General features: G+C 40.6%; 1 protein-coding gene across 1 annotated transcript; it reads right to left on the bottom strand.

Moving 5' to 3' along the window:
* Positions 1-11,561: 11,561 nt before the first annotated feature.
* PAXIP1 (PAX interacting protein 1) lies at positions 11,562-50,675 on the bottom strand. Its single transcript, XM_071805325.1, has 21 exons — positions 50,418-50,675; positions 44,647-44,781; positions 40,952-40,995; positions 35,965-36,028; positions 35,165-35,278; positions 30,732-31,376; positions 27,096-27,822; positions 26,175-26,269; positions 25,101-25,196; positions 24,629-24,766; positions 23,196-23,317; positions 22,438-22,622; positions 22,259-22,302; positions 19,581-19,648; positions 19,106-19,208; positions 17,522-17,690; positions 15,758-15,858; positions 13,500-13,634; positions 13,340-13,415; positions 12,776-12,835; positions 11,562-12,343 (listed from the first exon to the last, which is right to left on the bottom strand). Exons 1-21 carry the CDS (start codon positions 50,658-50,660, stop codon positions 12,327-12,329), a joined length of 3,381 nt encoding a protein of 1,126 aa, XP_071661426.1. The 5' UTR covers positions 50,661-50,675; the 3' UTR covers positions 11,562-12,326.
* Between the last annotated feature and the right edge of the window lie 18,208 nt (positions 50,676-68,883).

Raw genomic sequence — 68,883 nt, 5'->3', positions numbered from 1 at the left:
TCAGGGACTGAATTTGTGGCACAAGAGTCTCTCAGCTCCTGACCTAATCCATACAGATGGTGAACAAGTTTTGCTGCTTGATGACTTGGGGGCATCCCTTGCTGGGCACAGATGGCCTTACCTCTGGGCTGGCATCAGGCTGTGATGAGGAGGTAGTGCAGGGAAAGGTGAGCCCTGTCTGGTGGCATCAGCTCTGTCCATGTGAGGGACACGTGGCCCTGGTCCAGCAGGTGAGTGCTCCAGGACAAAGGTCCAGGGCTGACCTGACCATCTGGAGATCTGTGATTTGTCCCTTCAAATGCATGTTCCCTATAAGTCATAGGATAGAATCACAGAATAATTTTGGTTGGAAGAGATCCTCAAGAACCTTCAAAAACATCGAGTCCAACCATTAATATAATACTGGCACTAAACCATGTCCCTTCAAATTCATGTTCCCTGTAAGTCATAGGATAGAATCACAGAATAATTTTGGTTGGAAGAGACCCTCAAGAACCTTCAAAAACATCGAGTCCAACCATTGATATAATACTGGCACTAAACCATGTCCCTAAAAACCTCCTCTCTGCACCTCTCTCCACCACTTCCCTGGGCAGCCTGTTCTACTGCTTCACTGCTTTTCCTAATATCCAATCTGAACCTCCTCTGGCACAACTTGGGGCCATTTCCTTTTGTCGTGTCACTTGTTACTTGAGAGAAGAGACCAACACACTTCATGTTCCAACCTCCTTTCAGATAGCTGTAGGCAGCAATAAGGTTTCCCCTCAGCCTCCTGTTCTCCTTTCCAGGTTTGAAGGACCAGGTTATGGTTGCACATCTTCCACTGGTGTCAGATAAAACTTCTATCTAATGCAGGTTGAGCTCGAAGTCATCGCTTGAAGGCGGAGACACTGTATATGGTGCTTTTGGTGTTTTCTGATGTTCCCAGCTGAACGGAAAAGCAGATCAAGGAAAAACCTCATGCTCCAAAATCTACCCAGCCACCTACATCTGGCTTTCCCCTGGCTGAGCCTGCCCTGGACACTGCTCCCTGTGTCTTCGGATTGAGCAGCATCTCCAGGGCTGAAGCTGCAGCCCTGCCCACATCCTGGCCCTGGCTGCCTCTTGGTGCCCAGGATGCTCTCTGCAGGTGCTGGGACAAGAGCACCCAAACCACCCAGCATGAGGCATCTCCTCAGGTAACACCACATTTTGTACAAAATGCTACTGTGAGACCAGCTTAGATGAAACACCATTTACAAGGAGAGGCAATAGCTAAAAATGGAGCAGTTGCACCAAAGCCTGAACTCAGACAATCTTTCACCCCACCACTCATACTGCTAAATCCACATCTAGAAATCCTACAGCCACAAAAGAGGAGCAGGAATCTGGAGGAGCCTGGTGTGCAGGCAAAGGGGCTGAAGGACCCTGGCAAGCAACATCCTCCTTCTGCTGTTTCTACAGAGGAGCTTGATCTCACCATTCTGATTAATGTCCTTAATCAGTAACCGTGGAGATACCACACTGGGATTACAAGTTTTCTCCTGGAATGCCCTAATACTTAAAGTTTTGAACAGTATTTCAGAACCGTTAGTCCTTTAAGGCACTTCAGAAAAGTTGCAATAATTAATCACTACCATTTCCATGAGTGGGGGGAAAAAAAAAGACAAGAACTATCTCTAGAGAAAGTTTCCATCCCTGAAGACCAGAAAAACTGATTCCTGTCTCTTTGCGAGGAAGATCAGAAGGAAGAAGATCTGTGAATTTTAACGCGTGCTTCTGCATGTGATTAAGCCCATGCGAGAAGATGGCAGGAGCGCTGCTGCCTTTCTGGACAACTGAAGATTCATGTTGGCAGGAGAAGGAGAGCACAGAGAGAGGTTAGAGCAAAATCCAGGGGTGTCCTTTACAACATCTCTGTTGCTGCCAGCACATGTGGAAGTGGCATTGACTGAGCTCTGCTCTGGGTTATTGCAACGACACACAGTCGGTGCAATCCCACCCCAGCCTGTTCAATATGATCTTCGGTGTCAATCTGTGAGTGGGGAAGAAGCAGCTGCCAAGAGCAGCCATCGAGACATTGTCTTTGTTGCATTTTCCTGTCTATAGTTATTGTTTACTCGCAAACTTGGATACTGAGGGGTCAGGCTGACTACCTAGTGTGAAGTCTCCCCACATCAGACACATGATCTCATATTATCTTGAATGCCTCACCTGATCTGATTAATTGGACTCAAAACCAGGTGTCCACCAGGTAGGTGCCGATGCCTGAGCTGCTCAGCCTCTGCACTGCGGATGGAGCCTCGGCTGGATGCAGGTCAAGGCAGGGTGACCTTCAGAGTCATTCTGGAGTAAAATGAACAGTAAAACATGTCAGGTGAGCCGTTCTCCAGCTGTACAGCAGCAGACTGACCCGGACAGCTTTTGACTGTGTGAGGGGCTGCAAAGAGTCAGCAACAGTCTCAGAACACAAGCAGATGGGAGTAGGGATTCACCCCTGGGACATTCTATAGGTAGGAATAAAGCCCAAAGAAAAGTGGTCTGGTAAACAGGAATTATTTTCTGCATTACACTGACGCCACATTTACCTGCAACTTCCAGCTCGTGCCACCTGTATTAATGCTAAAACAGGAGCAAAAATGCTTAAGTTGCTTTGTTAAGTTGCTGCCAAGAATATTAAGAGAGAAGCTGCAAAACGTGTCTGTCCTTGCTTTTCCCAGAAGGGCTTTTCTAAGGCAAGGAGACCCCTATGGATCCTGTGAGAAGAGGCTGCTCCTCAGCTCCCCATCTCCCGCCCCACATCTCTGGTGTGAGCACACGATATTCCCTGACTCAATTTCCTCCTCTAATGGAGGGACTAAAATCAATCATAATTGAAAAAAGAAAGTCAAATTAACGCAGTCCGTATTAATGGGCTGCTTATTAAACGGGTAGGAAAGGCTTTTCACAGCAACCTACGCAGATGCACGCATCCACAATTATCTTTTAAAGTTCTAAATCAAAGCAAATTAGCAGTCTAGCGCGGAGCAGTAAACATGATTTGATTAGGCATTTCATACCCGGGATACAACAAGTTTTTTTTGAAGAACTCAATTACAATCACAAATCCTGCTTTCTCTGTGTTATGAAGAGCTCACCACCCAGCAATGACAGCTCAGCACACATGGTCAGATTTTCAAAGCTTTTCTTTCAGCCTGGCACACTGAGTAGATACTGAGATTGCAAGAGCTGGCATCTCTGTAGCTCCCTGTACCTTGGGTGGCACTTTTATTGTTAATTACAATAAATTACAAACTCAAGCTCCTGGAGTTGCCAAGTGCAAGGTCCTGCTCCTGGCTTGGGGCAAACCCCAGTCTCAATAGACTGGGAGATGATGAGATTGAGAGTAGCCCTATGGAAAAGGACTTGGGGACACTGGTGGATGAAAGATTGGACATGAGCCAGCAATGTGCGCTTGCAGCCCAGAAGGCGAATTGTATCTTGGGCTGCATCACAAGGAGCGTGCCCAGCAGGTAGAGGGAGGTGATGCTGCCCTGGTGAGACCCTCCTGCAGTGCTGGTCCAGCTCTGGTTCCTCAGCACAGGACACAGATGGACCTGTAGGAGAGGGGCCGGAGGAGCCACAGAAATGATCTGAGGCTGGAACAGCTCCTGTGAAGATGTGCAGAAATTTTTTATGCTGAGGGTAATGAGGCACTGGAACAGGTTGCCTGAGAAGCTGTAGATCCCCCATCATTGGAAGTGTCCAGTGTCACGCTGGATGAGGTTTGAGCAACTTGATCTAGTGGAAGATGCCCCTGCCATGGCAGTTGGTTGGTGATCTTGAAAGGACCCTGGCAACCCAAACCATTCTGTGATTCTAAGGATAACACAAACTCCTTAGATCTCTAATTCCCTATTTTAAAAGCACGTTTGTAGTACTGTGGGTGACAAGAAAAGCTTGAAAATATGCTTAAAGTTTAAACTCCCCAAATTAGATGGCAAATATATGTTTTAAATGTCATAAATCTCAAACTAGCCTCTGGATCCTCAGCCCTCTGGAGAGGTAACACTGAGTGTTAGTTTTCACGTTACTCAAGTGAACCACATAATTTCAGATGGTCCTCACACAGACAGCCCCTTCTGGATGATGCTACCAGACCAACAGAGAAGACAAAAGGATCCAAAAGAACTTCACAGTGACTTTGTCCATCACTAAGGTCATGGCTTTGTGCTCAAGAGCTCTCTGGCAGGTGAATTCAAACATGAGAGACAACAACCTGTCTTCGGGAGACTCAACATACAAATGGATGCTTAGGGCATTCCTGTTTCAGTTTCCCCACACTGAGCAGGTTTGATTATAGTGGTAGAAGTTGTTATGTTTCTGCTTTGTTTTCTCAATTAGATTCATTCCAATTACTTTATTTGATACTTTAATTTCGCCTTCCCAGTCAAAAAGTCCCAAACTGGTTTAATCAAAACTGACAGTTTATTGCAATGTAATTCAATTTAAATGGAATAATTTACTAATTTGTCAGCTCCAGAGGCCCTTAGCCTCACAAAAATCTCCCCACACACACCTTTTTGGGGGGCAGGGTGCATTTTCCTTCATTGCTCATAGTCACTAGCAAGAAGTTGCCACTCTTGCTCAGCTTTACTCCTACTTGCTTTGGAAGAGCAGATGTGTTGGGAAGGATGATGTATTCCACTTAACCAGATGACATCGCCAGATAAAATAAAGGAGTTTTCAATCACCTTTCTCCAGGTGCACACATGATCCAGAGCTTGGCCACTTTGATCACCTTTATGTTATTCTAGGAATAGATACTCGTCGTCCTTGTAAAGCTTTTTGTACTATTTCTGGGTCCTCACAGCTGTAAAGGTGGTTCCAAGGGTTTGTTAACATTGGCATTTCACAACACATGTAAACAAATTGATATTTGATGAAGCCTGCATTTGATCAACTTGCAGCTCAGGTATTTCCCTGTGTTACAGCAAAACAAATCAGAGCAGTTTACAAACATTGTTTTCTTCTACCTGTCTCCAAGATCAAGGGAGATACTGCTTTTAATAACTAGATTTTATTATGTCGTCTGTTCCATGGAAAGCAGAAATACAGTTTGCAATAACAAATTTCTTGGCGTGATAGGAGAGGAAATGAAGCCATATCAGTTGCTGCGGACCAAGAGGGAAAGGCTCTGTAAAACAGACATGGTGGGATATTTGTGGCAAAGAAGCTCTGGGGAACTTGCTGGTGAGCAAATGTCTGGTTTGCTCTGGGGAGCTGTGCTGTGACCCCACGCTCATGTGAGGGACAGACAGGGTGAAGAGCACAAGGGGAAATGAGAGCGGCTGCTGGTGCCTCAGACAGCAGCACCCTGAAAGGTTTAGAGACTGATCAGAGGCTGAGGAACACAAGAGATATTGCCTTTAATCACCTCAATAGCACTTTTAATATCCTGGATAGTTTATAATATGGCACTGGGTCCTCTGTCAGAAAGATGGTGGCATTTGGGAGGCCAGGTACAGCAGACTTAAACGCAAGAAGTGGGTCTGGAAAGTTAAATACGTGGCCATCGCAGCCTTCTCTGGACAGATAGGGAAAAGAAGGAGCTGTGGGGTGAAAGCAGCACAAAATGGGAGGATATGAAGCACAGACTGACAAACACACGGCATGAGAAGCAAAGATGCTGGTATTGCCAGGGAGGTGGGAATCTCATTCTTACTCAGTCCAGGTAGAGCCAGAAATAGGAAAGATGGGTTTACTGTGTTTGAAATTCTGATAAAGCAGTGATTTAAAGATGCCTTGGACCACAGCTCCTCCGAGTTCTCCCCTTAGGGGAGCTGTAACCCTGCAGCCTCTCAGCTAAAGGATGCTGCAAAAGGAAAAGTACATCTGTGTTTTGATTCCTGTGTTTTCCTTCCACTGCATTGCCACAAGCAAATGAAGCTCTTCTATCCCCATTTTTCTCCTTTCAAAATATTTTGTCTATTTCTTGCATTAACAGGACATAGAAAATTCTGAGCAGGTTTCAAATACGTGTTTTTCTTCAGAAGGTTCCTCCTGGGAAGGATAACTGCTGACACCTGGTCTCTCGGCTGGTTTATCCCTGAGCTCTTCTTCCTTTCTCTGCTCCAGCCTGGCCTCTGGAACGCTGATGGGCTCCAGTTGTTTCGGGCCCCATGGGTTAACGCTGCCTTCCCAAATGTAGCTCAAACACAGGGCTTTTCTGACAAAGCCATTTGTCTGTCTTCTCTCACAGGGCCTCTTTCTACAGCAGGAAGGGATTATAGGACACAGGTATTGTCCACAAAAAGCTGCGAGTGTACCACATTCAAATGTCACATTCCAAAAGCCATGCAAACAGTGAGGAGGTATCAACACTTAGTAAGATATCTTCATTATCTGGAAGTAGAAACCCCCTGCCCATCAGAAAGGCCTGTGCCATTTCCCACAACTCCAACATGAATGAAATCAAATGATAATCAGTCCTTTAAAGCCACAAACAGCAGTGAGGGAAACCTCTAATTACTTTTCTCTTCGATGTAGCTGCCTCATTTAAAAGTGTTTTTTAGTTGACATACTAATAAAATTTGGCCTCTTGAGCTTAAAATAATTTTTCTTTTTGGGGTAGGTTGCTATGAGGAAATTTCCTCATCAGCCCTATTCAACATTTCCTCCTTCCAGACACAGCCTGGTCTCCTCCTGACAAACCACTGCTTGAGGATCAATGAATGTACACTATTGAGAAGGGTGGGAATGTTTTTCCAAGCATCACTCACTCTTCACAATTTTCTGTGTACATTCTCCATAGGTTAGAATTCCCTTGGTAGAGCTCTGAGCATCTCCCAAGGGCTCCGACCATCACTCTCTGCTTGGTTTTCTCCAGGGAAAGCTCCTGTATCCCACTGAGGAAGCTTCTCAAGCGTGCCTTTCCCTCGAGAGCCACCTGCTGTATTTCAGAGACACACTGGATAGCTTTTCTAAGGAAAAAGAAGGCACTTTCCTAACCTACGTAGGTACCAGTGCAACCTGCTCTTCACTGAACAGCCGGTACACAGATCATATCCCCTCTTCCACAGAGCCTGGATGGGCAATAAGCTCATGATGTTGACACTGAAAAGTATCATCATTGGCATCAGAACAATACGGGTTGGCCAGGTACTGCCTGTGTCAGCACTGCTGGTCCACAGCGCCAGCCAGGCTCAGAGACACTGGGGAACCGCAACAACCAAAAGCATTTTGTCTTAAACACCAGCACAGATGCTGAAGATTAAGAAAGCAACAAGAAGGAAGCAGCCTCCAGTGCTTCCTGCAGAATGAGTTCTGGCAAAAGGAATCATTTTGGAGATAAGTCTCTCTCGATCACAGGATCGCAAAATGTCAGGGAGTGGAAGGGACCTTGAAAGCTCATCCAGTGCAATCGCCCCGCCGGAGCAGGAACACCCAGCTGAGGTTCCACAGGAAGGTGTCCAGGCGGGTTTGAATGTCTGCAGAGAAGGAGACTCCACAACCTCCCTGGGCAGCCTGGGCCAGGCTCTGGCACCCTCACTGAGAAGAAGTTTCTTCTCAAATTTAAGTGGAAATTCCTGTGTTCCAGTTTGGACCCATTTCCCCTTGTCCTATCATTGGTTGTCACCAAGAAGAACCTGGCTCCATCCTCATGATGCTCACCCTTTATATATTTATAAAGCAGTGGAGCAGCCCAGAAGGTAAAGCAAACCCCATCTGCACCTTCCTTATCAACATTTTTTGTATTCGTTACCGCTATTCCATAGAACTTCTAGAAAAACTTACCACTATTAACTTGTAAAAATTTGTTCTTCGAGGGTCTTTCCTTGTTTCATTTGTGTGTGTTCATGTTCTTCTGCCGCCAGTCCTTGGCTCCACTGCTTTGGCATTTCTTTATTCCTGCTGCGAGCAGCACGGGACAGGCAGAAGCGTAAAGGCCATCGAGATGTAAACTTCAACCTGGGCTTTATTCCTGCTTTACCACTCCCAGTGCAAATCTCCCTCAATCTTAATTTCCATCCATAAAAAGAGTAATTCTTACCTAAAATACATCTATGTAACCTCCTAGCACCCTGTGGGGCATCACGATATTTAAACATAAAATATATAAATCTCGACAGAGTTGTCTTCTTGCCTACCCTTTTGTTTTGAGGTAGCACAAACTAACTAAGCTGTGCTTAAGAAACTTTTGATGAATTTTTAACAGTAGAGCTGCGTAAAGATTAAAGTTGCACAACCTTCCTAAACGCATCCGTTCTGGTGTTTACCTGCTCCACTCTGATGTTTTACACATCTTCAACTGCACAGTTCATTTTTTATTCAGGCGTAGCTCAGCCCACGTTCAAACTACAAAGAGATGTGAAAGGCAGCACAAACGGCTTCTGTAAATAAGTCAGTGGCAAAACGGAAAGGAAAAGAAAGAAAAAGGAAAAGAGAGAAAAAGAATCTGTCAAGGTTTAAGACAAGATGGCAATAAAACCAGGACAGAAATGACAAGAATGAAAAAGAGAGAAAAAGAAAGGAAAGTCTGCTGCTCAGTGTGGCAAGGGACTTCATGATGAAAGACATGAAAAAGGTCAAGGTACTTTTTTTCCTCTTTTCACAGTTTTGGCCTCCCCATCCAATAGGATAATGACCTACTGGAGCAAGTGCAGCAGAAAACCATCAAGATGACCGAGGGGTGGAAGTGCACAACGCACAAGGAGAGGCTGAGTGTGTTCATCTTTAAGAACAGAAGCTCTTAGTGCTGCCTACAAATACCTGCCAGGACACCAGAAAGAAGACAAGAGCCAGACTCTGCTTGGAGGTACACGGGGATGAAATTAAGTCAAAAGCCACTTGTGGAACAATGGATGTTCTGATTAGATATGAGGATGGTTTATTTCTTACCTTGAGGGTAGCAAAATCCAGGAACAGGATGGCCACAGAGGTTGTGGTATCTCCATCCTTTAAAATAACTTGACTGGAACTCCAAAGGTCTCTTCCAGCTGCACTTCCACAATCCAGTTCTACAATTCCGATTTATGACTCGCGTAACAGAAAGCTGCAGGGTAATGAGCCTAGACAATGTCTCCCTGACTTCCAGCAGACCCCTAACTGATGGAATGCCTCAACTATTACAGATATGTTCTATATATATATGTATATCTTTAAATAATTGCTGTATTGGGATAGATTTTCTACAAAGAACACTATATTATGGACTTAATGCTTCTGCAAGCAACTAAACAACAACATGCAAGGTCTTTCATTTTTTTCCTGAGTACAGGAGACAGGATCAAAAAGACATTCAAGTATTATAACCTTCCAGTAAAGGAAAAGCGTGTTGATAACAGCAATCTAATATCCACATACTTCGTCAACCCCTCTCACTAATCACATGCACAGTAACATCTGTGCAAGCCAGTTGGCTCCGGACAGCTCCTGTGGCTCCTGAAAGACTATTTCTTGGCAGGTTCTGTTTTTCATTCTAATTGAAAGGTTAATCAAATCAGCCATGCTTGTATGTCGGCTAAATAAACACACTGTCTCCACTGATGATGAAACAGATGCATTACCACTCACGTTTCCCACGGGGTTCATTTGTTCCATGATCGCATTCGGTTTTCTTCAGGTTTCACTTTGCAGCACCTGACAGCATTTTGGATAGTTTTCATAAGGAAATACATCTTTCAGATTCTATTGCATTCACACATCTCTTACCTCTAGTAGTCTTTGGCAGAGGTGTTGTATATCCTCAACACCGCTTGGTTGTGGAAAACGTGGAAGGAGTTAATCCTAAAAGAAGGTGAGAACTCTTACCGAGGCATAAACGCATCGTCGAGTCGAGCAGCTGGTGTTGCTGAGGCAGAACGTGCCAACACCATCAAACCTGGTTCCTCTCTGCCTCTCGTCCCTCGTGCTTGCGTGTCGTTCTGCAGAAAGCCCTTCCAGCAGGTCCCGTTAGCTTTTAGAACCATCCTGCAAGTTCATACGTGTTTGATTTCAGAGTTAAATGGTGCCGCTGACTCATTACATGCGTGTTCTCTCTTTTTGACACCAGTGTTTACATTCAACACAGCGATTCATCATTTGTTGGGCATACAGAATATATGGTGAATGCAACACATGTAGAAAAGTATTTACTAAAGTTAAGAAGTTTTGTATATCACAACATTTTCAGAAGTCCAAAAGCTACAACAGCTGATATTTAACAGGAAAAGGCATTGAAAAACATTCTGCAACCTGGTAACTAGTATAACGAAGAAAGTCTCCATCCATACAGAGATCAACACAGATTTAGGTAATTTCAATATTACATATTCTGAAATGTATTGTAAGGAAAAAAAAAAAGGTGTATTTTTTTCTCCATTAGAAAAGTAGTATTTATGCAATGCATTACTGAAGTTCTTTAGGGTAGGATTCATCTCACCTATATTCTGTGTTCTAAAAGATGTGAGGAAATGAACTAGTTTGCTAAACAGTGCTCTCTGCAAAGGGTCTTAAAGCCAGGATTTAGACATATCTCCTGTAAACGGAGACCAGACTTGTCAGGTCTGTGTGTCTGAACAATTTAAGTCATCTGCACAACAACTCATCAGCCAACAACCAACTCCCACTGCACTGTCCTTTTTTTTACTAGTTTTAAAAGTTAAAGTGTAAAATCATGACATTAACTTCCAACCTTAGGTCTCCATATTAAAGCCTTTTTCTTCCTCTGTCTCGCAATGAAGAGAAAACTGTATTATACAGAGCTGAACACCACACCAAGAAAAAGCACATCATTTTGCCACTACAAATAAATGGCATTTGAGGAAAAGCACCATTTCCTTCCATCCTGTACTATCCCTTTTTAACCTCCAATGCACCTAAAATCTTCTTGAGCCAAAGTAAAACATTCTCATTCGCTACATTTTGTCACCTTACCAAAAGTCGCACCAATAGATAGTTTACCACATGTGTTATCATCATGTAGTCCCTTATAGCTTAACAGAAATGTCAAATACAGGAATAAATCAGGACAGCTGAGGAACCCAGAGGTGGCACCAGGCACAGGACTGACCTCTGGGGTCTTAAGTTGCCTGGAAATTCACTCCCACTGTGTCCTTACAGCTTGGATTTGATATTCACTTCAACACTTTGCTGAACACAGGCATGCAGAGAAAGGCAACAGCACTCAGATATCAGGTGGGTTTACATTTTAAGCCATAGCACAAAAGAGAGATTTGAAATTAGTAATTTCTCTGCAGAAAGCTTTGCATAAGCTGAAAACAGTTTACCTCAGTTATTACTGTATTTGTAAAAACTTCCTTGCAAAATGGTTCTGCATAAAAATACAAAATGCTTGAAAAAATAGAGTGTTGTTTAAAGTATAGCTATTGTTTAACGTATTTTTTTATCCTGCATTTTGTTCTGTGATTGGTTCACAACGTGCTATAATGTACTCCATGCCGTACACACAAGAGAATATCTGTGCTCCCCCATCGCAGTCTAATGGCTGATCAAACAATACCTGAGTGTTAGGATTTTTTCATCTACTAGAATCTAAACTGACAAAAATGGTAAAGTCAGACTATTAGAACTGTGTGTGGATTAAGAAAAACAACTTAGGAGACTGTTTTTAGTATTTATTTAGTAAAACTCACTATACAAACAGAAGTTATCACAACAGCGTAATATGCAGGGTTATTATTTCTCCTTCCTTCAAGCTGCTTCGTTTCAGTAAAAACACATAGGCATTTGCAACGATTTCCCTATAAAGCACTGGGATCTCATATATTAAAACATACCTGGTAAAATAAGCTTAAAATAATTTTACATTGCTTGGAAAAAAGATTTGAGTAATTTACTCTTACCAGAGTGCCATTGCTGCACAGTATTCAAAAAAATGAACCACCACTAAAATATAGAGTAAAACATTTAAAAGTACATTTATTTAAAATGTGGGCAAAATATCAATATAAAAGAAAATAGAGTATAAGAAATAAAAATAAAGTACAAAACATTTTCATCTTCAACATCCATAATTTAATAGATAGCAAGCCCTTTTATTTTTACATCCAAATTACACTTTTGGCTGAAGTACCATCATTTATGTTAAAATGTCTAAAAACAGGCTAATCCTGATACCTAAAGTGGGCTCTTTTAAAACGGTAGTATAATACAAAACATAGTAAATTATGTTTCAGCATAATAAAATTACACATCCTAAAAAAGATGCAGTTTATTTTTGCTTTCCTGCTTTAAACTGCTCATCATCCCCAGGAAAACAGCTGGAAAACAGCATCCACAGGAAGTTTTAGTTGCTTTGTACAATGGCTGAACAGCTAGATTTAATGCTCCAAGGACTCCGAAGCAGTAAGGCATTTTACTATCCATCAAGTAAATTTATATGTATGTTTGTTAAGAAAGAACAACTTCGAGAAATGACTGTAAAATAGAACTTATATCAAAAATATGCACAAGAACCCTTATTGGTCCCTCCACTGCATTTATCAAAGAGGGTTTGTAATTTTCTTCAGTAAAAAGCTATTTTTTTCATCTGCAAGTAACTCATGACAAATATTTCCCTTAGTGACAAGGTTTTTTTCCCTGTTGCTTGATGTTCTATTACTTTCTGACAATCCTACCTCCCACCTCCCCTCAAGTATTTCCTATGAAAAATGCCACTTTGAACTTAAGCTAGGTTTCTGGGTATTAAATTACCATCCTATTGAGTAAATATTAAACATCCTAAAAATATAAATAATCAGTTCCTAATTAAGAAAAACTTTTGGTAAATCACAATTCCCTAAGCAGCAGACAGCCTTTACACAAAAAGGATATGATTCATAATCCAGTGTTTGAGTAAGTACTCCAGTCAGGACAAACTCAGCATTGTGGACATCTGGAAATATAAAAACAAGAATACAGTTTTCACGCTACAAAGACATTTTTCCTTATTCTGTAAGTGCAGGAGGGGCCATTCTGTACCTTTCTGCTCTTCACACACAGGTGGAAGGGAGTATTGCCCCACCACTACCAGTGCCCTACTGTTAATAAATACTGCATGTCTTGGGTTCTACACAGAAGTAAAAATAGAGACGTTAAACCCCCAAATCTTTAGCTAACTTGAAAGGGCAATCTTGCCTCCGGCAGCATGGAAGCCCCAAGTTCCAGCCTGCCCTTCCAGAGATTTATGATGAGCTGGCTATAAAATACCTCTATTAGAAGTAGCTAGAAAACAGCCAGCTCAGATTTCTCCATAGTTTGCACAACAGACCATGTATTCCTCTATTATTCTCTGAAAGCTTCTAAAGATGTCTATACTGGTAAAACTATAATAATTTAAATATAAATAATAAAACTGTAATAATTAATAATCAAAATTACATTGATAGCTTATACATACCTATGCCTCTCGCGAAATATTCTCGACATAAATGAAGGTCATTTTCACAGGAAATCAAGATTATCTCCGGCAAACTCTAAAAAAAATAAAAAATATCATAAGCTCAGAATAACACAGTAAGGTATTAACAGTAGATTTTAGAAAGCAACACTCTACACACTTTGTTCTGCTTGTGTTCCATGAGTTTTCGAAAAGAAGGTTGCTTAGATAATACTTTTCCTCCTGCGCATTCCACAATAGCTTTCATGGTGGAAAGACTGGGACAAATTCCAGGTGTAATATAAAAATATTTTCCCTAAAAAAAAAGAAAAGAAAGAATAAGTAAATATCATAATTTTGTTAACTGGTTTCTGCAATGCACTAGGTTTTATTATCATGTGACTCTGCTCTTACACAATCATGGGGCAGACTTTGTAAGCTGGTATTAGGTATTGCAGCTGATGACAACAAATTCATCAGCTGATGAGTTGTCCTCAGTTATCACTGATGTTTCTCTGGAGGGGAAACACCACAATTTAGGTAAATTTTATAAATTGTGATCAATTTGAATGCGTTAGGTGTGCCTATTTCAACACTTGTAAAATAACAACCAGGAAACCTTCAAGTGACCACTGGCTAAAAAAAAAAAACAACACGTGTAAAAAAAACCAGTGTTCTTTGCCTCTTCAAGCACAGGGACCTCTCAAATGTTGCAAAAGAACTTGCAGCTTTTAATTCATAGCCAATTTATTACTTCCTGACAAAAATTGCCCTACTACTTGACTGAGACTGATACAGGTGATCAAATCACAATGCAGATTGTCTTTGTCTACCGGCTAGGCATGAAAAAAAACCTTGCTATTTAGACTGCAAAATTGAGTGAAATGCAGTATTTAGACTTCAAAGACATAAGATACTTATTCATCATAACTTGTAAAAATACCCTTTTTGGTGCTTAGCCTCAACAGAGAGTCTCAAATTCAGTTAGGCTAAAGAATCTCTAGCAACTTGGATCTTCAGATACCTCTCTGCATTGTAACATAATTTTAACCGGAGGCACAAAAACCATCTGGCAAACAGCGTGGTGGTAAGTGCAGCCTTCAAGGAGAATCAGACTAGAACTCGCCGAGGCTGAAGTGCAAACTCAGTCTCAGACTCTCATTTTTATGGGCAAGTGGTTTGACTACCAGGTGGGTGAGAGAAGGAAAAAGGAAGAGAGAGGGGAAGAGAGAGGGGAAGAGAGAGGGGAAGAGAGAGGGGAAGAGAGAGGGGAAGAGAGAGGGGAAGAGAGAGGGGAAGAGAGAGGGGAAGAGAGAGGGGAAGAGAGAGGGGAAGAGAGAGGGGAAGAGAGAGGGGAAGAGAGAGGGGAAGAGAGAGGGGAAGAGAGAGGGGAAGAGAGAGGGGAAGAGAGAGGGGAAGAGAGAGGGGAAGAGAGAGGGGAAGAGAGAGGGGAAGAGAGAGGGGAAGAGAGAGGGGAAGAGAGAGGGGAAGAGAGAGGGGAAGAGAGAGGGGAAGAGAGAGGGGAAGAGAGAGGGGAAGAGAGAGGGGAAGAGAGAGGGGAAGAGAGAGGGGAAGAGAGAGGGGAAGAGAGAGGGGAAGAGAGAGGGGAAGAGAGAGGGGAAGAGAGAGGGGAAGAGAGAGGGGAAGAGAGAGGGGAAGAGAGAGGGGAAGAGAGAGGGGAAGAGAGAGGGGAAGAGAGAGGGGAAGAGAGAGGGGAAGAGAGAGGGGAAGAGAGAGGGGAAGAGAGAGGGGAAGAGAGAGGGGAAGAGAGAGGGGAAGAGAGAGGGGAAGAGAGAGGGGAAGAGAGAGGGGAAGAGAGAGGGGAAGAGAGAGGGGAAGAGAGAGGGGAAGAGAGAGGGGAAGAGAGAGGGGAAGAGAGAGGGGAAGAGAGAGGGGAAGAGAGAGGGGAAGAGAGAGGGGAAGAGAGAGGGGAAGAGAGAGGGGAAGAGAGAGGGGAAGAGAGAGGGGAAGAGAGAGGGGAAGAGAGAGGGGAAGAGAGAGGGGAAGAGAGAGGGGAAGAGAGAGGGGAAGAGAGAGGGGAAGAGAGAGGGGAAGAGAGAGGGGAAGAGAGAGGGGAAGAGAGAGGGGAAGAGAGAGGGGAAGAGAGAGGGATACAGTCCCTTCCATAAGTGGCTTTTTACAAGTAACAGAACAACATTCTAAATTTTGTAAAGGAACAAATACTGTTTGCTATACTGAGCATATAATGAACATGTTTTGTTCACATCTGCAGGATCCAGTCACTCGGAAGGCTTAGATCCATCCCAACGATGCTCAGGCAGGAATTAGGTGCAAAGTAAAAAATAAAATTTATAACAAATGCTTCACTTTATCTGCTAGTCTGTTTTATTGCCCTTGGCTATAAAACCTGTGGTCTGAATGCTGAAAAAATAAGGTTGAAAAGCTCCAAGTATTGAAATACCATTTTATATTGCTTACCTTGAACAATGGAGCTACTTGTGCTCTCTTCAGAGACTCCTCCAAACTAAAGCAGAAAAGCACCTCAGCTTCAGCATCTCTGAGCACAAAGTTCTGCTCATCTGGAAAAGAAAGACCAACGATGTAACACACAAAAACATCCACATAACCCAGGATGTAATCTGATCAGAAAATGCTGATGGCAGGTGATGCTAAATGGTAAACATCTGCTAATTTTAACATGATTATAACAGCCCCTTTTATTAAGCTTCTTACAAGGATGACACAAAATTACTTGGAGAATATAAAACTGTGTGTGTATTTTACACTTGTGTATCTAGCAACAATCACTCTCCTATAAAGTCCCTTTTTCTAACTTATTGAAGGAACTTTCAAACTTGTATTTTTTGATTCTGTACCAAAAAATGAGCAGAATGATTAAGTTCAAATCACTGTGACAACCTATGGGAGCCCAGAAACTGTCTCTGACTCCTCACACAGCCTTAATGGAGCAACCTTCCCATCTGTTTCCCTTGGCTTGTTATTCAGCTGATTTTTCATTTTCATGTAAAACATATTTCTAAATCAGATTTAAAATATCTGATTTTAAAGAACAAATTTTATATGGAGAATAAATTTTGACAACCTGCAAGAGATGGTGTTATTCTTCTTCCATAAGATAATCAGTAGGACAATTTTTCCAAACAATTGCCATATTTTCCATCATAGTTCTAGGTACAAAAGTGAAGGCAGCCCATTTGCTATAAATTAACAAAATTTCAGTAGACAAGTAAAGTACTTCAAGTACTAGATCAAAACAGTCATCCTTCTAAATCCCCAGACTTCCTTTATCTTCTAATAGCTTTCGAACGGATTGATTTCTCAGTTCACTGATGCTGAACCAAGCAAGTTGCCTTCTGCAGATTTATAAAAATGTTTATTGGTTTATTGGTTAATTATCCATAGATTTTAGTCTGTGTGATGGTTAGGCAGCAACATTATGTATTTGCTCCTTACAAACAAATCATATAAACCAATTATAAACCAAATAATTAGCCTTTAAGAAGATATTCTTCAGATCCAACATCCTTGTCACACAGACCAAAACCATCAATTTTGATATTTTCAGTTGTCAACAGAAAAGCAGTGGAAACACAACACTGGTATATTTCAATCCAGTTATAGTACTAATCTAATTAACTATGATTATTTAAATGCATTTTTGTATGTATTTCTAACAGTGGCTTAGTGAGTTACAATTTGTATTTCAGAAAAATTATTGAAACCTAAAGTATTTGGGGCTTAAGAAGTAATGTAATCGTAGGTAAAAATCTGCAAATGTATATACGAGAAGGAAATACAGTGCTTAACTACATCCAATCATTTAATCACCCTAAAGCAAACTTTTCAAGTATTTTTTAAATTTACCTTAATGCAAAGAAACTGTATTAAATCAGATGAAAAGTAAATGAAACAAAAATGTTCTGTTGAAAGAGAACTTAACAAAAAAGCTCCCATAATTTCTTCTTATTTAACGATACCACATAACTTCCCACCTCAAGTGAAATACAAATGAGCTGCCAATATAATTGTTTAAACCTAAATTGTGAACTATGCTTGTCAGATTTGCTTTAGATTTAAAATCTCTGCTTTCAAATATGAACTCGTTAGAAAACTGGCAAAAGACATTAAAGTCAGAAGTCAAAATGAAGTGTATTTAAATAAGTGTGCCATCTTTGCATAATTACATCAATAAAACTGTAAGCTGATATTAGTTTAACTTACCAACAAATTTCTGGCATTTGAAACACTCTTCTAACCACTCTGGAGTTACTATGTGCTTGACTACAGAAATTGCTGTCAGGAACTTGACAGTTCGGGTCACTTTACTGGCAACGAGATGGGTGCATTTCTGGGCAGATTCTGCCACTTCACCTCCAAGGATATACAGTTTCTGAAAGCATAAAACACAAATCAGAATGGAACAGCCCTTTAAAAACTGGAGGAAAAAAATGAAAAACCATAACATCAGCATCAAATAGAACCAAGCTCCTAATGAAACACTAAACGTAAGAGATTTCTGTATTACAGCCATTCCTAAAGCTGATTAATTTTGACAGAATTTACAGCCATTGAAAAGCCAGATATTTCCAGACATACATTTCATCTTGCAAGACTGAGAGCCACATTCTACTGCAGTTTTTTGGGTTATTGGGTTTTTTTAAGCAAGGAAATAACTAAGATACAAATTAAATGTTTTTTTAAGTGAAACATGCTATTACATTTAAATAAGCAGAAAACTTAATAATTTTGGTCTTTTCTACGGAAGGTACAATATACACTGCGGCTACAGTAAACTTAATTTTGCTAGTCTTTTCTTCAGAAATACAAGCATCTCATGAAAAACATGTATGCTCTAAATGCACTAGTTCCACAAGTATTTGTCATGATACTGAGCAACTAGCCTTTTTTCCTTGGTTTAAGCTACCAAACTCAAACTAACTCATCACAGTTACTATCTTGTGAGTTAAAATATCTGAAGGGATTAGCAATACAACTGATCAACTGGTGAGGTATATCAAATTACCATAGGTGTTAGGCACAAATAAAGAATGCTTCCTCTCATAAAAATTTAAAGACTTAAAAAAATATTTGGACAGCTTTAGTGTTAAGTGCCGTGGATCTGACAACCAATGATTGGACAAGGGGTAATGGGTACAAACTGGAACACAAAAGGTTCCACTTATTTTTGAGAAGGAACTTCTTCATGGTGAGGGTGGCAGAGCCTGGCCCAGGCTGCCCAGGGAGGTTGTGGAGTCTCCTACTCTGGAGGCATTCAAGACCTGCCTGGACACCTTCCTGTGGAACCTCAGCTGGGTGTTCCTGCTCCGGCAGGGGGATTGCACTGGATGAGCTTTTGAGGTCCCTTCCAATCCCTGACATTCCATGATTCTGTGATTTCTGATTTTCTTTGACAAGCATTTTGTACGAACAAATAGAAAACCCACCAATACATTTGGGTGTAAAGTTACTATCTCACGCCTGCCGTAAGCTTTTTCATCAGCTTTCTTTGAAGCATTTGGCATCACAGACAGCAATTACGAGAAAAGAATCAGTACAACCATCACTACTTTTCTCACCTTAATTTGGTCATGAAATTTGCCAATTTGAAAACAAATGTGGAAAAGGCTTTCTTGCTTTTTAAATATTCATATGGAAAGAAACTTTTTTCACATAAATCTACACTCCAACCTCAGCCCCAGTAAGTATAGCTTTTTATCCGCTAGTCTTAGATAGCAAAAATTCCACATCAAGAAAACATCATCAGACGTTTCAATGTAGTTCACAAGAAATAAGCCTGTAAGTCACCTTAATGTACTGCTGAACTTGCATAGGTTCAAATCCTGTGAAGAGCACCATTGGCGTCAATTCTGGGGTGAGTTTTTTAGTAGGTGGTGGTAGGTCTTCAATCCTGCAAAATACATGAAATACAGCAGAATGTGAATTCTGAGCCCAAAGTTGTGTTATTATTATTTTAAAACTAGACAAGTACACTCTCGCAACTTTTACCAATGGAAGTACTCAGGTGAATGAGAATTAGGCAGGATCAATCTTCTGAAGAAAAAATTTCTGTGCTGAGAACAGGACACATTCTCCTGTTTCTGTTCTCTCCCAATTCTCTTACTACTTCACTCTCTAGTTATTCTTTCATTCTTGCCAGTTGAGTAGCTGGCAACACGCAAAAAACAGTACTAGTTATTTCAATTCACAGGGCAGAGGATGGAACTTTTTCTGTAGAAAAGTAAATTAAGAACTACGGGTACATATTGCTCGCTGGTCTTACCTTGCTCGTTTGGAAGATGGCTGAAGACTGGATTCATTTTGCTTTGGTTTCAAAGGCAACCTCACACCCTGAAATTAGATCATCTACATGTTTACATCTGAATTGAACAGGGAAACTAACTTTTATTCTAAAAGACAACAACTACACATGAATATTCTGAGACTATAGTACAGAAAATACAACACAAATGAAAAAGACATGTTACAGGATGCATACTGGTGGATCTACTGCTTAGACAACTGAGTTAAGAGCAAAGCTGAGCATTAACCAAAGCTTCTCTGTAAAGTTATATAATCATTTATGGGAACACCAAATAAAATATTGCGGGACTTTTTTTTTCCCTTTAAATAAAGCTGATAATCAATGGAAATTGCAAATAACCAAATAAGAGACAGAAAAACCTGTCCATTTGTATGAAGATTAAAATATTCTTCCAGGTGCTTAAACATCAACAGAAAATACTGGCACTTGCATTTTAAACACTCAGGTTCCCTAACGACATAAAAAGAAGCTCCAGTGATGCTCTGGTAGTCACTGGATGACACTCCTGCCTCACCAGTGGAGATGAGCCGCTAGAGCATCTGCCCAGGAGCAGAGAAATGTGGCTTTGAGGCTCTCCCTGGCCTATTTAACTTGAAACCACAGCTCTCACTTGCAGGAGCGTGTGACATCTCATCCTTTTCAATCTTCAAATCTACACCTGAGATTTAATGAGGAATGCTAGAGGCACAGGAGCAGAAAAATGGGTAGCATTATTCCAGCCTTGTCATGAGGATGGTCCGTTGGGAGGAACATGCCACAGGGGTTTGTTCCCTGCTCTCAACGACCTGCACTTTTATTCCGGACAATCACTGTAAAAGCAGCTGGAAAGAAAAGTGCCTGCACTCACTTTTTGATAGACATTTGAACTATGAAAATGCGAAAGGTAGATGGCATCAACACCGTCTGACAGACAGCTGTCCTCAAAAGAGGACCCCATACTTTAAATCCCAAGACAAACAGAAATGCCCGCTGTGATGGCACTGAGGTACCTTGTCTGACAGTTCCACATGCCTGGCATTTTTTATTACCAAATCCTATTCTTCATACACGAACATCCTGAGGGGAGCTGGACAGGTTTACCTCCAGAAGTCCCTTTCAATCTAAGTTACAAGATTCTCACTTCACATGGGCAAGAAGGGTCCCCATATATTAAATACAGAAATGGAGGTACTAAATTAGGCTTTCTGACTCCTAAGTTCTCCCCATTTGCTACGTAAGACAAAACATGGACCACCACCTTGTCTGACTGAGTCTTGCTAAGAAGGCACATGCTCAATTTTAAGATGAGCTCAACTGCAGTGTGGACAAAAAGCGCAGTGGTAGTAAACCCAAATCTGAGTTAGTTAGAAGCTACTTTATATACTAATCATGCACATTGAATCTCTTCAAGGATTTTTTATTTTGCCACTAGTAGAAAGCATTCTTCTTAAGGAAAATACGAAATATACAAATTTTTAAAGGTAGTTAATTTCCTACACATAGCTTCCTGTGGATAAACAAAACAATTCCACAAGGCTCTATAAGAAGAACAACATTTTGAACTTATGGCCAGGGATATAGTAATGGCTATTCCTAAAGCTGAAAGGTATCAAAACAACAAATAGTGCCCAGACCCCATTTAATGTATTAGTACAAATTAGGTTACGACAGTTACTATGCTCCTCTTTTCTGAAGAGTATACAAAACAATTAAGATAAGAAGTGATCCAGAACACAAGAGGCAGAGCAAAACTTTTTTGCAATACAAAACAGTATCTGGCAGTCATCTGTTGTACAAATTAACTGAAAGATCACTAGCTCAAATTGGGACTTATTAATACCTACATCAAGACAGACACTGTGAAAAGTTATCAAGTACAAATCTGAAATGAGAAGAGAATTTAAAATACAAAAACTGAAATAGTTTTCTACATATTCAGAAGAAGGAAACAGTTCAGAAGTTGCAGTTTCCACCCCAGCTGTTACACATCTCGTGTTTTGCATGTTTCACAGAACACACTACATGAGAAAAACCAAATGTTTCTTATCTTTTTTTAAGGTACTCTCTTTGTTTCCTTACCGTTGTTCATTTACACCGCTGTTATTTCCAGACTTATCAACTATACTTTTTAAAGCATGACATATTTCTCAATTATCAAATACATGGTATACACGCTCATAGTTCTACTTCTTAGAATATTTCAAATAAATGGTACAAAGTAGTTCCAACCCTAATTTACATCATCTATCCTATTTAAAATTTAGTGAATACTCTTAACAAAATTCTTACTGATTTTGAGTGCTCTGCCTTAGTGTGGCCTGATTTTCAGATAGTATTAGGTACTGACTCAAAAAGATACTACGTGCTTTCTAAAAGTCTGATGCAAAAATTGAAGAGTGAAGCACTAGACCAAGACGCCTCAAAAGTAACTTGATTTTGCATATCACACTGCAGTTTCTTAGTTCTGCAAAAGACTATTTCTCAGATTTCTCAAAATAAAATAAGAGAGACCACTAGTTAGGAAGCACAGCCAGGAGATCCGTTTAAGTCCCTTGTGCACGTTGCTCATACCATATACACACATGTGCTCACACATTAAAAACACTAAAGAGTAACTTATAAAAGTAGGTGTGTAAATATACAATAATTCAACATACCATTAGAAGTTCTGGTGACACTTTTAATGGGACTCTCCAAGCATCTAGGAAAGGATGAACAAAACAAGAATAAATCCATTGTAAAGTTATTTATAACAGAAAAGAACATGCTTCTATTGATTAAACAGGTACATACATAAATGCTATAGAACACAGGATTTTAGGATTGCAACTCTTACCCAGAAGGTTTAGAACCAGATGTTGACTGGGAGAAAGTGGATCCTGAAGGCTGAAAACTGTATACCGACTGTGCTGTATCTGCCGTAAAGCTTCAAAATTTCCTAGCAGTATGTCACAGAGCCACTGTGCATTTACACATGGTATTCTCCATTCTTTAGCTTTCTCATACTTCAAGCCACTGGGTCTTATTGTTCAGAGATAAAGAAAAAAATATATACTTTAATGAAACAGATAAAATAGCAATTGCTAATAATAAACCTAAAATACCAGTATTCTTGTGTTGGCCTGTTATCTATTTTAACTGTGACAAAGTAGGTACTCTGAAAAATATTTTTGCTTTACATGCTAGAACAAGGCAATTCAGGGAGAATTTCTGTCCCAAAGGGAAACAAGTCAGACTTGGATTTAACTTAATTTTCCCTCCCACAACATTTTAAAATATTATTTAAAAAACCGAAAAACATATATATTTCTTATAGATGATGTAACAGTCAGCATCACTTATAAAATATTGTAAAACCGCAAAATTAGAAATTACTTGGTTTTGCCTATCTTCAGAAGGCAAAATTTATCATGTAACAGCATGCAGTACTTCAGTTCAAGAAACAAGATGACTAAGTTTATTGATATCGCATCACAAAATTGCCTAAAATTAACTTTCTCATAATAAGATATAACTAGCACCTGACATTAAAAAAAAGCGCTAACTGGCAATAGGTGACTGAGAACGTGAGAACCACAGAGATAAAGCACTTACTCTTTACAGATGAGAACAGTATTGCTGCGGCACAGGTAGCCTGTGTATTTGGCACCTGCCAGGTAGGCCATTAGTTTGAGGTCATCTCTGTCACTGTCAACAAATCCTGTCACAGAGATTATCTACAGATAGAAAGAGACCATTACAAATAACTGAATATAGATGGTACTTAAAAAAACTCCTGTTGAAAATATTTTTCTGTTTTTTTTTTATATTACAATGAAATATACAGTATCATAACTATGCCATATAGGCACTTAATTAAAACATGGCCTGTAGGAAACGAAGTATAATTTAAAAGTGATTAGTTTATACATAAATTTTTCAGGTTTCTAGCACTAGTTCTTACTCAGGAAGAATCATTTTCATTCTGCTGTTCAGCTTTTTCTCATTTACAAAGACTACAGTTTTACTATGAAAGAGCTCACAGCTAGTTTTCTTCTCACACCTCTCACCGTTTTCTTCTGCTGCTGTTTACATTCATGGAGACAGACAAACACTTAAACATGCCCTACTCTACTTTCAAAAATCTCCTGAATGCTCTGCTCTACCCTGCCATGAAGCCAAATAAACTGTGCCAGATGATTATAGGTGGTGAACTGTAATCCCACCTCTTCTTTTAGTCTTGCCAAGTTTTCATTTTTGGCATTCTCTCCTTTTATGTAGGAAAGGGTAAGAGCAATTCTGTTGTTGATAGTCTACTCCATTGATTACATGACACATTAAAATTACTACTAACCGCTGTGTTCACAGGTATGCTGTTATATCCTAATTTTCCCAAGCCCGTATTTCTTTTTGTCTTTTAAAAAAGGTTAGTAGCAAGGCCAACATCACAAAGAAATACACTGCCAAGACATACTTTGGCATCTTGCTTTATATTGCACAGTGTGTTTCGAGATGTATCCAATTCACTTGTAAATTTATCTTCCAGCCCCTCAAAATTCTGCTTCCCCAGTGCTCCTCATTGCACAGGTTACTGGAACTGTGACCTGACTAACAGTTCAAGTCCTCTGACTAACAGTTCAAGCTTCCTTTTCTGATCTTTGCTAGGTATTGACCCAGAAAAACTATCAAAAAAATACCCTCAAACTATTGGGTTATGTTGTTAGATGTGCTCTTAGTAATAAACCGCACAGCTTGGACTCCTGTCACCTTGCTATGTGTACTTCATGCAATCTTTGCACCTCAGTTTCTAAGACAATAATTCAAATACAGAGGTGTTTGTTACTCCTCAGCCCTCTGAACTCTTGCAACCCACTGAATCACCTGGTAGCATGCACCACATCAACACAGGACCTGAAAAGTAACAGAAGCTTTTCTTCTGAGACAAAAGAGATGTGTATTTTACTTTGAGTAAGCACTTTCTAGCTGTATTTTAATACTGCTCATGTAATGAAGCAAGCACTCTTTACAAGTTGGCTTTTTCTTCTTACATGTTGGGAGCATGGCTTTCCTCCTGGTGGAAATGCTACTGGAAAATGAAGGGCTCGATGAGGTGGGACCATTTTCTTCTTCTTCAAGATCGAGTTCAGCCAATGTGCTGTAATACATCTCTTCCTTTCTCTTAAAGCCTAGGAACAAACGCATGAACAGCTTTCAAAATACAAAATACGTATTTATTTTTAACATTATCTACAATACAAAATGTTCATTGTAATTGTTTGGTTTTATCTACTTTTTCAGGATCCTTCTTCTCATTGCATCTTTCTCAGTGTTCTCTGGAATGAATCTACTACATGCATTATGAAAGTTTGTTTTACCATAAACCACAAATTCTAAAAAAGCACATTATGAAAAGCTTTAATTTTACACTTACAATCTGAGCATGAAGTACATATTGAAAAGCCCTCCCTTTCCAGTAATAAAACGAAAGGATGCAAGAATAGACATCACCAATTTGCTTACCTGAGCATACATGTTACTGACTTGGCTTTCACAAAGCAGATGTGTACATCTGCTTGTAAGGGTTGGGTCCACCGTCCCACCGTGTGCTTGAATGATCTGGTAAGAGAACAAATCCCAAATGTCTAATATATGTAACAACTGTAAAATTACCCTAAGTAACAGTCTGAAATTAAAAGTCTACTCTTTAGGATGCTGTCACCATTAGCATCATTTCACTGAAGAGTTACCCCCCCAAAACATTTTTATTTTGCTTAAAAACGTTTTTTAAAATAAAAATGGAGAAAACAAAATTAAATATGCACCTTCTCACTGTCAAAGTCACTGACAAAAAGTCTAATTTTCTACAGAATCCATTGGAAAAAGATATACAGAACAAGATATACAAACAAAAATAACCCTTCTCAGTTTTTCATTTTTGCACTATAACTATTAAACATTTTTTTCATGAACTATTCAATTCTATCTCAGCAATAAACACAAGTGCTGTTAAAAATGTCAACAGCTTACTTGATTATGTAAAATTGTAGGGAAAATTCAACTATAAAGTCCATCAGAAGTTTCTGAAGAACATCAAAGTCCTCTCATTTAGGAAAGGATACAATCAGATTTTTCTGAAAAATAGAAGTTGGCAAAAAATAGAAACACTCTATTCCTTCATCTCATTCACTCAGGTGGATACCTCACAGGCTATTAAATGCCAAAAATATATGCAAAAAAGAGTATAATTATATAATCAAGTTAAAGATAGAGAGTAATGCAATATTACATTTGCTACACCACAGCTGCCTGATTAAAAGCATAAATAGTCAGGAAATAGTTAAGGCTATAATTTATTTAGCCAGTGTTCTGATGAAAGACCTAATTCAAGCAGGCTGCATATCTAATGCATTTTTATGAGTTTTTCTGGTCAGCTGTAGTTGAAGAATGGTGTTTAGGTTGTAACACAAACATTATACAAAAGGATGCCCAAAGAAAAGTGGACAGTGCTGAAATGCTTCCAATCATTCCTTTTATGATTTAGTTATTATGACATAATGTTATCATCACTTTTTTAAAAATAGAGCAGAATCTTACCCGTTTCCAGGTCGCTAACAGCTGTTTGTCAGACATCTGCTCTGGATAATCAGCTATTGCAAAGACACAGCCCAGTAGGAAATAGTCTTCTGGAACTGGAATAGTTTGGCACATAAAAGAACAAAAAGTTAAACACCGAAAAATCCGAAGAGTTCATCTCAAAATACATTGCTACACTAATCTTTCCTATTACCAGGTCATGAACTTCATTCACTTTTGAAGTCTTTCTTGGAAAACATAGGATCCAAAATTTCAAAGCTGACAGCCGCATCTAAAGGTGCAGCTCAGCCCAGGGTTTAGGTTTGTCCTGGGTGTTGTTTTTTTTCTGGAGGAAGAGGGGCTAACAGGGTAGAAAGAAGGGCCACCAAAAGGAAAACTTATATAAGACAACCACCTGCTCTTTTATATAGATCAGCTATGAAGAGTCAAAACAATCAAAAAGCTCTCAGTTTGGCTAGTATGGACAGAATTCAAATCAGGGAATGACAGCTTTCTGATACTAAATTCTCATCAATTTACTGTTTTTTCCAAAATTTAAGCTGTATTTCCAGTTGTTATCCTCTTTGAAAGCTCTCCTTTCCCCTCTTCCAAAGGAAAAACAAAAGAATAAAAAAAATCAGGGTATGCATAGTCTACACTGTTCTCATAGCATAATTTACATGCTAGTGGCATAAACTATATATTTGAAAAGAAAAATCTCTCAGTGTTCTCAGGCTTTTCAGATTTCTGGATAATCCTTAGTTATAATGTAAATCTGTTTGCCTAAAAACTAATAAAACGGGTCCTGAACCATAAATAGTGTTTCTAAGTCTTAGAATTCTATACCATAAATGCAGCATTATATTTTGTATTCTAATCCACATTATGTCATGTCATTAGCCACTTTTTTTTTCCCAGGATCAGAAGGCAATAATTACTAACTCTCTGCTGCTGGATCGTGTCCAAAAAGTGGCTGCTGTTGCAGTTGTTGCTGTTGCTGCTGGTGGTGCTGTGGCTGCTGGGGTGCAACTTGATGCTGTAGTGCTTGAGATGTCTGAGTTAAGTGCGGTGTTGCCTGATTCTGCATTTGCTGTTGCTGATGCTGTTGGTGCAAGCGCTGCAAGTGCTGCTGCTGCAATTGCTGTTGCTGCTGATGTTGCAGCTGCTGATGTTGCAGCTGTTGTTGCTGCAGATTCTGTTGCTGTAGCTGCTGCAATTGCTGCTGCTGTAGCTGCTGCTGCTGCAGCTGATGAAGTTGCTGTTGCAACGCATGCTGCTGCTGGAACTGGAGCTGCTGCTGAGGTCGGTGGAGCTGCTGCTGCGCGTGTAACTGCTGTTGCTGCTGAGGAAACTGGAGCTGCTGTTGTGCGAACTGGTTCTGCTGATGAACTTGCTGTTGTGAAAATTGATGAGGCTGTTGCTGTTGGAAAGACTGCTGGGCAATCTGGGGTTGTTGCTGCTGCTGCTGCTGTTGTAGTTGCATAAGTTGCTGAGGCTGTAGGTGTAGAAGAGGATGGTGCTGCTGCTGCGCTTGGTGCGACTGCTGCAATAAATGTGTCTCTGGTGTTAGTTTCACTTGACTAAACAGCACCGCGTTTGGATGTCCCTGTTGGCTATGATTTACTTGCTGTTCTAAACTTTTTGTAGGTGCTGAAAGTGATTGTAATATCTAGAAAACAAAGATTAGGTTTGTGACCTTTTTGTTGTCATTCAATATAAACAAATATGTAAAGAACTACTGGGAAAACACAATTCTCATATGAACCCTATGCTTAAATACATTGTGAGCTAAACAAAAATCTCTGTTAATAGCAAAATGAAGACAGGACTTACAAATAGGAAAGCATGGAGCTACGCGGGGCTCCTAATATAAGGCAATGCACGTTTTAGCAAAATTTAAGATTAAAACTCATCCCTGTATTATGGATCTCTCAAACAGCATTATGACTATTAATACTGTATTAATAATTGCACTGATCAACTCAATCAACTGTAATATTAATTTTACAACTCTGCTGGCCCATTTAGTTCAAGGTTTAGTTCCACAGTCTTATTTTCTTTATCTTAAAATTTGCTAATAATGCCTCCACTAATTAGAGCTGTTTGAAACATGGAAATTTAATACAATCTTGCTTGCTTTTGAACCAATTCAGGAATATTTAGTTCTATTTTCTAAACTGAATCCCAAAATACAAATACTGATCTGCTGAGCAGTAGTAGTTTTTTGGGGAAAAAAAACCCAAACCAACTAACTAACCAACCCAAAAAAAAACAAACACACACACACACACACACAAAACCGCACACTAACCAACCTACACTTAAGAATAATAGATTTCAGGTTTATATAGAATGCTGAAGTGATTTGAAGTTTAATTTCATTTCTAGATGTAAAACTCTATGTTAAGAAAAAATCATTTCACACTTAAGCAGACGTAAGTTAGCAAGTCAGTTTTTAAAGCATTAGAAAAGAGAAAATTAGGCAAATTCCTAACAAGATTAGGATGAGTTCTATGTATTAAAATATTTTAATATAAACTACCTATTAAAAAATAGAAGGAGCTGCAAGAAACTATATACTTGTTATTCATAAAGTCCTTTAAACATGAAAACAGCTTTGGTGAACACTGCAAAGCCTGTTTCCTTCACCCACGGAGTAAACTTCAGTGATATGTGTGTGCAAGAGAAATCAAAGCACATCACTAAAACACAAAGCAAATTAACTGTATCCTTGCAGTGAGACATCACCATTAGAGATGGTTCAAGTATTAATTATAATACCCTTCAAAACATCTCGGGTTTCATATGTGTAATTTTGATGTTGGTATAGTGTACATTTACAGCCATGATTATCAATGCATCACCCATCACTAATGTCTAGACAGCACTACAGTATAAGCATTCAATAACTAAAAATAACATGCACAAAAAGAATGTTTCTGTAGCTCAGTAGGAGAAAAGATCTTTATGCTGCTCTCCACAAAAAGTCCCAAAAGTCAAAATTACAGAAGCTTCAGGACACATATTTCCAAACAAAGGGATAAAACTAAAAAGTATCCTAGGGCTATATTCAGAAAGTAACTTGGTTATCATCTGCAAAATGCCTTGTTATTCAGATCCCACCATTCTGCAGAAATCTCAGGTTCAAATCAAACTCACTTTCCAAGATTATGCACAAAGACATGGGATCCACCCAAGACCGATATCCAAGCAGGACACAAAGTACAATTTAACCCAGTCAGAGGGAAGTTATAAGGAAAAAGGCAGAACTGGTCATCATCCCTCTAGGAAGCAGCTTCACAATTCCAAGATGTAAAGCTTTTCTCCAGGTGCTGAAGCTCACACGGCAGCCTACACAGCAGCCCGACACAGCGCTCAAGAACAGCCCCTGCACACCACGGTCAAGTCCCTGTCTAACAGACTTGTGGAGAACAAAGTCTAACTGAAGCACGATAACATCGACTGCTCTGTAGCTCTAGAAATACTACTTATAGAAAAATACTTCAACAAGGACACTGCTAAAGAGTATCTGATAGTACAATGCCTGGTGCTGTAGATACGGTGTTCAGACACGAAAGCATCAATTAACTTACCAGCACTGGCCAACCGACCAAGACTTGGGCGGTTCTGCTCAGTCCTTACCCAGAAGTCTCAGTCCTTAAACAATTCAAGGCACTGAGAAGAAGAATCTAAGACTCAGTTTAAAAAGCAAGCCTGCATTTCTGTTTCTTCTTTAGAATTCATATAGACAACAATGAACCAACATTTCTGAGTGACTCCACTTTTTGTGTTTAAGTACTACCTGTAAGTTTCTGTATTATACAGGCACCTTTGGAAGTTTTACCTTCAGACGAACATCCAAATAAAATGCACTGGTACAATTATCTAAGTAAAAGATATGTCTAACATTTACCAGCACCTATTTTGCTCACATTCCCTTCTCATGAACATCTTAGAATTTCAGTGCTGCATGCTATCCCAGTGCATGCTCACTCACTATTTTCTTCTAAAAATAAATCCAATACAAAAGCTGCAATTATTTCAACTATGCAAGTGGCATAAGAACTTGTAAATTAGGATGTCTGCATCATAATCCTGACTATACTGTATAACAACTTAATGATGCCCAGCAGAAAATCACAATATAAAACTGAACCTACTGTGAGAACAATCAATTTCACAGTTTTATGTGTTTATAGCACAAATAATTCCTTGCGCTAAATAAAAAGCTTGAAGGGTATGAAATCAGTTTTCCTGAACTAGTCAAATAATTCTAAATTAATAAATATTTTTTTTGCTCTTGCTAAGAAATTAGTGCTGAAACTCTAAACCACGCAATAGCTAAACACAGCTTTACTCTTCCAGTTTTCCAAATGCATTCTTACTTCTGCTAACCTGCTAGGAATGAAGATACTTATGACAGAGAGGTTACTAATTTGACTACAACTTCTAAGTAATACACAGAACTTTTAATACTTTGTGCATTTAAAGAAAAATAAAAGGAAATTGAAGATCTTGGATTACGATAGTTCCCAAGAAAAGGTCCAATATCTTATAAATTAAAAATCCAACACTTACATGTGCTACATTTGATGGTCTATTAATCTGCTGAATATCAGCACTATTAGTAATATTCCTTAATGTCCGCATGGCTGGACTCCATGTTGCCATCATTTCCTGTCGATCGGAACTTTGGGCACCTTGTACTGAAGCCATTAGGTTGCTTCTCATATCTGGAGGCAGAATATTACCTGGCACTGGTGGGACATTGGCACATAAATTAATTAACCCCGAGTCTTTCCCTTGAGGCAACCTACGCTTTGCTGTAGATGCCTGTGGGACTTCAGCTGGTGTCCAATTCAAATTCCTTTCTTGCTTTTCTGGAGAGGAATCTGAAGAATCATCAAACATCAGTTCCCCTTTTGCCTTCTCAGCAGTAGTAGATTTTGGTGAAAAAGCTTGATCACCCAAAGGTGATCCTTCTCGCGAAGATGCTGGGCTTGATAACTTTTCATCAGTACTAGCTTCATTCTGAGACTCCTGTTCTTCATTTTCTGCTTCTTCCTCCTCTTCCTCCTCCTCCTCTTCTTCCTCCTCGTATATAACTAAACGAGGATGATAAGGAATCTCTTCTTTTTTACCCTTATCAGCTATAGAATCCAGTACCCAGTCTGGTGTCACAATTTTAATGCTGTCCCGTTTACAAGCACATTCATATTTTTCCTGGAAAAAAAAATATTAAAAAATTAAAGACAAAAAATCCCAAATAACTTTTTTGAGGGCAGGGCCAGAGAATGGAGAGGCAGATGACAAAAGGCTGTCCAATAAAACAAAGTGATGTCTTCCTGAACAAACAGCAGAAACTATGCTACTGTGCATTACCACAAGTTCCAAGAGATTAAAACAAAAACCTCCACATTTTCAATATAAAGGACTCAGAAGACAGAACTGCAGAAGATCAAGTCTTCGCTCGCAAAAAAACCACCATAAATTCTTCTCAAACACAGTCTCAAAAGGATTTGAGAATCATTAAAATCAATTATGAAAAAAAAACCTTTGGAACTCCAGCAGCTAGCAACATCACAGTACTAAGATGATGCTGATTTTAGGTGGATGTGAAGTTAAGTCTAAATACAGTTTATACTTAAGTTTTATCCACTAATAACAAAACAACAACAACAAAACCACACCACCATGAAAAAACATTTGGAGAAAAATCAGAATCTCACAATAGGGACAAATATTTACAGGTGACACTGAAAAAAAAGCATTTCAGCAGGTATATAAATCAGAAACCAGTCAGGTATTTCCCATACACCTTCTCAGAACCTGCAAACTGATGCTGCCCTCAACTTTAAAGCTACACTTCTGTCCAAATATTAGCTAAATCCATTTCAACGAGAGGTTGCAATGTTGACAAAATAGAAAACTTTATCCCTCCCTCTTTCCTCACTATTTAATCATTTGAAGATATATACAATTAGCAAAAGTTCAGTGCTCCCTCTCCTATGAACAGACACAGAATCAGTGTTCTATTTATTCAAACATCCCCTTTGATGGAAACCCTTCACACATATCAAAACAGTGGGAAAAAATGAAAACTTTCTTTAGAAGATTTGAAACTAATTTCAAGATCTAATATTTAAAAGTGATTGAACTGGAGTTTTCTTTGTGTGACAAACAATATAAATTAACAACGAGCACATTCAGAGGAAATTAATTTAATTTAATGATTCTCTAGAGTTATTTCCTACAATGAAACTGTCATTCATACACAATAGAGAGATTACAGATGAAATCAAGTTTATTTGCAGATATGAGTTTTCTTCCTTTGCCGTGAGAATTATTAAGAATCTTGTTTTATCATCTTGTGTCTAGTCAAAGCAACCATTGAAGTTTTCACTAGTGTCAAGATGTTCTCATTACAAACTGCCGCAGTTTCCCTTGTAGTAGAACGTCAGAGGGGCAGGACTAGAAGCATTCTACATAATCATCCTAGAAAACTGCTCCCATTCAATGATTATACAAATTAAACAAGATATTTATTTTATCCTGCAGATATGAAATGCTAATGTGTTTTTTTTCAGTTTAAGCAAGCTTAAGACAACATCCTCTGCTCTAAAAAGCTTATGATTTAAGGTAACACTTCTTAAATATAAATCATTGGCTCTTAAAAACACCACCTCGGGTAGCAAAGCTCCTCATCCAAGCACTACATTTTGTTATGATGCAGGAGGTGGTGTTTGCTACACCCTTCTAACTCTTTCGCAGAAGAGAATGCCCTTAAAAAAGCCCTGAAAAACAGAAAAGCAACACCACCACCCCCCAAAAAAAACCCCAAACAAATAAAAACTAAAAAGGTTGTTATCGTTTTAATTAAACAGGGAAGAAAAAGCAAGCATTTTGATGTCCACACTTTCTCTTCTCCCAGTGCTGACCCATGTTTTATTCTAAAGCACTGACCTATGTACTGTACGCATAAGTTTACTGTCATCCTACTAGCAACATGTTTTTGTCTTAGTATTAGGTAATTTACTTTAACTCCAAAATGTGAAAAGAGCCATTGGTGGGACAACAATATACTCAATTTGCATAAAATGGCATTAGAAACTTGACAAAGTTTTACAGATTTCTGTAAGGAGGTAGAGTACAGAACCTGACCTCAGAGCTACTCATATTCAAATAACTAACCTGTGCGGCCCCTCCCGCTGATTTGAAATTTAAAAAAAAATGGTGATGGAAGTGTGCTTATGTTATTAAAGGACAAAAAATAAACCACAAAAAAAAAACAAAACCAAAAACTTGCTCCATCCACCGCATTAACTAAAAGCATCCAAACTATCATTTTAAAGTGAGCTTCAATTTGTTTAAAGTATTTTCAGTCTCTGAACAAACACACTAAATCAGTTACAAATATATTTGTTCTTCAGGAAGAGGAGTTCCTGACCACTTCAGGAAGTTCCAGTGAACTATTATAACCAAAGCATTAATAGCATGAGAGGAGAGGAGGCCATTCTGATGTGCTCAGTGCTGCCTTTGGCCAGTTACCTGATCTTTCTGATTCAGTTTCTCCATTTGCATAAGGACCGGAACGTCTGACTTCTGACACGGGAGAAGGAAGTCAAATGATGACATTAAATCAGGAGGAGCTGTGGACTCTCTCAAGGGTAGAGAGGCCTTACAGAGAGATTTGGATAAACAACAAAGCTGGGCAATCACCAGCTGTATGAGATGCACCTGGGATAATCCTGGTTATACATATAGATTGAAGGATGACAGGCTGGTGGAACAGCCCCATGGAAAGAGATCTAAGGTTGATGGCAGCTTGAATATGAGTTAGCTGTGTGCCCTGGCAGCCAAAAGGGACAACCGTGTCCTGGGGTGCATCAAGCACAGCATTGCCAGCCGGGAGAGGGAGGTGATTGTCCCATTCTACACTACTCTGGTGTGGCCCCATCTCAAGCACCATGTGCAGTTTTGGGCACCTCAGTTTATATAAAACGGATATTGAATTATTAGTGTGTCCAGAGGAGGGCAACCGAGATGGTGAAAGGCCTCGAGGGCAAGACTTACAAGGAGTGGCTGAGGTAACTTGGCTTGTTCAGCCTGGAGAAGACTGAGAGGGGACCTCATAGTGGTCTACATCTTCTTCAAGGGGGATAGCGGATGGGGAGGTGCTGATCTCTGCTTTCTGGTGACCAGCAACAGGACACGAGATGGAACGAAGCTGCACTGAGAGGGTGGTTGGTCACTGGAACAGGCTCCCCAGGGAACCGGTCACAGCCCCAAGCCTGTCAAAGTTCAAGGAATATCTCAATGATGCTCTTAGTCACTTGGTTTAGTTTTAGGTAGTTCTGTGAGGAGCAGGGAGTTGGACTCAATGAGCCCTATGGGTCGTTTCCAACTTGAGATATTGTATGATGCTATGATGGGAGTGATTGGAAGTACGACTTCATCAGCAGTTGGAAAGGAATGCTGCGTGCTGTTTATCCTGCCATCTCTCTTTAAAATGAATGCATTGAGGGATTTTGAGAGTCCTCTTTTAAGAAAAAAACAACCATCAACTATAAAGAAAAAAAAATGTTCCTCCTTCTGCTCTCCTTGTTCCTTTCTCCCTCATAACAAGGGGCATTTAATGCATTTTTTCAATTTTGCCCTTAATTTCTCTTCACTGATTCTGTATCTACAGATTTATAAATCACAATCACTAACAATTATGACATGTCAAAATAAGGTTTGGATAAACAGAATAAAGAATAAAATGCTTTATTCAACCAGAAACACAAATACCAATATGAAATTGGACATATTTTGAATTTATCAGGCTTAAAGCCATGCTGAAACTAAATACAAATGCAATAGCTGCAATGCATAATTGTGCTGAATTTAGCTGTTCTAAGACTAATGAACAGTCTTAAGAATCCTAACTTCAGGGAAATGGAAAATGTTTGATTATTCAAAAGCAAATGAGAGCTACAACAAGAAGAATTGCACACCTAATAAGAACTTACCCCCTTTGGCTCAGGCACAATCAAATGAGTACACTTATTATTGAGGCTCAGCTGGCAATTCCCTCCATAAAAAGTAAGCAAAGCCCACAGCGCATTTCGGTCTTCAGATGAAACCTAAAAGGAAGGTAAATAAACCTTTTAGTTCTATCCAACCAACTGCCTTCTGACTGAAGAATTTTAGTACAATCCATGACATACCATTTACAAGCCTGGCTAATGTATTACCTATCACTTTTAAATACCAAATTAGCATGAAAAGTCACAGAGAAGAAAGGGTGACAAAGAGACGGAACAAGAAATGACATTAAACAACTATTTTTAGCCTGCACAGAGAAAGAGAAAACATTCTTCACTCCTGTAAAACTCAACACTAATATATGACCCTCCACAAGACAAAAGTTAGTGATCAAGCAAATAAGAACTATTTATCTCACTTTACTCACTGGCACCTTTGTCCATCAGTGCATAAGCAGGTAAAATATGCTGACTGAATATTGTGTTAATGCAGAAAAAGGAAGAATAGGAGCAAAATATAGTCTAGAGTACTCTGTGTTTTAAAATCACTGCACAGTTGAATACAAGAAAAATTACTGATTGTTCACAGTTTGAAATGCTCATGCCTTTATTTTTAGTGAAAAACTGTTTTATGTCATAATTCATCTAACATACAGAAAGAAGTCATAGTACAACAGATAAACTAGTACCTTTCCTCAAAAAAAAACAAAAAAAAAAGCAAAACCAAAGAAGCATTACACATATATTGCACATTGGAGTAGATTGAAATATGGTTCACTTCTTACCTGAGAGAGACATGCAGTGACTCCAAAAAAGATCTGACACGATTCTGGAGAAAAGGCATTTACACTGGAAAGCGGGTGTTAAGGATGCAAAATAATTTCAGTAAGAGTTTCCTGAGAGACATTAGAAGGAAATTAAATAGCGTGCATGATATGTCTCAGATACTGTCAAGTATCTCACCTTTCAAAAACTTTTATTTTAAAAGCATGTTGCCTTTTTCCAACTCAAGTTGTAAGGATCAGGGAAAAAAAAACAAAGTACAAACTGCATCAAGACTCTTCTAATATTATGACTTATTTTGGTGACATTATAAACTTGCCTCTTCCCAGAACGTATCCCTCAGTCCATCCCAGGATGCCAAATGCAGGAAGTTTGGCTTATAGAAGTCCTTACCAAGAGCTTTCTTTCATTATCAAGTGCTTATCTTCCATGCTTAAAAATATGGGAGAACATGAAGAAGAAACTTTTGCTACAGTCAGCAACAAACAACACAGAAGTATTATGATGCACAAGAGATTTGATAAGACAGACCAAGAGAAGTGAGTTTTTCTAAAATAAAATCTAAGAGCAGACACCTGTGAGAAAGCTAAAGTGTCTTTTTTGCACACTTACTAAAAAAGATGGTAACATGGCAGATGACTCCATTTAAAACCAGCAAGAAATAAAAGCATTGCCTTAAAAAAAAAAAAGGGTTAGAAAGTAATCCAGAAGCCAGAGGTTTCAGAAATGGCTGTTTGGTAACCAAATGGCAGAATTTTTGCTTGAAGACATCTTTTGGAACCTCACCTGCCCTTTGCAATTTTTTGCAATTTCTGAAAGACTAGAAAAGTAGAATGTTTTCTAGCATACAGCATGATGACTCCTAACACACAGCATGGTGATTAAGTCCACAAAAGGCACTTAGGGCACCAATTTTCTAATAGTGCAATTTCTCCGTCAGAAAGAACACTAATAATCCAATGTTAGGTTATTTAAGCCTGAAAATGTAGCTAATTCAAAGGTGTCTTATTATTTTTTCAACAAGTCCTCAGGAACAGGGAGAAGGCTTATAGATGTGTGACATAACAACAAACATATCAAGGGACAAGCTCATATTTCAACAAAAGCAGCAAAGTATTAAGAGAGATTACCTGCAAACAGCAGTATAAGGAAGCATCAAATCTCCTATATTTTTTTTTCTTACGAAGGTGTAACACTGCATTGAAAGTTGGCTTAGGCAACAGATCTGGGATGCGGGGCGAGGGGAAATCTAGGAGCTGCTATGAAACACAAACTGAGAAAATATCACACTGGGAAGTAAAAACAGAAACACAGCATGAAACTAACATGAAGTTTTCCACCATGCTTTGAAAATTCAATCAGATCTCTGGTAGCAATGCAGATTTGTTTTCAGATGCATGAAAGAGATAGATAAACAAAACGGTATGCCAAAAAGAGCAGTGAGAATTTTTACAGACCTAGTAAATATGGCTTACAGGAGACCAAAAGACCAGAATTGATGTGTTTAGGAAGCTAAGAGGACACATCTTCAAATCCTTTAAAGGCTGCCAAATGAAAGAGAAGTAATTTGTTCTCCCTGTTTAGAGTGGCTCAGATAAACCGAAACAGGGTTAGACTGCAACATGGTAACAGGGTGAAACTCTAGTGGGGCACTGTGAGGTGACTGGGGAGACTGTGAAACATCCAATACAGGAGGGGCCTTGTTAAATAGGAGAGAACAGTTCGACAGAAATGACCCAGGCAAGACAGACAGACCAGCTGACTTCTGTAATATCCCTCCCTTTATTACACTTTCACATGACCTTACATTTGAGATACATGTACATCACATTAGAAAAAATGACCACAAAAGCAGATGTGTATGGTGTTACAATATAAGTGCATACTGAGATTTTTGTAATTAAACACAATTATTTTCCTGTGCTGTTGAGAGATGCACCAGCAACACAAACATTTTGATATCCAGAAGCGACAATACACAGCAAGCTGCCAAAAAAGCCCAAGAATACTCCAAGAAGTCAGATGAGCATCCTGACTTTCTGTGTTGCTCACTATCCCATCTAAGGCAGAGATTCAGTACTGGATCTTTCAAAAGTGCTCAGTTTTCTACTCCCTGCCTGAACATCTGCTTCAGGCTCACAAAGCAGCAACAGCTTGGTGTTTAACTTCACAGAAGTCCATCAGTTTGACTGCAGTTGGCACTCTTCTTACAACTCAATGTGAAACAGACCCTCTTAAAACAGTTACAATCAGTACAACAATCATGTTGCAAGTGGGACTGGAAAACAAAAAAGAGGAAATACGACAAAACTCACTTTTCTTTCCTCCTAGCAACAAAAATCCAGAAGTGCTCTGACCCTCTGTCAGCTGTACAAGACTGTGGAAAAATAAAACATTCCTCATTCTTGCTTTTGCTGCTATAAAAGAGGTTTAATGCCTCTTTATGGCATTATAACTGAGGTTTTCACACACAAGACTGTCTTTCCTTCTCCGTTTTTCTGTTACTTTGCTTCAGCTGCAGGTTAGTCAGATTTTGTGAACATCCGTTAGCAATGAACAGAACACTCTGCCTCCTGAAGTTCTGCCCAGTGAAAACAACTTTCACAGTTGAATGTTAAAACGTATTAATAAGAAACAGGCAAAATTATTATGCATTTATATTGTAATAAGTCATTCTGCATTAAACTTCATCTTTAACAACTGAAAGGCAAATGCCCATAAAATAAGTACCCGAATTGGTAAGCCAACATAAAATCTTTAAGGTTCTGACTAGATTCATAAATCAGACAGAAGATGTTTCTAGGACTTGTTTCTTCAGAAATTTAAAGAACACTTTGAGCATTACATCTCCAAATTAAAACATAAAGAAAAGACAAAACATAGAATCTCAAGCTTCTATCTAAACTGCGTCCAAACCAAAGCAAGTGAGCAACTGAATTATTCCTATTAACTACTACATTTTTTCCTTGTGGTAGTACCTCAAACCCTAATGAAAGGCTGAATACCACTGCACGAGAGTTGTAAAGACACTGAAACAGAACAAAGTTAAGATTTAACAACCCGTTTTAGTGAGCACTACAAGGCTCAGAATAAAAACAAAAACCACCAGGTTGTAAGGACATGAAGTGCTTGGGAGAATAAAGCAAAGGTCCAAGGACACATTTACTGCTGACAGGTATACAAAACTGCCTTCCTCCTTGCAACCCAGGAATACGACACCACTGAGACCCGCTCTTTTCATTCGGCCATTCCAACGTATACCCACAATAAACACTCCCTGGGCAACAGCCATTCAGGGCCGCATTCACACATTTATTGCTACAATTCAGTTATGGATTGCATCGCTCAGGGGTTTTATCTGTTGATTTCTCTTCTAGGTACATAATAATGCCAGCTCTTAGAGCACCCTTTTAAAAATGCCTGGTTTTAGACAGAAGACCAATTTTCTAATAGCGCAACTTCTCCATCAGAAAGAACAACACTAATCACGCAATGCTAGGTTACTTAAGCCTGAAAATATAGCTAATTCCAAACCATTTTATTATTTTTTTACGCAGGGAGAAGGCTTACAGGTGTATGACATAAGCAACCATCCACTCCCATCCTGATGATGAAAGGATGATAAACACGTATGTTGTTTCCAGATGCAAAAACACAAAACTCACCCAACCTGGATCACATCACAATAATCAAATTTTTTTTAATACAGGAATACCTCTTCTAATTTGGGTTTTGCCATGTAATGTTTGATGCATTTTTTTCCATTTGGAAGCTAAGTCGTTAATGGAAAACTTTCTTCTACTTAGCTCAGAAGACTATCCATGACTACGGCAAATGTTTCACCCTAACTGCTGATTCCCATCCAACATGTTGATTATCATGATCAAAACAGCTGCAAAGACCTCACTATATAATTTTATCTGATGAATTTAATGTTTTCTCTTCCTACAGTTCACTTCCTGAGCTGAATTCTCTTGGAGAACTAGAGAATATACAGGCTATTTCACAAAGATTTGAGATATAGTAAGCTGCAAAGGCATACACCTTGAAATACTGAGGATAAAACATGGATTCTGAATCACCAGAGCACATTAAGACCTGAATTCCTAATACGAACACCTGAATTCTTGCATCTACCACCTCTTGTTTTCTATTACAGACACAACCACCTGCTAACCTCATTCCAAAATGAGATCTCATGCCTGACAGCATACCTGCTTAGTCCTGGCTTTGTTTGTTGCAATAATCTGCTCCTATCTGTACTGCAATGTATTGCTTTGTTTCAGCTTTTCCATACATAGAATATTTATCATGAAAGGTCTGAGAAAAAGAAGTATGATTTTTTTTTCCATAATAACAGCCATTGTCACAATTCCTATGATCCAAAGAAAAAACTGAGGGGAACATAAAAAAAGATGAAACAATAATAACTGACAAGAAGAAGGAATATGCCATCCGTATGTGAGAATATATGCTCCAAGCAAGTTAAGAAACATTAATCTAGCCAAATATGAACAAGGGTCTACCAAAGGCAAGGACAGACTATCCCAAAAACGGGAATACCAACACTATCTGTTAATAAAGTGTTATAAATAACACAGTGCTGCTATGAGTTACAGCGTATTCACCCCTTACTTTGCCTCTAGACAAGGCAGAATAGGTCATTCTACTGTGAACCAACATTTGCCCACTTACCACACTGTACTGTTTTTCCTGCATCCTCACAGTTAATTATCAACATGCAGCTAAAATGTTTCGAGTCCATTTGCTGCCAGTTTTCCTGCAAGTGCCTATTAAGCATCCCAAATAGCCAGAGGAACAGGAAAACTGAAGTAAGACAAAGAAGCTTCTAGCACGCTGCAATCCCAGCAAGCAAGATACATCCATCATTTTAAGTTGTACATACTTGAGACAGTCTTAAATCCCCAGACGGTATCTATTTTAACATGTTTTCTATAGAAATTATTCAAACGTGAACTTAAAGGATACGGTAGAAGAGCTCCACAGCGAACAGACAGGGTCACCCAGGAAGGCTGAAAAATAAAAATCATGAGACATTAAAAAACCTTCACATGCATATGTGAAATGTGAATTACCTTCCGCGTTCATACTATAGCTAGTTTCAACATAGATCTCCCAGTTTTGAAGCCTAAGTGTTTCACAGGCATCGTACTTAGGCCTTTACAAAAAAAAAAAAAGACTGTTCTGATTTATTTTGTAAGAGTTAATATGAAGACTGCTCAAAGGTTGTGCAGCAATATGGGAGCAAGACCCCTTTATCTTATCCTTCTCTTGTGTCAGGAAAACCATTTACAGTATTTATTCATCCTCTCAATTTTTTCAGTCTTCCCTGCCCTAAAAAAACCCACAACCTTACACTCATCACCAAGGAGTCAGGAACCATAACCTTGCATAGAAAAGAGTTTGTAAACACACAACCATGAGGGCTGCTACGCACACAGGTGCCAACCTCTGAATGACAGAATTCTGGGACAGATGAAGGTAGTGGAGAAGGGAAAAGATACAGGACAGTGGTCCCAACACAATATAAGAAATAAGGGGGAAAGAGTGGCATCACCTTCAGTATGAAATGACATTTACTCAAAAACAAACCAACAAACAAATATATTGTGGTAACCATGCATAGGGTGTCCCAATTCTTGGTATGCTCCCTCCTTCAGATAAAGATACAAAAAATGAACTAAAACCATCCAATTCATAATTCCTCAATACTCTGCAAAAAAAATTGGGGGATTTTCCTCCTCCAAGTTTTTCTCTTTCTTGTTCTCTATTCCTTTCCTCTCAATAACAAGCTACCTTTGCCTCTGATTTCTATTCCCTTAATACTTAGTCTAATCTGGTTACAGATCATGCTGTGATATGTCCAGGTCAAACTAAGTGACATTACTGAAAGACTTGCTTTTATTTGGCAAATGAAAAAGTTCAGCTAGTAGCAGTTATGAAGTAAATTATTTAAGTAAATGGCATTAAAAAGCACTGTAATGACGCTGATGCCCTTCCTTCACATGAGAATAGCAGCACTCTTCTTGTTTCTAAGACTAAAATTATGCCACAGAACACTTCAGAAAAAGGAACTAAAAATTAATCAGCACACTCACTATAGCCACAAGATCTCTAGCTAAGCACCTTCTATTTTTTTTTAATTAATCCCTACTTCCACACTGTCAGATTAACCCTCGTGACATAAGTTGTCAAAATACTTTACTACCACCAGCAACGACATAGAAAAAATAACCCAAAATCATGTACCCAAAGACATTGGCAATGAAATCACAGTATCACAGTATGTTTGGGATTGGAAGGGACCTCAAAAGATCATCTAGTCCAATCCCCCTGCTGGAGCAGGAACGCCCTAGGTGAGGTCGCACAGGAATGTGTCCAGGCAGGCTTTGAATGTCTCCAGGGAAGGAGACTCCACAACCTCCCTGGGTAGCCTGTTCCAGTGCTCTGTTACCCTCAATGAGAAGAAGTTCTTTCTCAAATTTAAGTGGAACCTCTTGTGTTCCAGCTTGATCCCATTGCCCCTTGTCCTATCATTGCTTGCCACTGAGAAGAGCCTGACTCCATCCTCGTGGCACTCACCCTTTATATATTTATAAACATTAATAAGGTCACCCCTCAGTCTCCTCTTCTCCAAACTAAAGAGACCCAGCTCCCTCAGCCTTTCTTCATAAGGGAGATGCTCCACTCCCTTAATCATCTTTGTTGCCCTACGCTGGACCCTCTCCAGCAGTTCCCTGTCCTTCTTGAACTGAGGGGCCCAGAACTGGACATAATATTCCAGATGGGGTCTCACCAGGGCAGAGTAGAGGGGAAGGAGGACCTCTCTCGATCTACTGACCACCCCCCTTGTAATACACCCAAGGATGCCATTAGCCTTCCTGGCCACAAGGGCACAGTGCTGGCTCATGGTCATCCTGTTGTCCACCAGGACCCCCAGGTCCCTTTCCCCTACACTGCTCTCTAATAGGTCATGCCCCAACCTATACTGGAACTTGGGATTGTTCCTGCCCAGATGCAGGACTCTACACTTTCCCTTGTTAAATTCCATCAGGTTATCCCCCGCCCAACTCTCCAGCCTGTCCAGGTCCCGCTGGATGGCAGCACAGCCTTCTGGCGTGTCAGCCACTCCTCCCAGCTTAGTGTCATCAGCAAACTTGCTGATAGTACACTCAATTCCCTCGTCTAAATCATTAATGAATATATTGAATAATATTGGCCCCAGTACTGACCCCTGAGGCACTCCACTAGATACTGGCCTCCAACTGGACTCCGCACCATTGACCACCACTCTCTGGCTTCTCTCTTTAAGCCAGTTTGCAACCCACCTCACTACTCTATTGTCTAGACCACACCTCCTCAATTTAGCTGTGAGGATGCTGTGAGGGACTGTGTCAAAGGCTTTACTGAAGTCAAGGTAGACCACATCCACCGCTCTGCCATCATCCATCCACCTTGTTACATTCTCATAAAAGGCTATGAGGTTGGTCAAGCATGACTTACCCTTGGTAAAGCCATGCTGACTGCCCCTAATGACCCTCTTATCCCTGATGTGCCTTGAGATGACACCAAGGATAAGCTGTTCCATTACTTTCCCAGGGACAGAGGTGAGGCTGACCGGTCTATAATTACCCGGGTCCTCCTTCTTGCCCTTTTTAAAGACTGGAGTGACATTTGCTTTCCTCCAATCCTCGGGCACCTCTCCCGTTTCCCAAGACTTGGCAAAAATGATGGATAGCGGTCTAGCAATGACTTCAGCCAGCTCCCTCAGCACCCGCGGATGCATCCCATCTGGACCCATGGATTTATGGCCGTCCAGACTACTTAATTGTTCCCTAACCCAGTCCTCATTGACTAAAGCAAACTCCTCCATTAACCTGGCTTCATCCGGGGTCGCAGGGGTACAGGGTTCCCCAGGACAGCCTCCAGTGGAGTAGACAGAGACAAAGAAGGCATTCAGCAATTCTGCCTTCTCTGTGTCTTCTGCCACCAGGGCACCAACAATACTAGTGTTTTTTCTTCTAATCACTCTCAAGACTTGCAGAGTGACAAGTTTACATTTTCAAACATGAAGTCCACAAACTTTCAATGGAAACAAACCCCAGTATTGCAAGATAATATCAAAATACTGGTAATCCCAGCACAAGTAAGGGAAGACTTGAAAAATTAAAATCAAAAGAAAAAACCCTACAAGTTACTATTGTTTAAAATTAGCACAGTACACATATGCAGAACCAACATAATCATTTTGCACCTTGCCAATTTTATGTTTTAAAACATCCTCATCAGTCTACTACTTATTCTAAACTGATGTTTTCCATTCCCAGACGCTTGTAAGAACCTTCCCATCAGAAACACTTCTGAAGTACAACTAATAGGACACCACCTTACGGATGACCAAAGGAAGAATCCAGAAAAAACAAACAAACAAATAGAAAACAAAAAATGAACCCAAACTGCTGATAGATACAGAGCAAAAAAGAGAAAAGAGAGAACAGAATTGTAAAAGAAATCTATCAGTCAGGACGAAAGTTTGCGTAACTATAATAGAAGATTTTTAAATACATGTTTCATTTGTTCATCATCCAAACACAAATATTTTCTGTTATAATAATTAAGTATCCACATCAGTAATTTGACAATATCATGGATGAGTCATTCACCTTTACCACAGGGAGATCAAAAACTTCACGAGATTCTCCAACTTCTGGATTGTCTCCATCTTCCGAAATAATATGTGAAGCCAGTGCATTGTAAGAAACTTCCTTTGCTTTCCCAGCTTTCAGAAGTTGAATAACCTAAACCCAAAAGAGAAGAGGGAGAAGTTAATTATTTGAGAAAAGCATTAATGCAAGAACACAGTAACACAAGAAAGGAATTAATATGACTTTCTCAGTGGTCCTCCTGTAAGCGGCTAGCACGCCTTTTTAAGATGTAAATGCATCCCATTTAAAACCCGATCACCAATGTTTTGCACCTCTGTCATATTTTAATAATACACGTTAAAGATTTACTTTCCAAAAAAATTCAGGCTGGGGCAGAAATCTGGAGTGTTAATTTTTTTCCACAATATATGTTCTTCAAAAACATCTCAAAATAATTCTCTCTAAGGCAGAAAACCCTTCTCCTTTGTGGTTGTTTTTGTACATGATAGCTTTGAAATCATTTGAATATACTTTAAAGAAGAGATTGACATTTAAAAAAAGGTAACCCAATGGTTACCTTAGAAATGGGAACATCATGACTTTACACTGCAGTTTTCGTAGGAATTCTGTTATTTACTTGGATAAGTGAGGAAAAAAAAAACAAGTTCATGCATTTTCTGAAAATGTTCATTTAATAGCTAAGAAAATACTTCCTTCACTCAACACATTTTGTTTCAATATTTCTAGTTCTAATCAATATACCTCAACTGAGGGTTTAAGAGTAAATGCGAAGAAGCCGTCCAGCTGCTCCAAAACAAAACAGCCAGACAGAAGAACCAAGGAGAGAGAACATATTTAATACCGCCTTGGTATGAAAAGGATCTGGAAGCACAAAAAAGTTGTAACCACTTCCCTGAGAAGGGAAAACATTCTAACAAAGAGTTGACGTATTGGGAAAAAAAGTGATGGAGGACAAAGAATGATTTAGAGAAACATTAAAGAAAAAAAAAGGTAGGATACACACCCCCTAAGTTATTGCCTTTAAGAGCTGGAATTTAAATGTCTCACTCCATCACTCTGTCCTCAGAAAATGCAAAGCACCTCACAACTCATATCTTACTCCTATTTTTGCAAGGGACATATAGATGATGTTGGTTTAAGAGTTCACTATTCTCTCAGCTCAATTGGAGAGAACCTGGCCCTGCTCCCTAAAAACGGGACTCACTTTTATCTGAATAAAAGTAACAGAAGGCAGTGGGGTGTAGAAGTGAGGAAGAGAAAATTGTTTTAAAAACAATAAGGTCTAGAGTTCAAATGTTAAAAATGCCAGTTAAGATTACTCTTTCCTTTCTCCTTTCCTTATTCAGAAATTAATACAGGTTCACTTCATAATCATCTTGCAGAACCAAACTGGCATGATGTTCCTCCTTCAAAACCTGCCAGGGACAGACACTTATCCCTCAACACCTGCTGGGGACACTCCCTTTGTAACCGGGTACTCTGCCCACCAAGTGAAGAGCAGAGAGCAAGGCATCGATCAAGCAAAACATTAATTGGTCCTCGTGCAATTGCTACCTACCCTGTACACTAAACAAGACAGTGAAGGCAGTGAAAAAGAGTCTTTCAAAACGTGGTGTCAGGCTGTTATAAAGCATCTACGCTAAGGAGAAAAACAAGGATGGAGAAAAGTCACCACTCAGTGAGGAGACAATCTTGGCATTTCCTGGCTGAAGTATTTGACTTTAAAACTTCATTTATTTAAGAAATCAACTTCTTTTCTGCAGTGGATGAATATGTGATATTGTCAAATTACAAAAGAATTACTCTAAAATAACCAAGAAAATCGATCACAAGCTTGCTGTTCTTGCCACCACGGAGTCAGGAACAGGAGAGAATGTTTCCATTTTACACACCAATCTCCTGTATCACAGGATACCTTCCTGCATGAAATCCAGTTAACTGCAAAGTCACACAAGATGCTGTAATTCCAATGGGAAAAGCTACATCAAAATAAAACACTTTTGAAAACATCAGATATTTAATAATAGCTCCAGCACACAAGCTCCTTGTCTCACAGAGCTCTCCCTGAGTTACAACCCATTCAGCTGTTTTTGGGAAAGCTAAAACCAAGAGTGAACATAATGAAAACTACACACCGAAATCGGTCAGACAGTGTGAGAAAGAACATACAACTAATGAGCTAAAAGTATGGGTTTTTTTAATATCAAACCAATACTACATTAAAGACTCTGTGCAAAGAGTCTACTTATGCAAAAAGTTACACTAGTTTCAGGTAGCAAGCTTAAACACTATAAATATGATTGATAGTAATTTCACATGATTATGTAAAGTGGTATGAAAAGGCTTTTCCTAATTTAGCTCATATCAACTTCAAAACTCCTCTCAGAACACAACTTCTTCAGAGTTTCAGTAGTGTAAAATTTAAGAATCTAAACTAGTATCAACCATATACTCACAACTAGAAAATAAAATGCTGAAGAGCCCTAATATAATCATTGTAATAACCCTGCACTTTAGGTGTTAGCTTAAATCCATTAAGTGAAATTTCTTTTTTTTTTACATGTACATTTTATTTTCCTTCTTTCCCACTAAAATCTGTGTTGGAAGAAACAAGAGGAATAGTTCAAAACTAAGAAGACAATAATAAAACAAGAGATAACCAGAAACTAAGTATCCTGCTCAAGCTGCATTTCATTACTTTTTATGTCTTTCTGTATGAAATACCGATTTTAACTGGTGCTACCAAAGTATGATGGTTTGTGTTTTGTATCTTTTAGGAAAGCCGCAAAAAGCATTTATTAAAAAAATAATAGCTGACATCTACTCCTCAGCCCTCTAAGCTGTGAGCAGCCAAGGGCACATCCCAATGGAATGGATTTAAAGCTGGGAGCCTAATTCTCCCTCATTTGCCAAAGAATATCTAGGCACAATTCCAGACTTTTGTTTCCCTTCTAGTTTACGCTGCGTATGTTTTAATAGGTAGTGGGTATTCAGTTGTTCACCTGAATATATTACACTGTTTTTCTTACTCTTGGATTTGTTTTGATTAAGAGTGCTCATTTGTGCTAGGCCTGTTTTAATATTCATTAGGACAACTGGTCTTCCGTGAAACCATTTGGAAATTCAAGCTGATCAAAGCGTGCTCTTCACCAAAAGACGGGGGAAACATTTTCAAAAATCAAGCTAGCAGCCATTTGTATACAAAGAAGTTAAAAAACTTCAAAAATACTTGTAACCTTTATGTTAGTAATGGAACAACATTTCACTCTAAAAACTGCTTAAAAGCTATTTCTTGAGCTCGATTTATAATTTCTGCTTTCTGCCTCGGTTCAAAACACAACCACTAAGTACTACTGTGGTCCAAGTTGCTCCCAGGGTACCATGGAGGACACCTGCAGAAGGGAGGACAAAGGCACCCACAAAGAGCTGGTCCCAAGCTCAGCTCAGCACGTCCTCGCTCTGGCGGGGCTCTGGATCCCTCCCGGGTGCAAGCATGGCTGAGCTCAGACAGGGTGCAGCCAGCTCCATGCAGTGCTGGGCCTGAGCTTACCAGTGCTGCCAGAGCCACTTTCGCTCTCTGTCTGCAATCCCAAGAAGCCATCCACAAACTGAGGAGAATTCAGGGGAACTAATTTAGAGCAAATCGAAGCCGTCAGACGATGTCATTAGCTGCTAAGGAGAATAAAACTTAACATAAGAAAGAAAAGTAGCTGAGTGGAGTGCTAGTTTACTCACTCTGTGAGAATACCCCTGATTGTCTTGCTGTGTCAACACAAAAGTAACTACATGCCTTTTGGGACACTGCGTATATATGATAAATGATATACAAGAGTCTTATTGGTTTTTGCAATCATCTTCATACACATAATATTGCTGCTCTAGGCTTTTTTAAAATACAGGAATTGTTATTCAAGCTCTAACACACTGTTAAAAAATTTATGCCTAAAGACTTTGTTCTGTTTTGTTTTTTTTTTCCCCTCCTCTTTAACTAAATTCCTAGCCTGTGTTTCTTTTAGCATATAATCCTATTCCTATGAAGAAAAACACCTCAACAGGTCAGTGCCTGAAGTTCACTTAAAGGCCCACAAGACTCAGTGAATGCCGGGACATGAAACTAAAGATACTCACAGGCTCGATTGCAGCAACTACCGAAGCAGCAAAGACTTCCAGTGTGAAACATGTGAGAATCTGTTTGCAGAAAGGTGCTGTCCTAAAGCTACATACAGTACACTTCGAGCACTTGTTTAATTGGACATGCCACAGAAAGCTTTTTTTAATCACCTTCAACTGATATGACTGAATGTTATTACTCTTAGGCCAACTCCATCATCTATGACAGAGGTATCAAACTGATTTTCACCAGGGGCCACATGAGCCTCGCGGTTGCCTTCAAAGGACTGAATGTAATTTTGGGACTGGATAAATGTAGGAGTAGTTACATCTAGGGCCAAATTCACAGAATCACACAGAATCACAGAATGTCAGGAATTGGAAGGGACCTCAAAAGCTCATCCAGTCCAATCCCCCTGCCGGAGCAGGAACACCCAGATGAGGTTACACAGGAAGGTGTCCAGGCGGGTTTGAATGTCTGCAGAGGAGACTCCACAACCTCCCTGGGCAGTCTGGTCCAGGCTCTGGCACCCCCACTGAGAAGAAGTTTCTTCTCAAATTTAAATGGAACCTCCCGTGTTCCAGTTTATACTCATTGCCCCTTGTCTTATCATTGGTTGTCACCGAGAAGAGCCTGGCTCCATCCTCCTGACACTCACCCTTTACATAAACATGAATGAGGTCACCCCTCAGTCTCCTCCAAGCTAAAGAGTCCCAGCTCCCTCAGCCTTTCCTCATAAGGGAGATGCTCCACTCCATCATCTTCATGGCTCTGTGCTGGACTCTCTCCAGCAGTTCCCTGTCCTTCTGGAACTGAGGGGCCCAGAACTGGGCACAATATGCCAGATGCGGTCTCATTAGGGCAGAATGGGGGAGAGGAGAACCCAGTTATCCAGGATATTGCTCAAGCCAGGGGGCTGCACTGTTTGCTGTCAGCAACTTCGGCTCTTTGCCTCCTCTGGATCCGGGCAGAGACCATACGGAGATGACACCTCCAGCACATCATACACAAGGGGTCTGAACGGTCCCGTGGCGGCCACCAGAGCCACGGGGGCCCTGGGCTGTGGAAGGCCGGCCAAGCCCTCATTCGTGACACCTCCCCCCGCCCGGAGCGGCCTGTCCGTGTCCTGAACCCGGGGAGGGGCCTGGACTGGCACAGCGGGACGCCGAGGGCGGGCGCAGGGGCCGAGCGCGGCCCTGCGGAGCGCCCAGCGGCCGGAGCCGCGGGCAGAGCCGCTGCCCCCCGCGGTGTCCGGCTGCCCGCCCGGCCCGGGCTGTGACAGGAAGTCCCTCGGCCCGCCCCTCCTCCGCTCAGGCGGCGCCGGGGCCTGCGCGGCGGGGCCGCGGGTTCGTTCCCATGGCGGGTGGCAGCGCTGGCCGCGCGCGCGGCCGGTACCCCCCACAACAACAACCATCACAACAACAACGAAACAACAACACCACCACCCCTTCAGGCGCGCGCGCTCCCCCTCCCCCGCGCCTTTCCCGGGCGCGTGCTGCGAATCGGCGCGTGAGCCTCGAACCGGCGCGGGAAGTGGCGTTGGGGGTGGGGGGGGGAAGAGAGAAGCTGGAAGATGCCACAGTGCCCCCCCCGGAGGCGGGGGGGGGGAAGCGGGAAGGAGCTGAGGGAAGGGGCAAAGGGGAGGGTGACCCGGTACCTTGGGGTCGATGTCTCCCACCACGAAAAACTTGACATCTTTGAACATATCCTCCGGGACTTTCAGCTCCTCCTCGTCCGCCGACATGGTCCCGGCCGCCAGCACCGCACCCCCCCCCTGCGCCCCCTCCCCGATATTCCCCACGCTCGCTGTGGAAAACCGCCGGGGCCCGGGTCTCCCGTCCCCTCCCCCCGCCGAGTCGCCGAACCGCGCGAGCAAGGCGCGCGCTGCGGGACACACCATCCCCCGCCGGGACGCAGGGGGGGTGGAAGGGGGAGGGGAGAGCCGCCCGCACCCAGCAGCTCTCCCCGCCCGATCAGCCACCCCCGCTGCCGCAGGACAGCGCCCACTCCTGATCCATGGGCGCTATCTCTGCTCCTCCTTCTCTCTCCGAACCGGACCGGGAACCAGCATCCGGGTCCGAAACTCCCCCCGTACGGAACGCAATGGACTCGCCCCGAACGACAGAGGCGGGCAGCGGGGATACCCGGACCCGCCCATTGGCAAACAGGCGAGGGAGGGGGAGGGGAGCGCCCCGCCCTCGGCCCCGCCTCCAGCACCGCCCCAGGCCCCGCCCCCTGGTCGAGCCGTGTGGGCGATAAACGATCTTTACGGGTCCTGCCGGCTGCTTCTGCCATTTTTTCAGTTCATCACGAACCTTTCAAGATTCAGTCCTTTCTCAAAATACACGTTACCCTTTGCACCTGGGAGTCTCTGCAAATCCAACAGGCATAATTATGTATTCCAGCATCCAACTCATTAATGGACATATTAACCAAATAAGACATTTTCCCTCAGAAGTCTTAATTCAAAGCATCCTCCTATGTTAATAGTAAAACATTCAAGCGCAGAGGATGTGTCTAGCTTAACTGCAGATAACTGATCAGAAAACTGAAATAACAATTTTAAATTACTTTTATATTAAACAGAAAGAAATGAGCACTTTCAGAGCCTGATCCATTGGGTGTATTTTAAACATATATTGTCAGATAAATCTTACCCTCGCACTATGCTTTCCAAAGCAATTTCGGACCCCTCATACTACTTTTATGTCAATATTTCCCTGCCATACTTAAGAGCGATATTACGAGATGGCATCAAAAGGGTTATTTCAATAAAAACACAGCATGCTTATTGTTTGTCTCCTATCTACAAGGCATTCATATTTTCTCAGAAAAAGAAATCAGGTTTAATGAACCTGAGATATTCTTGAAACAGACCTGGTAGTAACTGTTAATCAGTTTACAAGAAAACTGTTATTTATCCAGTATTTTGAGGGGGAGTTAAAGTGAAATTCGTGGTATCCAAGTTCCTAACTTCCTTTTCATCCTTTTTCAAGGAAGGTGCTTCATCTGCCTTTCTTCTGGTCTCCTGGGTCTACACATAACATTCACTCCTTTCTACTCCAGCTATGGAAGAAACACCCAACCTATCACTGCCTGTTCTTTTCCTACTCTAGGAAGAGATTTTACCCTTTGGTTGTGGGTTTCATTGTATTACTCCCCCAATTACAATTTACTTTTTTAGTGAAAACCAAGGTAAGAAGTCCTTAAACTTTTATATGATACGCTTTTTTTTGCAGTATGGGGAAAAAAAGTAGAAATAATCATCTGCTTTTAAATCTCTTTATCTTTTTCATCCAATAATTCATATTCTTATCTCACTTTCTTTTCTAATAACTCTTGTTTATGGTCATTTTCTTCTGCCTCAAGTATTTCCTGGAATTTCTTCAAAAACATTTCTCTGAGCCTTGCTTTCCTTTATAGCCACTGTCCAGGCCCCTAAGTCCAGCTCTTGCTTTCCTTGTTCCACAATTTCCCCTCTTTCTAACTCCATTTTTGATCCATTTTGACTTCTTCCCACTAAATTAGAACTACTTTGCCCAAAATCTTCATTCACCTGCAGCGAAATATTTTTCTTATTCTTCTTCAGCCATCAGATATCATTAACACCGTTGCTTCCTGAGTCCTTTCCTTTTGGATTTCAGTGCCTCTGTAATCATCTGCATTTGCCAGCACCGGTAATTTTCAGCTCTTTTCTTTCATAAATATCTCTGTCTCTTGCGTTTCTGTTCCATGTTTTTCTCTGAATTCTTTTCTCTTCATCATGTCATTCATTACTTGGCTTCATCTTCTTTCTCAGTGGGATTGCTAAATTGCCCCTTCTCACAAGAGTACTTTCCTTATATCTAATCTCATGTGCTATTGCATATTCCCACTCCACACAAAGATAACCAAGTGATTTGTCCTCTTGACTTCCTATTTTCTCAGTTACTCTAATGAGTTCCCCCGGCTTTCTGATCTTTTGGACTTACTGCAGCCACACTATTTTTAGTTCTTCGTACACCTCAAAGATAAATATTTTACATCAAGTGCTATGCAAATACTGGCAAAGAAGCATAATGCAAACAACCAGCACACTCTGAATGTGATTTTTAATAATAATGCTGCTTCCCAAAGCTTCAGCTCAAATTGTGCTACTGCAGCATCAGGTTGGGGCACTTGGATCTTCTGTTTGTTCAACCATTAAAATCAGAAGAATGAGAGATAAATTTGGTATTTAAAATTCCATCAATTTGAAAATCTTCTAGAGTATATCATATATTAGCAATACAACGTCACAGTACTGTATTGTTACTGAAATTCATTGCAAAAGCAGTTTCCCACAAAAAGACACCCATTAATAAGGTGTCAACCTTAACCAGAATTGTTCTTTTTGACCAATTATGAAAAAAATCTGAGAATAAAGTTCAACGCCATCCACAGTATGAAAGTGTAATGTGAAAAATGTGAAGAAAAAAAGAAAAAAAGAGGTTAAGAATTGACCAAAATAGCTTGACCAAAATAAATTTGTTTTATAAAAGCAAAGATAAAGTTGTTGGAGCCCTGACCTAGGATGTGGAAAATGGACATTTAGGTCTGCTCTTCTCATTCTGGGTGGAATAAAAGCAACTTCACTGAGGCACAGGGTAGGTACGGCCGCTGGATGATGCCTTCGTCTTCTGTATGTTCTTCAACCACAGAGCTCTTGATTAAAATGGGAAGAACGAGACCATCACATCCTCCTCCAGCCAAACAAATAAACCTTGAAAGCAGGTCCTGGACAGAGCCCTGTAGCTGTGCTAGGTGAGAGAAGGAGAAATTGGAAGATCTCGCCTGAGCTTACCTAGAGGTAAGAAGGTACGAAACCAGCTCTGTGGCACAGCCGAAGCAATGGCACTTCTGCTCGTGCCATGAAACACTGCGCAGCAACAGGTCTAAATAAAACTTGCCTAGTAGAAGCCAAACAGTGTTAGTGGCCCCTGAAAAGTAATTTTGCAAATCATAGAATCATAGAATGCTAGGGATTGGAAGGGACCACGAAAGATCATCTAGTCCAATCCCCCTGCCAGAGCAGGAATCGCAGTTTTGGACTTTGGGTCACACAGAGGGGCTGTTGTATTACCAGCAGTGATACTGATCTTACACAGAAGCACCTCTTTTTTTTAATGCACACTTTTGTTGGCTTCAGGATGACTGCTCCCAGGAGAAAAGAATCTTCACAGGAATCACAAATTCTTCCCCTTAATTATCTTTTAAATAAGCAGTAGAATTAAATTAATGAACCTGTTTCTTACTTCTTTATGTATTTCATGAGTCACCTGTCAACAAGTTATTTGTATTTCAGTAATTACACTATTTCTAACAAAAATGAATAGCTCTGATTTCTGCATCGTGTGTATGCTCTACATTAGGAACCATAAGAACAGAAAACTAGATTGAAAAAGTACATTATTGAACATGAAAAATATCCCCTGCATTTGCCAGATACGATTTCTGGGCTCTGCTCACAGGTCAACACACCAAACTGAGTCAAATCACAGGGCTGGTCCTGCTGCTTAGTCACAGCAAGGTGAAGGATGTGTTCACCTATATGTGACCTTAATACGGATTTTTAGGTTCTGAGACAAAGCTCATCAAAGCTCAGAGTGACAATAGCAGGAGGGGCCCTGACACTTTGTACCACCAACCAGAGCAGGGATGCAGCCTCAGGGATTGCATGTCCAGATGCCAGGGGGAGACTGGGATCCAGGGGCCAGCTACTGGGCTGATTTGAGTGTCTGACAGCAGCTGCTGGAGGATCTACCTTCTACATATCATAGAATCATAGAATGTCCTGAGTTGGAAGGGACACACAAGGACCAAGTCTAACTCCTGTCCCTGCATATGACAACCCCAAAATTCACACCATGTGTCTGAGAGTGTTGTCCAATTGCTTCTTGAATCCTCTTAGTTTGTGACTTTGACAGCCTCCCTGGGAATCCTGTTGATCTGTGTGTATGTGTGTGTATACATACATATATATATATATATATATATATACACACATTTACATATATATATAGAGAGAGAGTCACGAGTGGACTTCTGTACTGCCCAGACAGAGGGAGAGAAGGATGAGGCCATTGGTGCTGTCCATGTTCATGTGAGTGCTCTGAGTATCTCAGTGATGTGTGGCTGACCACGTATACATGTACATATATATTATACATTTGTACTTCTGTGCATGTACTGGCTGGAAATGCATCTTCAGCCTCGGTACTGGTTGGACCTGGGGACATAGAGCGGCAGCAGCCTTGTCTCTCTCTGGATGTTGGATCTAGAATGATATATTCTCTTCTAACAGTATTCATTCCCCCCTTTAATTTTGTCCTCCTTCAGAAGGGTTTGCAGTCTTTCCCTGCCACCTCACTGGATTTGTGCCTGTCACGTAGCACAGGATGCTCAGTCACATGGTGCTGTGCTCATGTGTCCAAGCTCAGCAACTGTTGGTAGGTTTGACCACAACACACAGGTATGAGACTATTTCAAAGGAACTTAACTCTTGCAGAGGTGCTGAGCACATTACAGTGCCTTAATCTACCCAAGAAACGTCCACGATTGGACTCTTAAATACAATTTTTGTTCTGATGTAGCACAACAGTGTAATTGCATGAGGGAAACCACTCGCAGAGATGAATTATGCCTTAATACCAGTTCATTTTTGGGCTTAGTTATTCTAGTCAATAAACTGAAGAGAAATTGTGCAAATCACCGTGGTCCACGAGGATCTGAACAGCACGTTGCACGATAAACACAGCGAGCATGGGATCTAATATGTCTTAACTGTAAGAGTTCTGTACATAGAAGTGCATGACCATGTTTCCAGAAAAGCTGTAACGTGATGTTTCTTTTGCAATGGGCGTTACTTTTACATAGTGAAAGCCCACTGAGTTGACAAGATTTGTGCAGACAATTAGTCTTTGCTTACATAAATGCCTTATTTGTGTGCACAAATGATTATATGAAAAATTAATATGCACCTACTATATCATATTTAGGCATAATTGCTTGTTGAAAAACAAGAGTTTGATTTTTTTATTGCAGTTAATTAAACTCAGAGCTTAGATTAAATTGTATATTTGTTTTACTCCAGCGAGCAGAAGGCTTTTTGAGTCCTTTGTTAATAATACATACTCGTTTGGTAGCAGCTGGCTCTCTACTGTTACTTTTCCAGTGAAATAGATCTTCACAAAGCACCCAGTTTTTTGAAGAAAGCTGATGTTAACTTCAATGTGTCTGGAAAGTTGTTGAGAAGTCACAGGAGACACGTCTCCTGCATAACCACCATATCGATTTCTTCATGTGAATAAGAATCTGGTTTTATAATCTGAACCAAAATAAGCACAACAGGTATGTAAAGGGCTGTGCTTTGGCTTGAACTGTGTATGCAATTTTCCTCTTTCCTTCAGTGGGACTACCTGACATGGCAAATATGTTTTATAATTAAAAACTTTCTTTTTATCTGTACTGCAACACTGAATCCTAAAAAGCTCTCTTGGAACTGACAGTTTCATTTTCAGTTCTCTTCCAGTACCAGAACTGCACTGAGGATCCTTCGTCATTTGCTTGACAGATTTCTCTTTTAATATAATAGTTACAAAATGTTTTCCAAATCCCAAGTAACAAGGTGTAGCTTTACTATAACTGTGCATAAATGAGCAGGAGAGGAGAATGCTCTCATTAGCACATCCAACATAAGGGCATTTTTTATCATAGTGTTAAAGGAGGATATATTCTCCTTTCTATTACCTGCTACAGAAAGTGTCTGGCGTAATAGCCCATGGGGAAAGGTGAATGAGATGTTGTGTGTCACATTGCAAGGATGAAAAACCAGCCCTAAGATGCAGCTACATGATGTGCTTTTATCAAAATATAGCCAGCGCGACAGCAAACGGTGTAATTGCACCAGTTACACTTGGCTAAAGCCACTGCTGCTCCAACACAGAACCACATTGGTACGGGGCTTGCTTGAAGGTCATCTACAGGGAGGGCTGCAGAGCAGTTTTTTAGCTAATAAAGGAATTAATTATGCAGACTGATGCAGGGCACTTCAAAGCTGCAGAATGTCCACACGTACAGCTGAAAGGAGCTGCCAGCATGGATGGGGAAGAGCAGGAGGAAGCGCTGGTTAATCCCTCTCCTTTAAAGCTTCCAGGGATAACAACTGCACAACCTTCCTGATACTTTGTTCTTGTGTTGTAAAAATTCCTTATGGTTAGAGTCTTTCCTAATACCTAATCTAACTCTTGTGTTCTGTAAATGAGGCCAATTATTCCTTTCTACCTTTCTCTCAGAGTACCAATAACCCTCTCTATATAAATTTTCTAGATAGATATGTACACACACACACACATATATAAAAAACATTATAATACTTTCTTAATGAGTTTCTGGACCTGATTTTAATGCACCACGAAAGAGGAATGCAAGTCCTCCCAGTACTCTGGGTAAGAACAAAAAATTTGCCACAAATAAAATGTGATACCGTAATTCATAGGCTCCATTCTTTGCACTTCAGGAGAAGCCTTTACTTCTCCTCCTACTAAGGTACCTACTGATTTCCGTATATTTTCAGAGTTTGAAAAAACATGTTTGCGAAACATGGTTGGTAATTATCCCTATAGTCCTTCTTTGTAGCTTGTCAAGATTTTCTTCCTTTATAGGCTTTCCATTTGGGTTAATTAGTATCAGACAAACAATGGAGAACAGGATTTTCCTTTAAGCCTGGGCTTTCATTCATGCGGGCTTGGAAAAAAGTTAATGAAACCTGAAGTTACTGAACTGAGTTTTTCTAGAAAGGAATAAACTTGGCATCATTTGTGCCAAATCTTTATTATGTGATTTAAAGAACACTAACACTTGTACTTATTTTTGCATTATTAATGCAGAAAAAAGCAACTGAAGTTGGTGGAGTTCCAGAGCATGTTACAGAACAGTGTGAAGAGTGAGTCTGGGTTGTTCTCTGAGACAATCTCCATTATTCATTTATGGCTTTGTGTTTAAGGGTAAAGATACTAGATTCATACTGATTAAACCTTTACATCACATCACTCTCTTTCTGTTGTTCAAAAAGTTAAATGTTTGCTTTACCCATCCTGAAAGGGGAATGGAGGGAAGACATTTCCCGCAGGATGTGGCATCACCTCCTGCTTTGCTATTCTGCTGGCTCATGGCTGCTGCCAAGATGGGCAGGTTTCCTCCACCCTTTCCATGGCAGCCTCTTTGGTTAGTTGGCTGGTTGGTTAGTTTTTGCCATATTCACTGAAAGCTGATCATCTGGTTTGGTTCCTTGAGCCTGGATTTCTGCAAGATCTGAAGCAGCATGAAGGAGAGCTCCATGCTCCTGAGATGGGAGGAACTGTCTGCTGCTACCTTAGATCCTCCAACCTGCAATCTCACATCGGTTGACTTAAACCACCCCAAAACCTCCCAAGGTTCGGGTCTCTTATTTCTGCATCTGCTCTTTTTTCAGCGTTCCACTCACACCAAAATTTCAGTGCCTCACGGGTGACCCACGCTGATCTCGCTGAGAACAGCTTATTAAAAATGGTTGTTTTTTCCATAGATAATTTTCCCGACTCAGTTCCTGGTTGGCGCGGGCAGTGACTGAGGGTTCGCAAAGTGGGAGACGGATGGCAGCAGCTGCACAAGCCCGTCTGGCCGCCTGTGCCGCCAAATTCATACCTAGCCATGGGGTCTTAGTGCCGAAACCAATGAAATATATTTCTGCTAGGAAATTTTCCCGGGCTGACATAAATTCACAGCAACTCCATCAACTTCAGAGCAGTTTCTTCATCTTACAGAGTCTAAGGCCAGAAGGTCACTTAGATTATTAACCTTTCACATGGAGCACAGGGAGCAAAATTGATCAATCCATTGGTTTTCTCAATAAACACCACCAATCTGGGAGCACATTTCTGTTTTATGGTGTTCCTAAATGCTGAAACTTAGAGCAGCATTTTCAGGGCAGCTGAAAGACATGTCCCTGCACATCCTTAAGCACAGACACGGGCATATAGACCATGCTGCCTATGCTATGGCACAAACAGAGAAGCTGATTGCATTTGTCACACATTTGTGGTTGCAGCTTTGGGAAGCTCCCAGTGCTTACACGTGGATGTTTCTGTACTATGCAGACAAGTAGTCATTGTCGCTGGGTCGGACTAGTAGTTTGTTTTTCTGAGGAAGGAACCTGATTTCTGTTTCTCACATATTTTCAAATAAAGAACTTACATTGACATTCTTGAAAAATATGTTCGACAGCATTCTGGTAATAGCCTTGCAGCTAGAAGAAACCACTAGATTTTCTGGTCAGCCTTTCTTACAATTTGCCCTTAAATTTCATCCAAAATACCCTTGCTCTGAGCTGAGTATCTTGAGTGACTCGTTAGTTGAAACGGGACTTCCCGAAATATATTGAATCTTGGTCTGAAGACGTCAAGAGATGAAGAATCCACTGCTGCTCTTAGCTGTTCAACACGACCTCAGGGCCAGCTTAATTAATTAGAGATTGATATCTAGAACTCTCTGCCTCTTTAGTATGCCAAGCAGAAAACATTATGAAGTAACACATTTGTTACTTAAGTCTCTAATTGTCTGCCTTTCTTCAGTGCTAAAAAAAAAAAAAATTAGCATTATTGATTTGGTATCTAGAGTAAGTCTGTTTTAATGATCTCAACTACTCAGCGGTAACCAGGAGTTAGGATTCAAAGAAACAAGTCTTGCTGTGAGACTTCTCTCATCAGAGCTAAGCTCAGGACAAACGCTTATACTCAGGATACTGCTTATACTTTCAGGTCAATCCTGGCTCTAACTCTTCTTTTTTATTTTTTTCTTTCTTCTAGGAGGGTTTCCAGGAAATATAGGTTGTGTAAGTCCCTAAATGTTCTGGCTACTTGGAAGATATGCCCTGTGATACACTGAAGCTCCCTCAGTATGAACAAATAGTTATCTGAACCAAGAAAATCTATGATCCATGTATATCTCAAGGTCTAATTCCTCTGTGAACCATCTGAGGCCAAATGAGGTTTAAGTTCGCAGTGTGGCTCCTTCAGCGTCTAATAAGGTTTTTCACCCCTACCATATCCTTGATGCACCTACAAGCTGGTCAGGTATGGTTGAAACTGCCCAGGAATTGGGGAAAAGAAACAACTGCCAAACCACACACAAGAAAACGTGATCGCATTGAACCTCTGGAGGATGCCAGACTACAAAGAAGCTGCTTCTTTTGATTTGGGTATACTGGAGCCTGAACTTGGTAGCTATCAAATGTGCTTAAAGGAGCATCCTCCTCCTTCATCACTGAGACTTTTACCATATTTATGTCAACATTGGTCATTTTTAATCTATGACACTGTGGTAGATAGATACTCACCGGTTTAACCTTTAAAGAAGCCACAAAAAACTTCTCTGAGTTTATTTAGAGCTTGCTGAGCTCCCTGTATAAATTAGAGCAGCCTCAGGGTCCCAGGACTTGCCAAGTCTGAATTCTCAGTGTTGCAAATGGAAGAAACGGTGGCATGAGGCATCGAGCACAGAAGCTGCAATGATCTTCCTTCGGGGTGTCAATTACTTTTGCTGTTTGCCTTGTGGCACACGTAGGTGATTACAGTGTGAAGGCCAGGATACATTTGTTTAATGTATCCTTGAACTCTATTACATTTTCCACTCGTCTTGCTAGAGCCTTATCTTCAATTACACTCCTTTCCATGTGCCCCAAGCTGTTCTTCGTTACAAGACTAACCTGACCCTCTTGTATCCAAAATTAGGGAATTAAATCAAATTTTTATACTTTTCAACTTGAACAGTTATCTCATGATGCACATAACAAACAGATAATGAGATCTGCATTTTATTAGACACAGCGGCGCTTGCTGATGTTTAACTATTAGGCAGAACCATTTTGCTGCTCGTGGTTACAATTACATTATGTTTCTCTGTGGCTGGATGGCTATCAATTGATTTTACTCATTCTAAATGTGTAGTATAATATTTTCCGTAGTTTTGTTTGCACTCAGATAACTGGATATATTTCTATTCTTTTATTTTTTCCTAAATGGGCAGGGACATTTCCATAGTTACATTTCTCTACAATGTGAGCTTTTTGCCTCCTATGTTTTGTGACAATTTTCCCAAGCTTTGTCTCTGAGTCAGGGATGCTCCAAAAATCACATTCTTAGCTTTAAGCATATCCACAAACCTTGTTCATTTTAACAGGACTAAAGCACATACCTAAAATTAAACACAGGCATGAACAAGGATGCATTCCTGACATATGCCCATGTAAAAAATGACCCACGGGGCCGGTTCCAATGGCTGACATCTACACCAGCTAGTTGTAGTGCTCTACACATTTTATGCTTTAGATGTACATGCTTGTAATTTATGATTCATACAGTGCTCATAATGATTAAAGGATAAAAGCACCAAACTGGGATCTAATCAATGCAAATATTTAGGTCCATCACAGGATACACTAAGATTTGCCCTCCCCAGAACAGCCGAGCTGCCATGTGGCTCTGCCACACACTGGGAGCCAACTCACACACTCATAAATAATCCAGCTGGTAAATATCAAACGGTTCCATCCCTTCCCTGGTTTGCGTGCGTGCTCCTGTTCTGGCTCAGGGCAAGGAAAGGAAGAAAGCACTGCAGGACGGTAAATCTAACTCTCTTTACATTAAGCCAACAAGAACGGAAGCATATATGTCATCATGTACTGCATCTCAATTTGCAGGGGGTAATTTCTCATAATATATGCTGACTTGATTGCTTACTGAACACACCTTGGAGACTGGTCTTGCTTTTGTACAGCAAAAGCTCATCCATGTCTCTCTTGACTCTGAGAGAATAAAGGATATAGAAGCTATTATTGGAATATTATTATTCAGGTAAAAAAAAGAAAGCTTGATTCAGATAAGGATGTCTTTCTGAGATTTACTAAGCAGTCCAGAGGATTTGGGTATCTACATTTTAGACATTTCTGTTTTATTAAAAAAAAAAAAAAAAAACTTAGTACATTTTAAAATAATAATCATCCTTGAAATGAATGGAAGAAAGGCACCCAGAGCCACAGAATGCTTAATCCTTATGGATTTCACTGATGGTTACAGAAAGCAGCTGCCATAAGTGTTTCTAATAAATGCTTGGGATATTGATGGCTAACTCTATTTACACAACCCAAGCCCTTGCACTGAACCTCACCTCTGTTAAATAGTCCAGTTGGGTGTTTCAGCAGTAATTGTTTGCAAGAATCACACTAATGAACCCTGTGTGGTTCTCCACAACCCTTGGTGCTCTTTTCCAATGCTTGCCATTAATCTGAAGGCTGTGATGTGGTGTTTAATGGGGCTTGCCTCTCACTGGGCAGGAGAGGTTACCTGGGGCAAGGACATTGGGATTTATGGTTCCACAGTGCTGTCATAAAAACAGAAAAGCTGTAAGAAAGCCTTGAAATGAAGACCAAGCACTGTGGCAAACATCATTTGTCTTTGTGCCTCTTCCTCGCAACATATCAAGCCCTGGACTCCACGTACAGACTCCCATGGATGTTGGTCGTGCTCTGGGAGGAATGGTGGCAGGAGAAGGACAGAGCATAGGCAGCAGGGCTGGTTGGAGTGTGACCAAAACGGGAGGGATGGAGAGTACACATGTGTGAGCAGCTCTGCGAGACAGAACAGTGCAAGGAGTCAAAGCAAAGGAACAGGAGACATTGTATGTGTGAAAGTTGGATGAAAGGCTTTAAAACATCACACTATTAAGTGTGGGGGTTTTTTTCTCATTTTTCTATTCAGTTATTGGTTGCTGTTACAAAATGGCATTTATAACCTGACTGCCAAGTCACTTGCTAGTGGTGATGGTTTAAAAGCTGACCATATTAACTGTTCTCAATAAAGCAAAGAAGAGAGGAGAAGCATCAGCATACAGTGAAGATGGTGAAGTGTGTGGAGGAGGAAGGACACTGCCAATCTGCCCAGAAAGCTCTGAAGATGTATCAGGTCAGACAAGGAGTCCTTTAAAAACAAACAAACAAACAACCCCCCCAAAACAAACAAACAAACAACATAGCAACATTTCTTTGTTTCCAAAATAAATTTCAGCTTTTAAAGCAATACATGATCCATCTTCTATGCAGATACATAATACTTTATTTAATGAAGACATCTCATGAACTATTCTTGTATAAGACCCTGAAGGAATTCGATGGTATCCAAATGGAAGATTTTTGCTACATTTCTGCTGAAATTCTGATAGGCAAGTCAGTTTTTCGGTTCCTTTAGCAGCTGAATTCAGATCCACTGTGACACAGTCGAAACCTGAAAGTAGAAAGTAACCACAGAAGAGGGTCTGTAGTACTTACAGGTAGAAGAAGGACACACAGAAAATGCATTTACAGAAGCCACCAGCTTAATCAAGCTGGCCAGATCATTACTGTTCAGGTCACGTACGAAAATCTCTGCAAGGACAAGAATTACAAGACACACTGCATCTACCTGGAGACACCTGAAGAAAGGTGGAAGGGAGGGCTCCAAAGAGGAAGGAGGAACTCACTGGTGGCAGATGCCAGCAGCTCCCTCTGAGCCTGGTGGCTTCCCCCAGGACAGGGCAAGGATGGACACACAGCTGTATCCAGGGTAGCTCAGAAATTCTGGTCTCAGCCACTCGTGCTGGATCAGTTTTACCACCACCAGCTCTTGCACGAGCGTGTTCCCCGCATCACACATCATGTCCCCACTGCGGGAGCTGAACATGAACCGCTGGGGAGCTGCTGCAGCTCACAAACTGCTGGGTCACCAGCTATGAGTTACAGTTTACCAACCTTGACTCTCAGACCAGCAGACAGAAAAAAATTCCAGCTATTTTATAATAAAATGCATCGCTAAACGGTTAAGAAAGGTCTGGCAACATTTTGCTGCCAAAGTAGTGAATACTCATTGTAAAAAATAATGGTGCTGCTAATAAAAATCCTTGTGAAAAACAGAGACATGTTTAGACATACAACTGCTTTCATCCCATGGGTTCAGAGAGTTTTATAGCTGTAGCAAGAAGACACCGCTTGATCGGATGCCTGCTGCGGTAGAAGGAACCAAAATAAAATATTTGTAACATGGTACTGCCAAATTCTGTGAGAGAAATGATGTTTGGGGTCCTTTAAAGCTGCCGTCTCTGTTTAAATCACTGGAGAAGTTTGCTGTCTTGCCTGTGATCAAGAGGCAAGCTTTTTGTCAGCCTACAGGAGATGTCTGCAAACACTTTCCTTTTTCAGCATGGAAGCAGGCTCATTTTAGTTGCAGAAAGAAAACGTGTGGTCATGTCTTACCATTTGACTTTTTCTAACTTGTAAATAATTCCTCTCATTTCTATGAGCCTCTGACTTGCTTGAATAGCAACACGGATATGAAATATAAATAAGAAAAATTATACAGCTTTCCCATTTTCTCTAACGGCCTGTCATGTGGCATGGCTTGAAAATACTGGGAATTTACCCTACTGAAATTAACAGTGGTTTTGTTGATCTGCATGACCTGGGCAGGCAGGGGCAGGAGGACAGACAGGTAAGCTGAATAATCAGGAGGGAAATATTCCACAGCTGGAAGGAAACAGCATAAGAATATGAATCTGAGACTCTTATCAGTGATACCCAAGCAGAGAAGGCTGTAGAACTGTGCAAGTGCTTCCTTTGGCAGGTAGAGATGTGGCTGTGGATGTTCAGAAACCTCCAGGGAATAAGGCAGCAACCAACAGCATATAAAGAAATTAAGCTCTTGGGGTGGAAGAAAAGACATCCTTTGATGATGGACATCAGTGGTTTCATTTTTGCAGATATTGCCAATCAGATCCAATTACAAAGTCAGTCTCAAATGCTAAAGTTAATGGAGGTTTGGGAATATTGTTCTCCAATCAAGGAAGACATGGGCAAGGGAACACACTGCAAAGGAGTCAAAGGGAGCAGAATGGGGATGGAAGGAGGTATAAGGAAAAAAATTGAAGAATTTCTGACCTGGAAAACTATTTAGAGTGATTTCTCTCCCTATTACAGTAATTGTATCTTAAAAGATTATTCCTCTGGAACCCTGAAAGAACATTTCCAGACTAAAGATGGATTTATGTAAGTAAAGATTCAGAAACCTGCCACCTGCAAAGGGCAGAAGGGTAACCTGGAAAACCACACACAACAGAAAAACCTGTGTTCAGTCAAACCCTATCCCAGCCTTCCCTATAGCTTCACACCTATGTGAATTATCTGCCAAAATACATAAAGCTCAAGATAAACAAATCTCTTCCACAACTTGGCATACAGAAAAAGAGTCTGTACTGAAATGATAATTGAGTTTTAGAGACCCATCCATTTGTTGTCATCGCGCCATCTGTCTCCCTGGCAGAGTCCTGGTAGTCTGCATTAGCAGCTCTGATTGCCAAAGCTCATGTGTTAAGTTAGAGTTACCTAGTCTTCCCACACAGTTTCTTATTATTTTCCTATAGGCCTGCTATTCTAGATGATTGACAGAACTGCAGGATACTGTGTATTCCCAGAAGCATAATATATTCTGACATTTAAGAACTTTAATTTTTTATCAGAAACACAGGTAATTTTCTATTGTAGTTTGTAAGCAACTTGCAGCGACCAAGTCCTTCAGAGTCCAGAGGTAGTCTTACTTCTAAGGAACTGACCACAGGTAAAGAAGATTATGGGTGCTGAGATATATATATATATATATTTGTTAAATATCTGCTGTCACCAGAGTAATAAATGAAAACTGTGAGAATGCCTTATGAGGGCATCACCCTCTGAGGCTGCCCCTAGTTATTGCATTACTGTCACAAGTACTCACTACAGAAACTAGAATGACACCTAGCGTAACTCTGCTGGCTGCCCTGAAATTACACAGATGATTAATGTTGGCCCTTAAGGAATGAAAGAAGTGGCAAAATTATTTACATTTCATATATTTACACAGATCACAACTTTAACTGTGGCAGTGAATGATGTGGGAGTTACTAAGACTTTATGAAGCCACGTTCCATCTGGTCCTATGACCATAAACAGGTTTTTGTCTGTGCAAGAACGAAGGGTTTAATTCCAGCAGGAGTTAATCCACGTCGGGCAGAAGACAGGTAAACACTCCTGGCAGTCCATTTACTGAGGCATACACAGTAATGCGAAGTACCAGAGTCCATCCTCCCTTTAGGCTGGCTGTGTAATATTAGTAGAATGTGGCCAAATTCAAGAGACACAATGGCTGAGACCCTTACCAGGGAGATCGCGTAAGAGAGGACTATGCTCTAGGCAAGAGGCTGCTCTGTTAAACAGCTTTTGTTCTTGTTCTGCTTTGTTTCTATTGCAGAACTAAACAACATTTTAGTTATGTCACTGAAGTCATACAGTGGGTGACAATTCCTAAACGAAAGCTTGCATGCCCTAAGCCAGGGGTGTCAAACTCATTTTCACTGGGGCCCACATCAGCCTCATGGTTGCCTTCAAGGGGCCAAATGTAATTTTAGGACTGTACAAATGTAGGAGTAGTTACACATTTGATACTCCTGCCCTAAACCAAATAAGACCTGACAGTAGTGGCTTGAGAAGGGGTAGTTTTCCAGACACACACAAAAAAAACCAAAAAGAGAGATAACAGGATTTCAACTCATTGTTTTCACTTCTGCCCCAGGATAGAGAGACTTCTCAAAGTTCCTCATAAGCATGTAGAGCAAGAGAACTGGGTTTGGCCAACAGGTCAGTCACTGGGGCACTCTGGGGACATGGGTCCCTCCTTGTTCCTGGTCTGACATGCTCCCACAGTTCTGCTGAGTGTCCTGCTAACACACAGCAGGATTAATCTCTGCTTCTCAGTCAGTAGGAATTGCTCCACTTTGCAATAAGTAATTACTTGTTACTGGGAAACGAAGGCTGACTCCATCTTTCAGTTGCTGTGGCACTTGGCTGGGATGTTAGAAAAGCTCAGGTAAGTCCATGCTCCATTAAATACGTGATTATTAAACAGCTTCAACATAAGAAACCTGAGAGGTAGCTACCCAGAATAGCCAGCCACATGGCAATTAAAATGCTTACATGGGACAGGAGGCATCATGATTCAAGCTTGTACCCTGAGCTGGTATGCTTTGAACATTGTTTGCCTATGCTCCAAATATTTGGTCTAACTTAGGAGAGGAGCATCTCCCCTATGGGGCAGGCTGAGAGAACTGGGGTTGTTCAGCATGGAGAAGGCTCTAGAAACACTTTAGAGCAGCCTTGCAATACCTGAAGGAGACCTACAAAAAGGCTGGAGAGGGGCTTTTCACAAGGGCCTGTAGTGATAGGGCAAGGGGTGATGGCTTTGAACTGAAAGAGGGGAGATTTAGATTAGATATAAGGAATAAATTCTTCCCCATGTGAGTGGTGAGGCACTGGGACAGGCTGCCCAGAGAAGCTGTGGATGCCCCATCCTGGAAATGTTCAAGGCCAGGCTGGATGAGGCTTTGAGCAACATGGTCTGGTGGAAGGTGTCCTTGCCCATGGCAACAGGGTTGGAACCTGATGATCTTTATGATCCCTTCCAACCCAAACCATTCTATAGTTCTATGAACTCATGGACTATTGGAGAGAGAGGGTATCACTCGGTCTTCCTCCCAGTTAGGACTACCACCCTGGACCTGAAATAGGTTTTATGGAATGAATTAGACAAAGAGATGAAAGTTTCATAAAAGCTGGTGTGTGTCCATGAAGAGCTCTGGTTCAGCATTCCCCCTTTCCTGTCCCACAACTACAGTCCTAACACCACAGGACACTGAAGACAGAGGTGAGGCATCATGGGAGTCTATCACAGTGCTGATATTGCCCATCTGTGAAGACCTCGTTTTCGGAAACACTAGAGTGAGACTCAGAAGTGTGGATGGGCTCTGAGGGTGTGAGAACAATCGCACAGTCTGTGCATTTTAACTGTATGTATTCCAACACTTTGTTGTTATAGAAGAGGAGCAGGTATTGTGCAAGTGTGTTCAAAAAAGCATGTCTGGATGTAAAACATGTGAGCTGGAGTTGATGAATGTTAAATGAAAATTAAGTAACGATTACCTGAGTTTTAGCAATTGCCTTGACAGGATGCAGACTTACCGAGCAGTCTGGCTGGCAACTGAGCAGAGCTTTCAGTGTTGGTATACATATGCAGTGAGTATACGTTCCTTTAATCCTTGTTTAACCTAGCAGCTCCACCTACCCTGTAGACTGAAATTCTCATGTATTCATTAAGTATGCTCAGCAAAAGCACCTCTGAGCCATCTCCTCTCCCTTTTCTGCCAGTTAGAAGAGCAGGGCTTCAAAAGACCCGCAAATGGATTCACAGTGAAGTCCATTCACTCTGTCCCCAAGAGCAGATGCTACTTGGATGTGCACTGGTTATGTCGGGAATTACCTCCTAACTCCAACCACCAGCTACATACTTTGAATTGGAAAGTACCACCAGTAAACGGTATTTAGTAGCAAGCAGCATTTAATGTTGCTACTGGAGGGAACCATGCAAAATCTAGGGAAGTCTTGTCACTTTTAATTCCTCTGGGTCCATCAATGAGAACATGAGATTATCCTGACTTTGTAGTGTAGATCCTTTTCTCAGAGACTTTCATAGATGTGATCATTCCACAAACATTATCCACTCACTACAGCTCCCAGCCTTCCTCTCACTTTAGAAATAATCAACAGTTCTAAGGAAGTCAATGGGCTTACTAATCTGTGTAAAGTAAACTGCATGTTGACCTTTAAAATAACAACATTCAGTCACCTCCAGAATCTGGTGCATTCAGCCAACATGCTTAAAGATCGCAGAATCAGACCTGGGGAATGACCCAGGTTGAATGTGATCTCTGGACATCACCTATTCCAACCCCCCTTAAAGATGGGCCAACTTCAAAGTTAGATCAGATCACTCACACTGCCATCCAGCTGAATTTTGAACATCACCAAGGATGGAGATTTCACAGCCTCTTTGGACTCATTTCAGTGTTTGCCCACTCTCCAGGCGAATATTTATTTCCTAATTTCTAATTGGAATACCTGATATTGTGACTTGCATTCACTGCATCTTGTCCTATTGCTGTGCATCTCTAAGAAGAAT

The sequence above is a fragment of the Patagioenas fasciata genome, chromosome 2 (assembly GCF_037038585.1).
Source record: "Patagioenas fasciata isolate bPatFas1 chromosome 2, bPatFas1.hap1, whole genome shotgun sequence".
NCBI lineage: Eukaryota > Metazoa > Chordata > Aves > Columbiformes > Columbidae > Patagioenas > Patagioenas fasciata.
The sequence above is the reverse complement of the archived record's forward strand: the minus strand, read 5'-3'. Positions and strand labels throughout refer to the sequence as shown.

What these genes read in the sequence shown, in the direction of transcription:
- PAXIP1 (XM_071805325.1), bottom strand. Translation starts at nt 50,660, where the DNA reads ATGGTGTGTCCCGCAGCGCGCGCCTTGCTCGCGCGGTTCGGCGACTCG. An exon ending in TGGGAGACATCGACCCCAAG is followed by an intron (nt 44,782 to 50,417) that starts GTACCGGGTCAC and finishes TTTTGGGTTTAG; the next exon opens with GTTATTCAACTTCTGAAAGC. An exon ending in AAGTAGCTCCATTGTTCAAG is followed by an intron (nt 13,635 to 15,757) that starts GTAAGCAATATA and finishes CTTTTTTTTTAG; the next exon opens with GGAAAATATTTTTATATTAC.